Source organism: Rhinolophus hipposideros, assembly GCF_964194185.1.
Source record: "Rhinolophus hipposideros genome assembly, chromosome: 17".
Classification (NCBI taxonomy): domain Eukaryota; kingdom Metazoa; phylum Chordata; class Mammalia; order Chiroptera; family Rhinolophidae; genus Rhinolophus; species Rhinolophus hipposideros.
Window position 1 is genome coordinate 34405581 of NC_138063.1, and position 52201 is coordinate 34457781.

The 52201-nt window shown below is 36.8% G+C and overlaps 1 protein-coding gene across 3 annotated transcripts; it reads left to right on the forward strand.

The window, feature by feature from the left end:
- The first annotated feature begins 4907 nt into the window (after nt 1–4907).
- On the forward strand, nt 4908–34907 carry DSC2 (desmocollin 2). 3 transcript variants are annotated; one of them, XM_081078347.1, is made up of 17 exons: nt 4908–5485; nt 12656–12740; nt 13610–13809; nt 14756–14866; nt 16057–16212; nt 17964–18108; nt 19094–19260; nt 21773–21907; nt 22149–22334; nt 24324–24580; nt 24700–24842; nt 27230–27457; nt 29621–29860; nt 30222–30346; nt 31586–31876; nt 32415–32457; nt 32545–34902. In XM_081078347.1, exons 1-16 carry the CDS (start codon nt 5417–5419, stop codon nt 32448–32450), a joined length of 2574 nt encoding a protein of 857 aa, XP_080934473.1. In that variant the 5' UTR covers nt 4908–5416; the 3' UTR covers nt 32451–32457; nt 32545–34902. The 3 variants fall into 3 exon arrangements, with proteins under 3 accessions (XP_080934473.1, XP_080934472.1, XP_080934474.1); XM_081078346.1 differs by lacking the exon at nt 32415–32457 and having other exon boundaries at nt 32545–34907; XM_081078348.1 differs by lacking the exons at nt 4908–5485; nt 12656–12740; nt 13610–13809; nt 32415–32457 and adding an exon at nt 14338–14353 and having other exon boundaries at nt 32545–34907.
- Nucleotides 34908–52201: the final 17294 nt, after the last annotated feature.

Sequence of the window (52201 nt, forward strand, 5' to 3'; positions counted from 1 at the left end):
AGCTTGTTTTCTGTTTAGCTGGGGTTTTTGTATTCTCTAACCAGGGTGTAACTTGCTTTGGCCTATAGTGAAATCTTCCATTGTGGTCATCTTCATCCGTTGTGGTGGGGGAAGGTGTGATTAAATTTATTATCGCAACCTTTGCAGATATGAAGTCCCCTTCACCCCCATCAAATGGCTGCTCCCTAGGCTTGTTCCTGTTTATCCATATCTATCTTATCAAGTTTGACTTTATCAGAAAGGATTTAACCTGGTAGGAAAGAAAAGTTGATACGAATCTGACAATTAATTTTGTGAACTTGTTGCAACCATGTTGCTAACCTTTTTTGATATCAGAGGGATTATGCATTATGAATTTGTACCAAAAGAACAAACAGTTAACCAAGTTTACTATATGGAAGTGCTGAAAAGGCTGCATGAGAAAGTTAGATGATCTGAACTTTTCACTAATTCATGGCTCTTGCATCAGGACAATGTACCAGCTCACATGGCACTGTCTGTGAAGGAGTTTTTAGCCAGTAAACAAATAACTGTATTGGAACACCCTCCCTACTCACCTGATCTGGCCCCCGAGGACTTCTTTGTTTACTTCAAGGTAAAGGAAATATTGAAAGGAAGACATTTAAATGACATTTTGAGGACATCAAGGGTAATACAGTGACAGCTCTGATGGCCATTCCAGAAAAAGAGTTCCAAAATTGCTTTGAAGGGTGGACTAGTTGCTGGCATCAGTGCATAGCTTCCTGAGGGGAGTTCTTTCAAGGTGACCATAGTGATATTCAGCAATCAGATATGTAACGCTTGTTTTAGGATGAGTTCACAAATGTAATTGTCATCCCTCATATTTATAGGATGGGGGAAATTTAACCAGGCCAGAGGGATGGAAGAAAGTTCTAGGAAAAAGAAAGAGCAGGTACAAATCACCTATGATAGAAGGAGCCTCCTGAGTGCAAAGGTCTGAAAAACTACAGTTGTGTTTGTGTTTGGCAATATTTAGAAGTCAGAGTAAAGGAGCCAGCTAGTGAGAATGCCTGGACATAGCCAGCAAGGGAATAAAACAGGAGGCACTACTGTCAAAGAGGGCAAGAGCAAATGTGTTCCAGAATAGATTATCTCATAAAACAGTGCATTTGCCTCTAAGTCCATTTAAGAGAATAAGGTAACATTTCATAATTCTTATATAGATATTAACAAATGATTTTGGTATTGCTAGTTTTTCATTCTTACAGAAAGCTGTTTATATTTAAATTGCACTTAACTTGAGATTAATCTTCTCTTTTCGTTTAGAAAGGAGTCAGCATCATGTAAATCTCAGGTGGAGAGTACTTGTCCTACCCAGTTTTCTTTTTTTACTTCCTTAGATGCTTCCCTTGAGTCAGTACCCTCTCTATCTTGTTCAGCACAGTGTTCCCAATGCTGAGAACAACACCTGGGACACAGTAGGTGCTCATTAAATACTTGTCAAATTAGTTAATTAGTAAAGCTAAAAACTGAAAATTTTGTAGTTTTAAGGATGTATTCGTTTACAGTACTCCTGGGGGACATATTTTAATGGCATCTATTAAAAGCAGACCAGATATTGTGAACCATCTCTAGTCCTGTTCTACACAACTGTCTAAGAATTCATTCATGGCTTATTTTTATAATGGGTCTATCAATTAGAAAGTACTATAATAAGTATTGATTTATTGTTTATTTCACATTCTATCCCTTATGTATTTCAAAAATATACTTTGAAAAGTAATGAAATTGTTTCTGATCAGTATACTATGTTTTATTGAGGCAAACTTTGAACAGAGAACTTCAAAGAAATCCGGACAGCATTAAAAAATAGATATTTTATTTATTAGATGAGGCAACAATTAAAAACCTCTTCTCCCATTATAAAAAGATTTTTAAAAAAAAAATTGGTCCAAGTTTTCAGAAAGTGCACAACTAGCACAAACTGCAGCATCTCATCTTAGCGTTGCATAATTTATCCATTTGTTCAGACGAGGTCTGGGGGTCGTGTTGAGGGGAAAAGGGTTGAAGAATTTGGGAATGGGAAGTGAATTAACACTGGAGTTCAGCCTTAAACAGGGCCTAAAGAGAAGTGATGGTAGATCAGGACCTACGGAGCTGTCATAGGGATGACGTGGGGTGGGGCATATGAGTGGGTTGTGGAGGCAATGGTTGGAAGAAGAGAGTTAGTTACACATACTAACGGACACTTAGGGAGCACTTAGAATATGCCATGCTTTATTCTGCCTGTCTTTCATGTATCAGATCATTTAATCTTGCAATAACTGAGAGGTAAATAATCGTGCTCATTTTATTGTGGTTATCAGATGTTTTTCTCTCTTCTCTCACCTATAAAGTAACTGCACAATGTCTTTGTTTATTTTACCTTAGGTCTGTGTTTCCTTTGCTTTGGGGTTGCCGAGGTGGATTTGCCCTAAAGATCACATCTCCATGTAGACCCTCCTCACCAGTAGTGGGAGGATTGGCAAGAATCATGGAGCTCAGGGAGAGAGGTCTCTATGTACAGATCAGTGAATAAGTGGGAATTTTAGTTGCCATACATATCTTTAGTTTCCGGTTTCTGAAATCAGAAAATTGTGAGGCTGGGCTTTGTGTGTTCATTTCTTCAAGGACAACTTTGGTTCTGACTTTCTACCGAAAGTGAATACCCATTTCCAACCAAAAAAATCAGTCACAAGAAGTCGAACTAGTTTTAGATATGGAAGTGACCATAGATGGTATCCAGGATTGCTTAACAAATGGGAATGCTGAAGCCCCAAAGGTTACTTAAGCAGCCTAAGACATAAGGAAAATTACTCTTGACTTTTGTTCCAGTTCACCCTTTTCCAGAGCACAATAAAAAAGCAGCTCAAGTCATCACAATAATCTTCACAGGCAAAAGTCATTCTTTAAAAAGAAAAATCCTCTACCCATATTTCATTGTTTCAAAATTGTATTAGAGAAATTCATTTTAGTAGAGAAATTCATTTTAGTGACCATGTAGTCTAATGTAAACACTATCAATAAATTGGGCCACTTGTTTGGAGTGAGTAGATTATACTTCATTCCTTTGTTTAAAAAAGTTTCATGATGAAACAAAACAAACAACAACACCATTTTAATAGCCTCAATCAATTACCTAGTGTGAAAATAAATATTTAAGATAAATTCTTTTGTAATTGTTCTTCCTCCCTTTTTTGAAATGAGGAAAACATGAGCCACCCTTAAGGCATTAGAGGTTAAGGGTAGGCAAGAGTTTAGAACTGTCCTATTGTCAAAAATGGATGATAGCCTGAGTAAATTTATAGAACCTGAAAAAAATAGTTTGCTTCTCTATATTTTATCATGATGTAATCATTAGTAGGATGAGGCATGTTTATGAAATCATTGCTGGAAAAACATCAGGGTTAAAAGACTATGGAAACAGAAGGTTGTCAACTATAGTCTCAGGCTGATGACCCAGGCTTATTTTATTAGCAAAGCGTCAATGATAAATTTTATATATGTGAAGAAAACAGAACAGCTCATTATGTGGCATTCACTAGTCCCATATATTAGCATGGGATTAATACATAGAATGTAAGGCATGTAATGTTTGACATTATGTATGAATTTAAGTATATGCTCAATACGATTATAATTTTGGTTCTGTGTATTATGGTATTACATGTTTTCAAGAACTGAAATGGTGTGTCATGGTTGGCTTTGCAAACAGGTTTCTCCAAACCTCCTTGAGGAGACAGACCAAATGAAATGGAACAGACAAGTTTCTCCTTTGTGGTCAGAGTTTCCAGATTTAAGCCAGTAATTGAAAAGAAGTGCAGAAGGATGAGTCAGAATGCCCTGTCATTACTTTCTGAAAAGCTGAAAGCATCCCGCTTTTATGTTTTAATCTTCCAGGTTAAGTGCTGCAGTAATTCACCTGGTTTAAGTACGTTTCAAATTAAAACACAAATATTCATTCTCTCTCTCTCTCTCTCTCTCTCTCTCTCTCTCTCTCTCTCTCTCTCTCTCTCTCTCCTCACGGCAAACTCTGGTTTTGGTGGTAGTAAAAGAAGAGAGAAATCTTCACTAGATATCCAGGAATTCAATTTAGGAGATGAGTTATAAGGAGGCCAGTGGTCGGCTTTAAATGTGGCAAGAGATGATCTTGGAGAAAATCAATAGCCCACACTAGCCAACATCTAGTAGTTCAAGCAATGCATTTTCCAAAGTAACTCGCCCTTGATTTTGGTGTTTTCTTGTAGTCTGGATTCATATACCAGGGGTGCCAAAAAAAATGTATACAAGTGGACACTTTGGTCAATGTTGCTCAAGCAGTAGTTCACTGTAATCAGAAGTGTCTGGACGCTGATGGTAACCACTTTGAGCACCTCTTGTAATTGCAGAAGTCAAATGTGTGACTTGTATTCATCTTTTGTTATTGGTATATATTGAGTATTACAATTTTAATATAGTTTTCCTTTCTTAAAATGCGTGTACATTTTTGGCACCCTCTGTATATGTGAATAAAATTACAATTATACATATATAATTACATAATTATATATAATGTCTCTCTATATAATTATATATATATATATAAAGTTATATACATATAACTTTAACTTACGGTAAGTTCCTTGTATCATTGTCATATTGGCCGAGAAATTTCTTTTAAAAAAAGACCTCAAAGAATGGTGTGCTACAGATGAAAACTCTGTTTGAACTGTACTTGAATGTCTGCAGTAAATTTATTCCAGCAAAGAGTTTGTAAAACAGTGTCCCTGGAGTCAACCTTCTCACAGGTGAGCCTTAGGGAGCTGTGACATAAAATCAGACTTCTCCAGCTCGCGGGCGGTCTTTGAGGGTCTGAGACTGACTCCAGGGTAGGGCCAGCTGCTGACCAACAGGGCAGTGCTCGGGGCGGAGTCTGGGCCGGGAGCGCGCTCGGACCCGCGCCCTTTCCCGCCGCCCGGACGCCGGGGAAGTGAGTCTTTGTATAGTCAGGGTTTCTGCTGGGCAGGGCCAGCTGTTAATCCTCCAGGCGGACACCGGGGCGGTGGGCAGATGTGGCATATAGGTGGCGTCGGCTGGTGAGAAACACCTAGCACAGGTGAAAGGGTGGCGGCGAGAGGGAGTTCCCACCCGTTGCGCTCTTAAAGAAAGGAAGACTTAAGAAAATACTAAGGAGGGGCCGATCGGTGTCTTTCCTGGAGCCCCACCCTCGGCCAAAGGAAAAGCCCCTGGAGTGAGAGGCAGACGCTTCAGAGAAACCTAGAAGAAAAGCGTCTCTTTTCTGCGCTCCGCCTCCTCGGCCTCGCACTCCCGCTGCGCCGCCAGCCCAGCCAGCACCCAGGCCGCGGCCCTTCGCCCGGCCCAGCCCTCCCACCCCGGCCTCCGGTGCCCGGGCCGGCGACCTGCCCCGAGGACTCCCATGGCGGCAATCCCAGTCACACGTTTCCGGAGCGGAGCCCTCTGTCGGCAGCTCCTGCTGACCCTCACGGTGAGTGGCTGCCCGGGCCACCGGCTCTCGGGAGGGGGCTCCGATGGATTGGGGAGACAGGGGGACACTTTGGAAGCAGGGGCAGGGGGGGGGGTGGCGGGCAAAGCGGGTGTTACTTGGCCTCGGGCTGGCTGAAAACTGGTTATTTGGGGTGGGGGAGGGCAGACAGAATGGGGATGGCGACCTGAACCCCGTGATCCCTACGGGCGAGAGAAGGTGTCTCCCGTAGATGTAATCAGCGCAGGCAGGTAGCGACGGAGTTACGAGCTGCAAACGCCCATCCGAAAGCGTGGCCTTTGGGTACGAGCGCCAAGCGGCGCGCGCTGCTTCTGGGCGCCTCTGGCACTTGCCCCCAAAGGTGCGGGTTCAGGCCCCGGAAAGGGGGGCCTCTGGGCGGACGCTACGGAAAGCGCGGCCCTAGGGAACAGGACTACGCGCCCTTAGGGGGGATTGGTGTGTGTGGCGGTGGCCCCGATCCTCTGTTCCCACGCACCGTAGATGGGCGGGCCCTAGGTGACCCTTTGTATACTTTCCATATTTTTTGTCAACATGTGAGGGTACCTTTCTCTTAATTTTGGAGAAAATGATCAGCCGGATCTCTCCTTCCCGGAGGCATCTGGATTCTTCTGCCCCCCTGCCTTCCCGCTTCCCTCCCACCTTAAAAAACAAAATAGCGAAAACCCTACCCACCCAGAGCTGGGAGTGGGAGGGGTGGCCTTATTTGGGTCGGGACAACCCTGGTGCCTGGCAGAAAAGACTGGGATCTCATTGGGGGTCCGGAAAGCCCTGGAATCCAGTGTGAGGGAGCAGCCCTTGGGATCAGAGGTTCCCCCAGAGGTTCCCCAGACTGGACTTCCTGGAAGGAGAAAAGTTAAATAGACACGGAGCTAGAGCGTGCTCAGGTCGCTGGAGTCCTTTCGCGTTGAGCCTCGGGCGTTGGGGCTCCAGTCAAACCTGAAGGACGAGGGAACGAACCCTGCGGACAGACAGCGGGGAAGATTCCTTTTGAGAGTAGTTGGAACTGGGAGCTGAAATACTCGGGCAATTCCCCTTTTCGACCGCTCTCATTTTACACCGAATTCCGTAAAATTTTAAGTACTGGAATTGTAATTGTTATTATTATTAGAATGCCTTTGGCACAGACCTCCGTGGACTTCAAACCCTTAACTAAATTCGCGGGCGCACATTAATAACATGGAAGAGGCCAGGTGCCTTAACCTTTTATGGTTGAGGAAATCAAGAATGGAATAAATCACGGTCACAATACGTGTAGTTGATGACAAAGGAGTGAATTTTGGTTAGATTCCTAATAAAGTCGCCACCTCTTTTTACACCATTGGTCATTGTTCTTTGAAGGAAAAGAGGTGATGAGGCACAGGGCAATAGATAGCATTGCTTGGTACATCCTTACACACACAACTTTCTAGGTGTCGTCCCAGATCCTTTTTAGAAGAAAGCTGGAGTCAATGAATAAATAAATTGAATAATCGCCATTATGGGGCCTTCCTTGGCTTCAAAGCAGAATTGACCAGAAGTGGGGTGGAGAGGAAAAGAGCAGGGGCTTGGGCTGCACCCCTCATTCTTTACATTCAAGCTGGAAGGCATAATGTGAGGCCCTCCAGTTGTTCCCATGATCTTGGGCACAGGATCTCCACCAGCCTTAGCTGGTTGTGAGCCTCAAGCGTGATAGATGTGAAAAGACTATTTGGGTAGAAGATAGTATTAAATAAGAATGGCTTTGGGGGACCACCTTTACCTTTCCTGTTCCCGGTACACCCAAGTTATCCTTCACCATTCCACAAATCAGCTTCTCCCACCTTCATAAAATTGCCTCACCCCATACACACGTCTGTCTTCACGACTTGGACTCTGCCTTCTGTCTAAGCACCTAATGAAGCTTCCCTTTAAGATCATCAGGCATCTTCATTGCTAAATCCAAATCATTCCTTAAACAATTCCACCTTGCAGATTGCACCTGTATTCCTGAAATTCACCCCCAACGCCCCCCCCCCTTTTTTTACATTCCTCACCACTCAGAATCAGACTCCCTATTCTAGGTCATCCCTACAATATCATACAGGTGCCTACATATGTTAAATTTATTTTGCTAGTTCTGATATCTTCGTTGAACAATAGGCCTTTATAAGCCTCTACTTACTGTGATGTGTGACACAGCATTTGTTGTCTTTCCAAACAATGTTGCTTTTCTTCTAGTGTCCTGTATTTCAATAAATGCCACTACAATACACCTTGTTCCTCAAGTAAAAAATCTGGAAGCTGTTTTTCCTTCCTCCTTGTTTTCCCTCCCCTAAATTCATCTTTAAATCCCATTAAATCTACATTCAGAATTATCTCATGGATATCTTTTACTTCTATCCATTACCTCTGCTATTACTTTTTGCTATTACAAATGATGTCACAATGAATTAACTTATATATATCTTATTTCATATATGGGCAGGTGTATAGAACAGATTACCAGAAATGGGATTTCACATAAAAGTATAAATGACTCTATAATTTTGGTAGATATTTCCAGCTCCTTTTCCCCTCCATAAAGTTTGTGTGTGACTAGACAGAAAGCTATTTTATTATAGATGGCATATCACATCATTGAGGATATATATACCAGGGGTGCCCCAAAAATATATGCACATGACTTGTTGTTATTGGTACATATTAAATGTTACAATTTTAATACAGTGTTTTCCTTTCTTAAAATGTGTATACATTTTTTTTTGGCACACACACGTATACTATATTATACTATACTGTGTATGAGACTGCAGTACTTGATTTAAGCAGTCATTTGGCAAAAGGTAAAGTTGAATCCATGCCTCATGCAGAACACCACAGAAAACTCCAAACAGATGAAAGATTTAAATAATTACACATGATACCATGCAGATAGTAGGTGAAAGCATGGTGAATTTCTATTTGGGGTCAAGAAGTCCTATTTATAACTCAGATTTCAAAAGCTACTTATTAAAATTGATAAAATCAATTATTTAAAATCACATACAAACACTTGTCCATGGCAGAAAACCAGATCAAATCAAACAAAAACACCATAACCAAAGTCAAAGGTAACTGATAAAGTTGGAAAAACTATTTGCAGATCATATTTTAAAAGGCTAATCTAATATATAAAGAGCTCTTGATAAATCAATAAGTCTAATATGAACATGGACATGAAAAATTCCCATAAAGTAATAAAAATGGCTCATAAAAATGTCAGCCTCATTCAAAATAAGAAAAGATTAATTTCAAACTGCACTGAAATGTCATTTGTTATTTGGCAAACATCCAAAGTTTAACAACATACTATGTTGGCAATAATGTGAAGAAATAGAAACTCTCGTAGATTATTGGTGAGTGTAATAAAGTTACATTTATGGACTATATATATAATTATATCAAATGCAGATAGAAACATTTATTTCTTTCCGATTTGTGTGCATCGAATATTTTTCAGTTTTTATGTCAATATTTCATTGTTTTAATTATTGAGATTTCGTAGGATCTTTTAATTATGCTAGAGCTAATATCTTTTCATTACTTTTCTTTCATCATTTTCCTGTCTATTCTTAATTATTTGTTTTTCCTTATGACCTTTTAAATTAGCTTGTCTAGTTCCAGAAAATATGTTGCTGGGATTTTTATTGGATCATAAAATTTATCATTTAACTTAATGCAAATTGATACTTTTGTGTTGTTGATTTTTTTCTCCAAAATAATGATGTATTTTTCTTTTTTTTCAAGTCTATTTTTGTATTCTTTAGATCATCTTCAGATTTTTCTCAAATAGGCTTTCCATGTTTCTTGTTAAGTTTACTCCTTGGCATTCTAACTTTTTATTGTGTTTGAAAATGATTTCTTCTCTTCCATTGTATTATTTAACTGGTTTTATTTATATGCATGAAGACAAATGACTTTTGTATTTTAATAGTTATTGTTGTTCCTTTACTGAAGCCCTATTACTGTTTTATAGTAATTTATCTGTTGATTTGCTTGGGTTTTCTAGGCAACTAGTCATACCAAATGTAAATAGAGGTTTTTTGTTTGTTTGTTTTTACCTTTTCCTATTTCGTATGCCACCTAATATCTTCCTCTTGTGTGACATACGTTAATGCAATGTTAATTATAAATAATGACCTTGGAAAGCCTGTATTGCTTCTGAGTTTTGTGGGGTTATCACTAGTGCTTTCCCATTGGTGTGATTATAATATAATATACAAATTATATTGAGGAAGTACTTATTAATTCCTATGGGGGGGTGACTTTTTGAAATTTTTAATCTAAGAATGGTTATTGAATTTGGTCAAATGTCTTACAGCATCTGTGGTGGTGATCACATACCAGACTTCCCTTAAGCTAATTAATGGCTTGAGGTTCCTAGACCAAACTAATGGTATGAATGTGAATCAGAAATCCATCCAATGGCCAGTTTACTACCAGCTCACCCTTACAATGAAGGTTTTGCATTTAGGTCCCAGGTTAATGTGAGAGGCTCTTCTTGTCTTCTATCTCAGGCCAGCTGGTACTTTGATTTCACTCTCTATGGAGTCCAAAAAAAACAGAGTCAAATCTTTTCAGATTAGAAGTCGTTTTGGTTTACCCCTCTATGGCCAAGCTGTATCCCTCGTTCTTGCTTTGCAATTCCTTGTTAAATGTTTTAGGATGATTTTTTTAAAAAATGTATCCATCATTTTCAGTTTTAGTATGGGGGTTTGTCCAAATGACCAGCTGCCATTATTGGAAATGAAAATTGTTCCCCCATCCATTCTTCACATTGATCAGACGTACCTTATTCAAATCGAAAGCTGCTTATGTAATTTATCTGCTTAAAACAAATCTTTAGTTGCTTATTCTTTTGAGGATATAAGATCCATATACTTTGTTAATTGAGGATCCATATACTTTGTTAATGCTTTTCACAGTTTGTCTCACATGCCCTTCTCTGAATCCATTTTAAACTTGTGTCCCTCTTGTGCTACAAGCATCCGTTATTCCACATTTCAAGTACGGGTCTGTATCCTCTCTGGGCCTTCGCATATGCTATTCCTGTGTTTGGAACATATCAGTGCTGCTTCCTCTTGACATGGCTTACGTGTAGTCACTCTTTAGGTGCCATCACCTGGCTCTTATATGAAGCTAGTTCCCCCTACTCTCTCATAGCACCCTGTACTTATCATAGCATTTATTCTATTTTACTGAAATTACAAATATACCTTACTCTTAAATGGAGTGTTTTGTGGAGATCATGTTTACTGTTATGTGTCCGATACATAGTAAAGATTCAATAAATATTTGTTGAATGCATGAATGAGAGGATGTCCACGACACCGTTATCCAAAGTATTGTCGTAATTCAGCCATTTCTCACCATTTTTACCTTAGTCCGAGTCGTCATGCTTTCTCTAAGATTCCTCTTGTACCTCCCAAATTGGTCTCCTTGCTTCCTCTCTTACTGTCTATAGTCTATTGTCACATAACCACTAGAATGATTCTGTGTACACGCTCTCCAGATTATGCCAGTGTGCAGCTTCTAATCCTGCTGTTGCTTCTCTTTGCACTCAGAATAAAATCTGCACTCCCAGTTATGGCCTTTTAGACCCTATGTGATACGCCCCTGATTGTCTCTCTCTTTCATGTCATTTCCTATCACTCTTCCCTCACTGTACTCTACTTCTAGACCTCATTTTTGTTCCTCCAAGACACCAGGTGAAATCCCCTTCCAGGGCTCTTTTTCTGGTTTTGCTTCACCTGGAAGACTCTTCCCATTAATGAACTGGTTTGCTTTCTCATTTCATTCAAGCTTCTGGTCTTCCTTTTGTTGCCCTCTCTCCTGCTTTATTTTTATCAGAACATTTATCTCTTGGTATTATGTGACCTTTGTGCATTTGTGGATTAGTTTTCTTCCCTCTTGTTATAATGTCATCACTGTGAGACCAAGGGCTTTGTTTTGTTCACTGCTGTAGCCTTTGAACCTGCCTAGCTTCTGGTAAACAACCCATAAATGTTGGTGGAATGAATAACTGGATGTATGCTTTCAGTCACGTTGAGCTGGAATCCTCAGTCATCTGACTCTTACTCCTATTCTCTCTCAATTACACAACCAGTGACAATTCCTCTTGGTCTTTTAATCCAGTTCAAATACACTCTCTTCATTGTATCCATCCCTAATTTCTAAGGGAAATATAATCTGTGCTTTACCTGATCCTTCATGTGTAATTTAAATTGGATAATTAAACATTCTTTAATGTGTATTGAAAGTAAAAATTTTTATCCAAATTTTGCTGATTTTAATTTATGTTTATAGATTTTACAAGCAACAGTGAAAATTCTAGTTTAACTTACCTTGCATTAGATCAAACTATAGAAAAAAACTGAGTCTCAGAAGCAACCATTGTAAAGTTTCAGAAAGAACGGAATTAAATTTCAGTGTGTTCAAATATACATTGCATTGGAATTGGTTCACCATAAATCACTAACTCATTTAAAAAAATTTAAGTGAAACGTTTTCTAAAATGACCTTAATTCTCATTTATGAGAAGATACACCTTCACAATAAGTTTGTATTTCAAAGTTATGTGCTTGTTCCTATGAGGTCGTACGTAAATCCTCTCCAGATCGCTCCACGACAATGAGTTAATGCTACTCTTTAAAAACATTGAGATTTTATTTAGGATATTATTGATTGTGTACCATAGTTCATTTAGACAATTGACAATTAATTGAAACACTTTGCTGACTCATTCAATTTGGTTTTGTTTCTCTTTCCGATTTACATACCTGTGCTGCCTTCCTAATAGTCTTCAGCACTCTTATGTAGGTTGTCATTGTTTCCTCAATATACTCACTAAGTTAGTGAAATTACTATTAACTTTATTTTACAGAACAGGAAACAAAGCCCAAGAGGGTACGGAATTCTTTGCATTTACATGCTTTGTGAACGAATGAGCCATGACTCTTAGTGTATTATTTTATTTTTCCCCTCGACTTAATTTTTTCCGATTTCTTACTCCAGTGTATGGTTTTTATATATTGTCTTAATTAATAATTAATAATTATAAAAACTAATTTATAATTATACAAATTTATAATTTATATAAACTATATATACATTAAAAGGATCTTTTTTATGCATAATATTGATTTGATTTTTTAGATCTTAGTGTTTTCCTGTGATGCTTGCAAAAAAGTGACACTACATGTTCCCTCCAAACTAGATGCTGAGAAATTTGTTGGTAGAGGTAAGAAACTGCCAAAATATGTAAAGTTCTAACTTAGTATGATCTTGTAAAATTAGTGTAACTTTTAGAAGGATAATTGTGTTGGAACTGAGAGTTAGAATTCATGTAGTACATTATCATTTGTAATGCATATGGTGTCATTCCAGTGAAAGGAATATTGTTATTTATTGAAAAACATGATTATATGAAGTAGATAAAAAGTTTTAGTTTGAGTAATAAAATTATTAATATTTACACTAGTTGAAAGATATGGTTTATGTTATAACATGCTTTTATGAAATTGAGAAATGGTATTGAAACTATTTCTTGAATTTAATGATATTGCTTTCGAATTTTTATCCTAAAACATTTTGGCATCTGATTGACATTGACATTCACATATTGTTTTTTCAGCCATTAACTTTTTGGCATAACTGCTTAGACCAGTGAGAATACAGAATATGATGATTATTTAATAATAGATGTAAAGAGTTCAGTAATATTTTAATTGAATAACTGCCAATTTTAATCCTCTAGATTCTGTTTAACTTACATCAAATGTATTTTTATGTTACTCAATAGCTAATACAGCTAACAAAGAGAAACGTTTTTTGTTGGTTTAAATATTTAGACAGTGAGATTTTAGATGCCTTTATTTCAAGACAAATATCTTTTCTTGAAAAGGATGTGAAATAGGTATTAGAAGTGATGTATTTGTTTAGCAGAACTTAATTAACCATGGAGTTCACATGTTCTTTTAAAAATGAAAAATTTACAAGTATCTTAGTTAATTTAAGTTTCTTGCGTCCCTCCAAATGTATAGATTACTGTTAAAACTATATATTATTATGTTTTACCTTGTACATGATTGCTGTATGTATTTTTTACAGTTAACCTGAAGGAGTGCTTTGAATCTGCAAATTTAGTTCATTCAAGTGATCCTGATTTCCAAATTTTAGAAGATGGTTCAGTCTATACAACAAACGCTGTCCTTTTGTCCTCAGAGAAGAGAAATTTTACCATATCTCTTTCCAACACTGAGAACTGGAAAGAGAAGAAAATACTTGTCCTTTTAGAGCATCAAACAAAGGTATGCAAAATATAAAATGAAGTATAATAAAGTACTTTCTTCAGGTGTAACTAACATTGCCAGGGAAGATGTGGAATCAGGAAGGATATGGGATTTAGCTTGAAGAAGAATAAAAACCATGACACAGTTTAACAGTGTTCAAATGGGAAAGGATTGTGCAATGTAAGTTAATTCGAGGTTGCAATTCCTTTTCATTTGGGACATAAAAGGAGAAATTGGGATATGCTACAGCATGAGAGCTTGAGCTTAGACACAAAGACACATTTCTTGATCTTTACTGTAGAATAGATTTTCAAAAACAAGTGTTGAACCTCTATCTCTGTAGGCCTCATTTTATCTTAGTGTAATTTGTAGTCTTGGAAAGTAGAGGACTATTTTCTATTGAGGTTTGGACCTCATGCATGCTTATTATATTGTGACACCCAAGATCAAAATGACTTCTCTTCAACCATTGGCTCACTGCAGCAGTTTGAGAGTTGTCACCACGTTTCTCTCCTCATTCTGACACAGATCTCTCTGTTGGTTGCCTGGCTCTTCCTAGTTGGTGAGTGGAAGGTGCTTATACTAAACTTAGAAGGGCACATGCTCTACTTATTTTCTTTGCATTTTCTTCTTCCATTTTTTTGCATGGCAATGTGGCAAAGCCATTTATTTATTTATTTTTCAATTTTGCCTCTAGGCTTTAGTTTCATCTCTCTTTCTTCCATATTCCCGCCAAGTCATTTTTTTTCAAGAGAATTGCTGTGATAACGGTTAGGGCAGTTATTTGTTCATTATCTTTTTGCACTGTTGACGTTTAGTTTGGTTTTTAAGCAGTACTATGGTCTTACACCTTTCCAACGAATCCTCATGAGAGGAGAAGGATGTATCATAGTTTTAATGTTTGAGGATAAAGTAGTTACTGACTTTATTATTTCTTTCTGTCTTTTAAATTGACGTACAACAGCAAAGTCATTCTAAAGAAAAGGTTCTAAGACGTGCCAAGAGAAGATGGGCTCCGATTCCTTGTTCAATGGTAGAGAATTCCTTGGGTCCTTTCCCACTTTTTCTTCAACAGGTACAATTTACTTTCTTTCCACTATGAAAGTCTATGGTTTCTATCATTTTTTTTTTCTTTTTTAATTCGGACAATGAATGGGCAGTTATTTAAAAAATAGTGGTGTATGAATATATGAATGAATATGTGTGTCATATATTTTAATATTTGGATATGAATATATCTCTTTATACCTACATAAACTTTTCTGCAGTTTTAGTCATACAAAAGCCATTTATAAAACTGTAAAACCCATCTAGCACTCTCAAACACGTGATTTCTTAATGAACTTTTGTATCAATAAAGGTATCACAGAGCCTCGGTATAATCTAGAATATCCTAAAACATCTTCAATAATAAAGCATGAAATTGCTGATAAAAGGCCAAAAGCCATGAACGGGAAAGACATATACACCTTTTTATTGCTTTTCCCCAAGTCCACTGCTTAAATCATACTGGATCTACATTTTTTATCTCGCTTTACTTTAGTGGAAACCCTAGCAAATTGTCTTGCCATCTTTCATTGTCAGTGGTCACTACCATGCAGTCTATAAACTGAGTTTCATTTCCCTCACTTCTTGAAAGAGTGAGAGAGGATTTTGCCCCCAAATTTAATGCAGCTGAGAGAATAACACATTAAAGTTGAGAAAGAAATTGTTAGAAAATAATTCTGTTACATCCTGATACATAGTCCAGATCTTACTAAGAGGTTGGAAATAACTTGGAAAAAATTTGCATTGTGAATCAAGTACCAGAGTATCACACTTGCCAGGATATTATGCCATTTCTGTTCTCATCCAAATCCCCACCCCACTAAGGTCCTATAATAAAGAAGATGCTGACAGATAACAAAAACTAATTAAGGAAAGCATTTTTCAAGTTTTTGCCCTGCAGACAGAACACTTTAAAAGCAGTGTCTCAAATGTTGTATCACATAAAATAAAAATTCTCGTTTTTTTTAAAAAAATGACAATAAGATAAATTTTCGTACTCAGCATAGTTTTTTTTCTAAGACAGGACAAGTCTTAGATATTTGGTCCATGTAAGTACCATTTAACCCTTAAGGTATTCCTTAGTTATTCTGGAAAATTAAGATGTAAAGAAGGTGGTTAGTTATTTCAATAAACATTGCAATGTGATTGCATAACTATATAGATGAAAGTTTTGCTGAAATAAAATTTTGTCTCATGTACATAATATCTACCTTCTAGGTTCAATCTGATACAGCACAAAACTACACTATATTCTATTCTATAAGAGGGCCTGGAGTTGACCGAGAACCCATGAATTTATTTTATGTAGAGAGAGATTCTGGAAACCTGTATTGTACTCGTCCTGTAGATCGTGAGCAGTATGACTCTTTTGAGGTAAAGTTTATGTATTATGTTAGTAATTGTTAAGCTTGGCTACTTTGTCTCTGATTCTCATTTACCCATTTCTGTTTTCTGAGTTTGTCAGCTATGCTCTGGCAATATCTGACAGCGTAGACTTGGTTTGAAGCAAAAATAATTTTATAGAATAAATAGCTTTAGATTCTGTTAGAAAGTATGGGTATTATAGTTTTAGTCTTTTGTTTTTTTGTTTTTCCCAAAAGAAAAAAAAAATGGGTCCCACTTTGAAAAACAGTTATTTAGTTGGCAGAAAAGATCTGTGAAACTCTTTATGGTACAGAGAGAGATGCCATAGGAGGTAAGTGAAATTTAGAAGTTAGACCTCAATACCTTTGCAATGGGAGAGGGTTAACTTGTGGTGAGCAAGTAAGGAGTATAGACAATGGTTAGCTAAGATTAGTTAGTCTTTTCATCATCTGAGTAACTTCCCATGGTAGTATGAGTTAATGATGTAAGAATTTAACCTAATGTTGTATTGATTTCCCAACAGGTCATTTTGCTCACCTGAATTTTAGATGTAATTAATTCACATCTATTTTGGAATAGTTAATTATTCATCAGTAGACCAAATGAACTGAATGGATATGCAAACTTTGAATTAAATATTTAGAGTTAGAATTGCCACAACATGGCCCTTTAAAGACCTGTGTTGTTCTGCTCTTTCTATAATATCTGTTACGAGAAAAACAAATTGAATTTAATATTATGAAATCCAAAGAAATAAATTGTATCCCCACACAATTTACAGCCATTCACTTGTCCTATTTCTGACAAGATTTTATTGGGGAAAGGGAAGAGGACATTATTGGGGAACAGTGTGTACTTCCAGGTCTTTTTCCAAGTCAAGTTGTGGTCCTTTCAGCCTTAGTTGTGGAGGGCACAGCTCAGCTCCAGGTCCAGTTGCTGTTGTTAGTTGCAGGGGGCGCAGCCCACCATCCCTTGCGGGAGTCGAACCGGCAACCTTGTGGTTGAGAGGATGCGCTCCAACCAACTGACCCATCCGGGAGCTCAGTGGCAGCTCAGCTCAAGGTGCTGTGTTCAATCTTAGTTGCAGGGGGCGCAGCCCACCATCCCTTGTGGGAGTTGTGGAATCGAACTGGCAACCTTGTCGTTGAGAGCCCACTGGCCCATGTGGGAATCGAACCGGCAGCCTTTGGCGTTAGGAGCACGGAGGTCCAACCTCCTGATACACCAGGCCTAACCTGATTTCCCTTTTTTAAATTAAAAAAAAAATGTATGAAGACACTTATCTAAATCTAACCATCAGTATACCTAAAATCCTAATTAGTAAAAAAGAAAATATCTCAGTTAACTGCACATGGGAAATTTGGAATTTTAAGAATCCTAAGTTAAAAAAGATGCAGAAAGCTGTATTTAAAATCCATGCACCTGAAACTTTCAAACAAAACAAAATGCTCCTGAGGACTGTTTTGGGAAAATAATAATAATAACGATTATACTCATGAACAACAATACAGCAATGGTGAGAAAACCAAAATTATCTATGTTATTATATTAGACAAATTGAAACATAAAATAGTGTACTACATCATGAAATTAACCACCTCTTGTGGCATTAAGTTTATGTCTTTATCCAAATACAAACAGTACAAATGATAGAACTCATACTGCCATGTTGAGCATTCTGTAAATTAAAGCCAATGCTAGTTTAAACCATATTTTGATAGATTATGTTTGCTTTTCTCCTTATTTTACTCTCTTCACAGCTAGTTGCCTTTGCAACAACTCCAGATGGATATCATCCAGAATTTCCACTGCCCCTAGTGATCAAAATTGAGGATGAAAATGATAACTACCCAATTTTTACAGAAACAACTTACATTTTTACAGTTGCTGAAGACAGCAGAGTTGGTGAGTACCCTCTTTAACAACATTTGGCAACTTGATGTTTCAATTCAAAAACTGAGTTTCACTGTGCCATAAAAAGGCAGCATATCCTGCTGGCAAGGAAAAGGGATTTGCCAATCAGGCTGCTGTGGGAGTTTTACTCTGCCTTTCACTAGCTAGCTGTGTACTGTGACACTGGGCAATTTTCTTAATCTTGGCAAGCCTTATTTTCCTTATCTGTAATGTGGTATATCAATATGCAAGATTGTCATGAAGATTAAATGAAGCATAATAAACATAGAATGCCAAACACAGTGCCTGAAAAATAGGAGTTAGTAAATGTTACTTCGCCTTCCTGTGTGAGATAAAATAAATCCTTTTTAAGAGAACCAACTTTAAAAAGAATAAGCCATTGAGCAACTGAAATCTTAGACTTGAAGAGATCTACTGATGTTCTACAATGATTAAATGATTGATAATATTCTGGGCATGATCCTAAAAGTCATTGAGATTAATACAAATGTTTTCTCAATCTTGTGAAAATGGACCATTTTAGCTGGAAGGCAGAATGCAGTTTTTGAGTCTTCCTCTAGAGAGATCTAACTAACCCAAGAATTTTCAGAGAAAACTGACCCATACGATCAATTTAAGTATAAGCTTACAACTAGAAAACGGTTACAAACTAATTAGAATTCTTTAGTCTAGAAATACAACGACGATGGAGGGATTTTTATCAATGTTAATAAAATTATACATTAAACACAGTAAAAATGGAAATGGCCACCAAATTCCAAAATGTTAGACTGCTGGGATATTTAAAAGGAAGTGATACTTCGTGTAGAAATCTACAAATTTATAAACGCTATTATAAAGGTAAAAAGCTATTATAAAAGCTGATATGTAATTAAGTGGTCCCAAACATTTTTGAGATAGATGGAGAGGAATGAAATAAAGAGAAAGTTGAAAATGGAAAAGTTTTGGAAATTAAAGAGGATTTTTCAATATGTAGGTTCTACCGTGGGACAGGTATGTGCAACTGACAAAGATGAACCTGACACACTGCACACACGCCTGAAGTACTCCATCCTCCAGCAGTTCCCAGCGTCACCCACGCTGTTTGCTCTGCATCCAACTACAGGTGTGATCACCACGACATCAGCTCAGCTAGACAGAGAGGTAACATAAATGTTAACGAAACTTGGTTGACACATGCTTACTTAATAGTACCTGTATATCCCCTATGAATGTGTTTTTGAAAAGCATAGTATAAATCTAATTTTAGAAAAATTACCATTTGAAGTATTTTAATGAACCATGCAGTGCACTAATTTTCAACCTCTCATTCGTTCTCTGTTGAATTGTTTTATAAAAACAGTTGCATTTATTCATCTGAATTCTTATAACAGTTTACCTGTAAGGCCTACTTACTACGTTTATAATTTTTAATCTTAAAATATGATAAAATGTATTTATCAGATATTTTTTTGATTCCTAAAACTTCACATCAGATTCATTTCCTTTTCTCTCTATCTCTCATGGAATAGAGCAGTGATCTTCAAATGTTCTAATCTCAAGATCTCTTTACATTCTGAAATATTATTGAGAATTTCAAAGATCTCATGTTTATGTGGGTTCTATTTGTCAATATTTACTCCATTAGTTTTTAAAACTGATAAAGGTTTAAAATATGCATGTAATTACCCATTTAAAATGATAATAAATATATTACATGTTAACATACATGAAATTTTTTATAAAATATGATTACATTTTCCAAAACAATAAATAATTTAGTGAGAAGAGTGACATTATGCATTTTTCCAAATCTCTTTAATACCTGGCTTTATACAAGGCAGTTGGATGCTCGTGTCTGCTTCTGGATTCAGTCTGTTATAATTTGTAGTCTCATATATAAAGAAAATCCAACATGATATGAAATTATAAAAGAGGAGTATTTTAATAGTAATTTCAGATCATTGTGGATATTCTTCTTTGATACTACACCAAAATTTGACAGGTGGTAGTTTCCTAAATGTTTTTTGCAATGTGCACTCTGAAGCCTTTTCAATGAACTTTGATACTTTGTTACATTAATACCCATTGGTCTATCTTGTACTATGTCTGCATACCTTGTTTCCCCGAAAATAAAGCCTAGCCGGACCATCAGCTCTAATGCGCCTTTTGGAGCAAAAATTAATATAAGACCGTGTCTTATAAATATTAAAATAAGACCAGGTCTTACATTAATTTTTGCTCCAAAAGACGCATTAGAGCTGATGGTTCGGCTAGGTCTTATTTTCGGAGAAACATGGTAGTTTACCCATGTATGATTTTGTTACATGCATTAGTCATTTGGAAAATACTGGTTCGCTACATTATGCAGGTCTTCCAAATGTTGACACATGTCATTAAACAATATTGAAAAAATCACCTCCCTACCTCCATTAATATCACAGTGGTTGATAAAAGTTTTCTAGAATTCTCATTTTTGCTTAAGCACTCCAATTTGTTATTGGCAACAAATAGTTTTTTTCCTTGAAGTGACATATTCACTTTGTTTGACAAAATGTCTTCTAAATATACTAATGTGAATAACCATAGGTGTTATTTTATGTAAAAATGGCATTCTATAAAAAAAATAAACAAATCAGCAGTCATCAGCTCATAAATCAATCACACAAGTACTTTTTCATGTGAGAAACGCCATGCTATGTTATGCTGCAGAAGTGCTGCATGCAGATCTCCCATTTTTTTCATATGGCCTATGGGTTGAAATTTAATAAAATTAATCGTTTTTTCACTGCATCTTTAAGGAAATTTTCAAGTGGAACTAGCACTTGTGTTATTATTTATAAATTCATTTATTTTTATTGTATGTGCCAGTGAAGGATACAAAATCATTTGCTGGATAATTGAATGAATGAATGAGTGTTACAGTTTTACATATTATACAGATTTTTTACAGAATTTATGTGCTCAAGAAAAGCCGGTTATAAACCAATTCCTCCTTTATTATCAAATCTTGAATAGGTCCTAGAGGCATTATTGTGTTGTTTATAATCCTTCCATATCTCAATTACTTATGATAAATAAAATCTTTATAAGGAGAAACACATTTTTTAACTAGTGATAAGCCTCCTACAATCTCTGATGAAGGGAAAGTCCTAAGAACCAGATTCTATTTTCCATAGAGAGAAAAATTATGACAAGAGCCTTGTTATCATGCTAACTTAATGATCTTTCTGTCAATGTAAATATTTAAAATCTATCCTTTTTACAGGAGGAAATTGCACTTATTGTTTTCTTATAAGACTGGTATAAAAGTCACTGCTATGTATTTTTGAACAGAATGTGCTTTGGATAGGAGAGAAAGCTTTTGATTTACTACTGGGCAATGCAAAATGCACTATTGCTTTTACCTTTTCTTTCTGTTGAGTGTAGAAACTGAAAGCTAATTGACTCCATATACTATGAGTAGAAGTTTAAATTTGAGAAACTACTCTATTTTCATAAATTAATTGAAAATTACTAGTGTATGGAAATTATTCTTTTGCCAGTGCATGAAACTTATGAAATTTAATAGGGTACGTCTTAAATTTTTAATGCAAGGAATATTATAGCGTGTCAATTCAGATTTTATTTATAATGCTGCTTTCACTCAATAAGTAAATTCTTACTTTCTTTTCAGTTAATTGATAAGTACCAGTTGAAAATAAAAGTACAAGACATGGATGGTCAATATTTTGGTTTGCAGACAACTGCAACTTGCATCATTAATATTGAAGATGTGAATGACAACTTGCCAACATTTACCCGTACTTCTGTAAGTAACAATATTAATAAAAGAAAAACGTACAACCCAGTGTTAATTACTAAATATGTATACCTCCATCATGCCACATGATTTCAAATGAAGTATCCCCCTGACAGCAGTTAGGACTTAGGGTTTAAAAACATGTAAACAGTACTTTGGAAGTTAAAAGAAGCAGGCTTACTTCACATGATGTTCTATTTTTTTGAGAGTTGTTAATTAAACTTTCTTTTTTAATTTTTGTTTATTTTAGTATGTGACGTCAGTGAAAGAAAATACAGTTGATGTGGAAATCTTACGTGTTAGCATTGAGGATAAGGATTTAATTAATACTGCTAATTGGAGAGCTAATTATACAATTTTAACAGGCAATGAAAATGGAAATTTTAAAATTGTAACAGATCCCAGAACCAATGAAGGAGTTCTGTGTGTGGTTAAGGTAAGAATAAATTAGTAAGTTAGTTATTTGTTGTTTATAATACTACAGATTAGTGTATTAGAGTTAATGAAATGAAAGGGATCTGGGAAATGCAGGAATAAAATAGATATATAGTTAAATGTAAATGCTACGTTCTTCATATATAATGGGATGAGTATATTTACTTTGGGAACTTTTTTTTTAAATTGAGGTATAATTGACAACATTATATTAATTTCAGGTGTACAACATAATTTGATATTTGTATATGTATTGCAAAATGATCACAATTAATATCTGTCACCATACATAGTCATAAAATTTTTTTTCTTGTGATGAGAACTTTCAAGATCCACTCTCTTAGCTACTTTCAATGTGCAATATAGTATTATTAACTATAATCAGCATGCTATACATTACTTTCTTATGACATTTTTTTATAATTGGAAATTTGTATCTCTTGACCAACTGATTCATTAGTCTATAAGTAGCACTTTAAATTTCAAAAACTACTCTGTCTTCAGAAGTTAATTGAAAATTACTAACGTGAGGAAACATAAAGGCATGATTAAAAATATATGTATGAATATGTGTATATTCAAATAATATGATATAGTGTTCACTTTGTAACCAACATCTCTTAATTCAAAAACTGTAATGCCGTGGGACAGTGCTAAATTTTCCCATTTTCCAGACGATTCATTCTGTACCCGGGTCAGGGAACCTCCACATATTTACTGAATTTCCCAAACGATGAGTTAATTCTTGGTCAGACCCATGGGGAGGCTATTTGTAGATCTGTTGGTCTGTATCCAGTGTACATTACTGGTTCCGAATGGGATTTCTCAGCCATTCAAAGATGTAAATACTTCTAAAATCTCTTTTTAATACTATTCTACAGCATTTCAGAAGAACTCACTGTTAATTCAAGAACCACAGTTAGCCCATGAAGTGATCTGGCCTCTTTGGCTTTGAACTGAGTCATAGGCTTATATCTGCGGCATCTGTAACTAAAACATGATTCGATCCTGGGTCTATCGATTTTCTCTTTTGTACATATTCACAAGGAGCATGGATCAAAAATGATGGAACCATTTTTCTTACAATGATGAAATTTAGCTGTAGTCTGTGGGTTAATTTCTCTGTTTCAAAACAGCAAAGAATAGTCCTTTAAATTTTGTCTCTTTCTTAAAGCAACCCCTGCCCTAAACCTTGTTTATTCATTCTAAGAAGTAAATTTATTTCTGTGAAGTCCAAGACCTGACAGTTTCTGTCTTCCAGGAAATGGCTTCACTTTTTCTCAGGCAAAAGGAAAACAAAAATAAAACAACATTCCGTTAAATTCTGTACTACCAGTTTTTTGGGGATAGAAGGATAGAAGAGAAAAAAGTGGGGGAGGAGAGTGTAATGTCCATAAGCTTTCTATTTTCTTGTCTTTCTTCTCTTAAAAATGTTTTATGAAATCTGACCCATGTTTTCTACCCCAAATCAGATAGAAATAATTTTATTCATCTCAGGAGGGTAGGATAAGCTGTCCCAAAATTAATGGAATAGTAAATAACTATTGGTTAGTGTATGGAGCCCCTCAAGTGTTAACCTTGAAACAGCTTCATTAAATCCTTTCTGAAATGGTTATCAGGACCTATGATATTATTAGGTTGGTGCAAAAGTAATTGTGGTTTTTGCGATATTTTTAACATTTTAAACCACAATTACTTGTGTACTAACCTAATACTTGTGTTAAATTTGCCATTGCGGAACATTTTGTTTGTTTTTGTTGTTGTTTTCTTTTTTCTTTTTTTTCTTTTTTTGCTGGCTTCACCAAATAAGCAGTCAATTGAAGGATTGCCCTCCTCCCACCACCACCTAATTTCTGGGTATATGTCTGATGTTCTCATGACTGTTCCCAATACAGCACTTACATATGTCCAATTTAACTAGATACGCACTAGTTAGCATTGCCAGATATTAAATGTCTTGAACTGATTTTCAACACGCTTGCTTTTGTAGCCACTGAATTATGAAGAAAGACAACAGGTGACCCTGCAAATTGGTGTAGTTAATGAAGCTCTATATTCTAAAGAGGTTAGTTCAAGATTAGCCATGAGCACCGCCACAGTTATTGTTAATGTAGAAGATCAGGATGAAGGCCCTGAGTGTAGCCCTCCAGTACAAACTGTGCGAATTAAAGAAAATGCACCAGTGAAAACAAAGATCGATGGATACAAAGCATATGACCCAGAAACAAGAAGTAGCAATGGCATCAGGTATTTATAATTTTAACTCCAAATTTCCCATGTTTTTAAAATTTGTAACTTATTTTGATACCAGTATTTTAATTTGGCTTAAGATACATTTAGTTATTTTAATTCATCATTATTAACAGGTATAAGAAAATAAATGATCCAAAAGGCTGGGTCACTGTGGATGAAAACACAGGATCAATCACAACTTTCAGAAGCTTGGATAGAGAGGCAGAGTCTATCAAAAATGGCATATATAATGTTACAATCCTTGCATCAGACAAAGGTAAGAACTTTGTTTAAGTCAGCTGTATACATTCTCAAAATGTACTTCTCCCCAGGTGGTATATGGAGTAATTGAGAGGCTGGCTATAATATGTTAACTCATGTGCTCTCTAATAGCAACCTCAGTTTTTGATGTAATTATAAAATAATTTAGTCATAGAACTAGTTGAAATTTTAATAATTTATGAAATTTAAATAATTATTTGAAATTACTTAAAATGTATGAAATTTAAATATTTATTTAGTCATATTAGCTTCAATTTATCTAGTCATAGGTCTTAAAATATTAACTTTGGCAGGGAGATTCATTACAGAGAGAACATACTTATTGCCATAAATTGCACTCCTAGAAAACAGTTCTATTTCTTACAGGAAATTAACAATGTGTGTGTGGGTTAGAATTCTGATTAGGGACATTATATAAAAATAAATCATAGTTATGATTAATAGTGTATCATAAAATTACAAAGAAACAGTACAAATCCATATAATCATATAAAATGTAAAATCATGTTGTTTGAGTCCTACAAAATGGAAAGAAATATGAACACAATGATTATATGAGATCCATTTAGTGCATAAAATATAACTTTACCATTACATACATTTGGTAAAATCATGTTGTTTGAGTCCTACAAAATGGAAAGAAATATGAACACAATGATTATATGAGATCCATTTAGTGCATAAAATATAACTTTACCATTACATACATTTGAACTCTGTGCCCCTTTAAAATAAATACACTAATTACAGTAAACAAATTATTGCACTATAGCTTGCGAAATTAGAATTTAGAAGTTTTAGATATTCCAATTCTCTCTAAATCAATGCATATATTTTTATTTATTTAGCACTGCAGTCAGAATATATTTTAAAATGGAAGAGATCCAGGTTTTTCTTTAATTTGGGGACATTCTCAACAATTATCTCTTTAAATATTTCTCCCCTGCCATTCTACTTATTCTCTTCCTTTAGAGTCTCTATTAGATGAATGTTGCTGTTTTATTTCTACTGGAATTTGAGCTATAACTTCATTATTGTTTAAAGAGTTACCCTTCTTTCTGTCTTTGAAGATGCTAAATATACATGTTTCGAAAATGTCTTGCATGAAGTATGTTAATCTTCTGATTGGCAATTTTGTTGGCTTTCCTTCTTAGCATTAATCTTGCTCCCTCTGGAATTTTAATTTTCAGGCGTACATTAAGTGGCAGGTATTTGGTTTGCTTTCTGTTTTTGGTTTTTCCTCTCTCCCAATTTACCCTATCTTAACTAGCAGTCTTATATTTGCTTCCACTTCATCCTTTTCTGTGGCCACCTTTTGGAACCAGTTCTTAACTTGGTGGGCTGTGGCTCCTGACCCATGCTGATGCTGGAAATATCACAGTTTCTGTTGCCTTCGTCGAGATTGTGACTATGGGGCTCTGTCTGATCTTCCAGCTTCCATAGGCCAGCAGCTACATATAAGACACAGCCCCAGACAGTGGGTGGCACAGGTTTTTTCAGCTTGTAACCCACCCCTTAATAAGGATGTCCCTTATTAAGTATGTCCCTTAATAAGGATGTCCAAGGTCTCCTCATTAAGCAGAAAGAATAAATGTATTATAGACAGAATCCTGGATTTGTGTTCAGTTTCGGACATCCTAACTGTATTACTAAATTTGAGTGGACCCAAGACCACTTCGTCTTTGAATCCCCCATATTTTACAGTGCCCTGTACAAAGTAGCTATTCGGTAAGTCTTTATGGACTACATAGGTAAATTCTTTAGGCTGCACCCCAAAATGATTATTTTGGTTTGCAAATAATTTTCTACTTTTGGGTTTTCCTCTCTTCGAACATTTCCATGTACTATATTTGTTCTAATCTTCCAAATACACATCTTCTACCTTTTAATGTCCCTCTCCAAAAACTTAAGTGCTTTCTCTGTGTATATTAAACTCCAAGTTCCCTAGGCACCCTTGGCTCTTCTCTCTAGTGTCAGCTGCCCCCAGTCTGCCTTCCCCTTCATTATGTCTAAGACACAGATGTGCATGCGGTGCTTTTTCACCTCCTCAAATTTCCATGTGCTTTTAAATATACCAGAAATGCCCTTTCCTTTCTCTTTTTGAAAATCAGTCAAAACTTACCTCCGTAAAAGTTTCCACGTCTTTTGCAGCTGTTTAGTGAATGAATGATAATCTAAATAGCAACTATTATCTGCACAACCCATTTGAAAGTGATAATGTTTTACTTTTAACATTCCCTAAGGACAGAGCCTGTGACTGTGCATGTTAGTCATTTATGTTACAGTGCCTGATAAATATTTAAAAATATTTTTTTCAATGTAAAATTTTCTAGTGAAAGCTCAAAACATTAAAAAATTGTATCTTTATATCCGATTTTCTAGATGGAAGAACATGTACTGGGATACTGGGAATTATCCTTGAAGACGTGAACGATAATGGCCCATTAATACTTAGACAAACAGTGATAATCTGCAAAAGCGTCATGCCCTCCCCAGAGATTGTTGCTTTTGATCCTGATGATGCAATAAATGGCCCACCCTTTAGCTTCAGTTTGGAAAGTGTTTCTGATTCAGACATACAGAGAATGTGGAGACTGACAAAAATTAATGGTATGTATTTCTTTTTTTTCCCTTTGTTCTTTTTTTTAAATTAAATTTATTGGGTGCCAATGGTTGGTAAAATTGCATAGGTTTCAAGTGTACAATTCTGTAATACATCATCTATATATCTCATTGTGTTCTCACCACCCAGAGTCAGTTCTCCTTCCGTCACCATATGTTTGATCTCCTTTACCCTCTTCTATCATCTCCCCTCCCAGCTTACCCTCTGGGAACCACCAAACTGTTGTCTGTGTATGAGTTTTTGTTTCTTTGTTTGTTAGTCTTGTTCCTTTGTTGCTTACAGTTTTATATCCCACACATGAGTAAAGTCATGTGGTTCTCGACTTTTTCTGTCTTACTTCACTTAGCATATAATTTCAAGATCCATCCTTGTTGTCACAAATGGCAGTATTTCATCTTTTCTTATGGCAAATGGTATGTATTTGTAAACAATATTTTGTCCTTTTCAACATCAGGACATCTGAAATACTTTTTTCTTTTTTAAACTCAATTTATAAGTTTCGGGTGTACAATTCTATACATCATCTGTATATTGCATTGTGTGCTCACCACCTGAAGTCTAGTCTCCTCCCATCACCATGTATTTGACCCCCTTCATCCTCTTCATCCTCCTCCCACACTAAAATATTTTTTTTTCTTGATGAAATATAAGAGTAATTTACCATGTGGGAATCACCAATGAAAAAAGGCAAGTTTCTCAGTTTTAGTGTGGTGGGAAGTGGGTTTCTCTAGGCCTCTCTGTAATCAGTTCTGTGCCAGGATTTCCTTGGGAGTCACATGGATTCTCATTCTCACTCCAAACACACACGCACACACACCCTTAGAGTGACTAGTGGAACTCCTTATCTGCATAGTTTCTTTAAATGCTAATGATTCCACAATGGCATCCCCATGGATCATGGTCTGTTCTTCAGGAAGCAGACTCTGAGGCAGAGTTTCTCAGGTAGCTGGTTATTAAGGAATTTGCTTGGCATCAATAGCTGTGACAGGAGGGGAAGCAGGATGGGGCAGAAAGACGAGTCAAGCTGCAACTGGGGCCCACAGACAGTCTCAGCTAACCCCGTGGGGAGTCTCTGCTAATTGGCTTTTCACAGTGGCCCCAAGCTGAGCCTCTCACCTCTCTCCTTGCTCAGTCAGTGGGTTGGGCTACTCCGTGTGACTTTTGGCGGGAAGGTGCAGTCTCTGCAGGTGCTGGTAGTTTCCCAAGTGGCTAGGATGTAAGTCCTTAATTGCAGGGGGATTTGGGTGTGCATCACAGTGTGCAGCATACTATTTCTCCTTTCTGTACGGCATTGACTTCTGACCTTTTCTTGTCTATTGTTTTCTACTTGGGATTCTCACCCAATTTGGCTCCTAGTCTATACTTCTGACTTTACCCACGGCAGGCAGGCTGTGTGGTGACAAGAATGGCAAAAGTAACGGGGACCTTTCATATCACCGTTTCATCACTCCCTACATCAGCTCTTAACTCTCTAGCATGTGCTCCATCTCCTGACTGTATATATTACCCGTGGGCTGTGGTGTCCTGATCTCCCTGCCCTCCAGCTTTCACAACTCAAGATTCCTTGTAAACTGAATGGGATTTGTCTTTAAAATGCCCTGAAATAGTTTTCAACCCCATGCTTTCAATGAATATTCCTCAGTTTCCTATTATGGCAAATTAGAAAAGAAAGGTCATGCAAGAAGGGAAAAGGAAAATAGGATGGGGGAGAAAAATAAGGACATCGAGAAGCTGTGGTGGCAAGTTAAGGAGGCACTGTGTCCAGAATTTCAGGCTATGACTGATGAATCATGTATTGAAGAAAACATAAACTGAATGGTTATATTAAACATGTTAAAGCTATTATAAAAACCAGTCTCTTAACTCTATTAGTAAGGATAGAATTTATTAACGTGTAGATAAATATGTAATTATAAAACCAAAAGACCCTTTTTAAGAGGCAGCATAGATGAAATTTTATAGGCTGTGTATTTGCAATGTCTGTAGATTAGAAGTACTCAGTCCATTCACGTTTACAATCTTGTAGCAGTTGTGCCATCCCATTAGGAATATCCGTTTGTAGGGAAATTTGATGGCTATCCTATCACTAGTTATTTATGTTCAGGAGAAATCAATGACTTTCTATAATGCTTGGTTTTATTTTCTTTCAGATACGGCAGCACGTCTTTCCTATCAAAATGACCCTCCGTTTGGATCATATACAGTGCCTGTCAGAGTTACAGATAAACATGGCCTGTCCCATGTCACTCGTTTAAATGTTATTGTATGTGACTGTGTTACTGAAGAAGATTGCACATATCGCGCAGACCCAAGGACAGGTGGTGGTGGACAACTAAAGCTTGGAAAATGGGCCATTCTTGCAATATTGTTGGGCATAGCCTTACTATTTTGTAAGTCCCTCTATGAACTCAAATAATAGCCTTAAAATAACTTTCAGGACACATTCTTATATCAACACTGTTATCTATAGCTGTTCATTGGTATTTAGCTGTATTTCTGTTTAACACACGTATTTAATGTGTATGTCGAAAGTGCATTTATAGTTCTAGAGCATAAACATAAAATTTAACCCAGAAATACATCAGTTAGCATGTCTTTGTGGCATATAAGGAAGAGTTTTCTGTTGTATGGAACTTTGACACACGCAATCATATATAGATTTTCTGGAAAGCTATCTTTGTATTAGTCATCATAAATTCATAACTTCACATTGTATTATGATGAACTGAAGTAATTTCTCTCATCCTCCAGGTATCTTATTTACCTTAGTCTGTGGGACTACTGGGGCAGCCAAAAAGCCAAAAGCAATTCCTGATGATTTAGCCCAGCAGAACCTCATTGTGTCAAACACTGAAGCTCCTGGAGATGACAAAGTGGTGAGTAGTTTGTCTTTTTAAAATAAACACAAAGGATAAATTGGCTTGGCTAACTATAATTATCTTTGCTGAACCAAGTTCTTTTGAAATCAGGTAACTTACTATATACACACCATGTGCATCGGTCTCATGGAACAAATAAAATGACATTGATTCCCATGGCAATAGATGGCATTTCAATTTAGCTATATAGTGTTATTTAATAGTAAAAAACTTCAACATGTCATTATTATTTTCTACTTAAATGTTTCATGAGTTCAACTTTAGGCTCAGTCTTTTTTATATATTGAAACTGCTGTTTGTGTGGTAAAAATGTTTCATTTAATTATTCACAGATCATTAGCATAATTGTTTTAATTTTTTCTGGCAACAGCAATAAAATGACTGCAAGCTTTGATCAGTGTGAGAAAAACTTTATTGGAGTCTTTCAGACTCTAATGTGGATTAAAAAGGAGACTTAGGTCCATTTTATGAAACAGCAATGCCAGCAAGTGACTATATTGCTCCAGGTTTGATTTCTAGCCTAGTATGTGGATGAGGAACAAGTAAATTCTCCACAAAAAGGATAATCGATGATTAGAGTAGGAAAGATTTAGAAAACAAAAGAATGTTGGCATCTAGGAAGGTATTAGAAAAAATAAAACTTAAGAGTTTCCTATAAAAATGCAGCACAGAAAATTTAGTGGCCAAAGCGCTGGTGTTCTCATTTTCATACTAATTTATTTTTATTTTGATCACAAGGATTTATTATTGCAGCTAAGATTTTTGTGGCAACTTTAGTTCTGTTATTTTTGTTTCAGATGAAGGGGAACTAGATTAGACACTGAATAAAAATACTGCTAATTATTTCTGTTTCTGCCCTAGTAGGTGAAGGGAATGAATTTGAACTAAGGGTAGATGCATGTGATACAATAGTACTGGAATTCTGATTTTGAGGTGTGAGATGCTGAAATGCTTTGACGTACGTATTCTAAGAAGTTTCTAAAGAAGGAATATACATTAAGCTTTCTGATTTGTCTCAAAGTGCAGACTACTTGACAAGAATTTGCTTATTGTACTTCATGAAGTACTGGGGTTGCAATAGTTAAGTACTCAGGATTGTTCAGATAGATTTAGTTCTTGCCCTCAAAGAGTTTACCTTCTAGCATAAAAATATTCCTGTCATTTTTTGCATGTTTTTTTTTCCTTACTTTTTTTTTTCTCCTCTATATTTCCCTAATGCAAACTGTTTCGTTTCAGTGTTCCGTGAATGGCTTCACAACCCATGCCGTGGGCAGTTCGTCTCAGGGAATGTGTGGCACCATGGGCTCAGGAGTGAAAAATGGAGGGCAGGAGACCATTGAAATGGGGAGAGGAGGACAGCAGACCTTGGAATCATGCCAGGGGGTCGGCCATCATCACACGCTGGAATTGTGTAAGGGAGGAGGACAGCACACCCTGGATTTCTGCAGGGGAGGACATGTGGAAATGGACAACGGCCGATGCACTTTATCGGAGTGGCATAATTTCACTCAGCCTCGTCTTGGTGAAGTGAGTTTCCCTGCTTGTCCTACAAATCTATTGTGATTGCTTTTCGACTTTTTAAATAATTACAATTTAATGGCCTGACCTTTATTTTTTATTACTGGTCTACTAATTGGAAAGTTGTTTTCCTGAATTTTGATTTAATTATGTTCAGATGTGATGCAGATCTTTACTTTCCCTCACATTTTGTTTGGTTTTCAGTTCTCACTGAAATAATGTGACCTATTTAATTTTTTCTCTCGTGACTTTGTGTTCAGGTTTCCCACCTGAGAAGTCATGTCTTAGAAATCAGAAGTGCAATATAAGATAATTCTAGCCTGTGCACTCACTATGTCTGTCTGGAAAGATTTGAGCCCACGTCGATTTGGGTTCAGTGTAATGGGTGCACTTCACTTTCGCCATAACTGAAATGGAAAGGAATGATTACTTAAAGTGAACACTTGTATGCTTGCTGTCACATGTGTAACTTGTAGAAACATGCTAAATAGTGAATTTATAGTGTGATTTATGGTACAGATCAATCATGTGCATTTTTTGTATGTAGGAATCCATTAGAGGACACACTCTGATTAAAAATTAAATGAAAGGTAAATCAAAGCCATTATTTTTATGTTAGTAAGTTTTGGTGTTTAAAATAATAATAATAAAATATGTGGTGTTTCTTCCCTTGGCAGAAGGTCCAGCTGTGCGATCAAGATGATAATCATAAGCATGCTCAAGACTACGTCCTCATGTACAACTACGAAGGAAAGGGATCGGTGGCTGGCTCTGTGGGCTGTTGCAGTGAGCGACAGGAAGAAGATGGGCTTGAATTTTTGGATCATTTGGAACCCAAATTTAGGACACTAGCAGAAACATGCATAAGGAGATGAGTGCAGTCTAATAAGTCTACAAAAGTCAGTGGCTTTATCACTTAAAGAAAAGAACTAAAAGCCAGAATGTTTTAAAAATAGAAGATGCTGTGTTTGGCGCTTCCCCCCTTTATTTTGATAGGATCTCTACAGCGAAATGCACATTTAGTGAGAAATATTGTAAATACTTGCACAAATCTCCCAATTCTTACACAGTTTCCAGTTGCTTGTCTTCCACCCAAATAGATCTACAGAAATGGAAATATTAAGGAAGGCTGCATTATTGTTTACACTTGGGTATAGCAACAACAGCCAATTTATAGTGCAATAAAATATAATTAATTTAGTCTGTATCATAGACTACTTGAAGTATAACCTAATAGAAAACTGTAGAGACCTTGCTTTAGCATGCTCTCCAATTATCTAGTTAATTGTGTGGTGCTTGAAGACTGTTCTCCTAAACATTCTAAAGTATATATATTGCATTCTTAGTATCGGTTTATTCTTAGAACATGACCTTTCTCCATAATGCAAAGGGAGATTTCCAACCAGGCGCTGACTGTTACTACACTTCCATTTTGGTGGAGTTTAGTTTCTATGTTGTATTTTATATGAAATCCTATACTGAGTCTACATTTCCTCTGTTACCCACCTTGTCAGCAAAATTTAAATTTAAAAAATCCTTTAAAAATCTAATTTTACTCCTGCAAGGTTTTGCTCCTGCTCGCTCTCTCTCTCTCTCTCTCTCTCTCTCTCTCTCTCTCTCTCTCTCCCCTCCTTTACCCCTCCCTCTCCTCTCTTCCTCCCTCCTGCTTCCCTTTTTTTCTCCCTCTCCTTCACCATCTCCCTTTCTGTTTACTTCTCTCTCTCTTTCTCTCCTCTTTGTTTTTTACAATTCCTTCTTGGATTGGAGAATCTAAATATTTTTTAAAGTCATTGGTCTTTTCTTCTCTTATAAAGTGAGTTACTCTGTTTCTGTTTTCTGTAAGGGCATGTATTGTTGGTTTTTCCTAAAATCAATGGAATGTTGACTTTATTGTTTCAAATACCTTGGTGAATGCTTCATTTTCTTTTCAACAAAGAACCTTTAATTTTGCCTTTGAAACTAGAAATGTGTCCTGTTTTTATTAGATGCAGCTTTCTATGTTAACAAAAGGAATAGTGTAATTAAAATTGGGATGTACTTATTTTGTATATAATAGAATATTTACAGTTTATATCTTTAATGCAAGGATACAGTTTATAAATGCAAAATAGTAATTGTTTTTAAAATAAACTGAAGTACAGAGATTGTGAGAGCTCTCTAGGAACAACTATTTTATAACTTTTTAGATGACATGTCTAGTCATACCCTATATTTTTGTAAAGTTATTTTTTAATGTTTCAAGATTACAGTTTTTAACAAATGTAGAGCAAACTATTAAAATTTTGACACAATAAGACAAAATTAAACTTAATGGTCAACCAAATTCCAGGCCTGGTTTCACAGCTGATTTCAGTCAGTAAATTTTCTATGTATGCTAACCTTGTGGACATTTTAAATGTATTTCTAATATATATGATTATTAGCAATATACTTATCTTGAATTCAGAAGGTTGGCTTATAACAATTATTTTTAAGGATTAACATTGGGTAATTGTTCAATAATCAGTTTATCTTTTCAATAGTTTCATTACTACTCAGTCAAATATGCTATTTCACAAAGTTACTTTTAATAAATTATGTACAAAATTCTTGTATATTACTAGTTATGATAAAGTAAATCAAGTAGTCTTTAAAAATTAGTATCAGTTTGTTAATCATGTGTCTAACATGAGCTTTTGGGATTATATTTTCTTGGAGAAACGAGTCTCTTTTTTAGACTCCTCTTCTACATTGTTTAGAATTTTGGAGTTTGATTTGGAGAGATCATTGCTACATTGTTATCACCACATTTATATAAATTTTCTATTCTAAATACTGTGATACTATGGGATATTGGTTAAGTTGCATATTTCTCTGTCTGGGTTTTCTTTTTTTAATCATAAAATGGGGGATAATAATAGAGCTCTTTTCCTGGGGTGACTGTAAGACCTTTGAATAAAAAATGTTTTTTAAGCATGAAAGTTACACAGAATGATTCACCTAAAAGTCATTCCTAATAATACTAAATGATTTTAAATAAATCACATATATGGCCTATTTCATATTAACAAAAATCAATTAAGAAAATAGGATAATGGAAATGTTTTCATTTTGTTTCTGACTTTAGAATTTTTGTCAGTTGAGTATATGTCTCTTCATAATGATCACTTGATAACTGGGTATCATATGTCCAGTGGTTCAGAACATACATTGCAAAGGTTGCTGAAGCATCTGTAAAGGATTACCTAGTTTGAGATACTGGGAAACTAATTAGATGGAAAGAAGCACATTCACTTTTTAAAATGGGCACTAATTCTAAAGCCCATAAAATTATACATGCATAAAACTCCTTCTGTCAAAGCCCTTCCTTAGCTGCTCTTATAGCTGTCCTGCTAGAGAGATGGCTGGCCTCAGAGGCAAGCAGTTGCTTGCCTGGGAATTTAAGTCTCTTTGGCAGTTGCCATTGTAACCCTAAGTGCAAAGACTCTGGAGAGAATGCCTTGATGCGAACTCCCAGCTCCACCCTTACTAGCTATGGGATTTCAGAGTCAATTTTCCCCAATTGTATGACCTGTATGAAGGAATTGGAGGAGTCTACTTCATAGTTTTGTTGTCAGAGTCTAAAGAGTTAATTGAGGAAAAGAGTTGACACAGCTAGCCATCAATATATATTACCTGCTACTGTTATGTGAGAGGAGGATGGCATTGTTGGAAATAATTACAGCTCCAGTCTCCCCTTTGCTGCACAGCTGACATCTTGCCATGATGTGACCATTCATCTTTCCTACAAGCTTGACCAGTATTTTACCTGTGATGGCCTTTGGAAAATTCATGGCTCATAAGTTTCCAGGTCTTTCATTCTTGGTATTCAGGGAGCTACATCTTATCCATAGCCCACACATCAGTATGATAAATCTTGAGGCTTAAACAAAAGTAGATAACATTCTTAGTCAGCCTTATGAGGTCTGACAATTACGTTCGCAAACTTGCCCCTGTGTACTTACATTAGCAGCACTGCACAAACATCTCGGTAACCTTAGTATATCAGTGTCTCACAGCTGTGTTCCTGTCGACGTGTGGTGGCGTCTTGTTGAGTGGCATTCATTATTGTTGTTGCATGTTTTTGTGAGCCGTCACAAGAATGTCTGAGCTTGAATTAGAGCAATGAACAAACATTAAATTTCTTTTTAAACTTGGCAAGAGTGGAAGTGAAATCAGGGACATATCAGTCCAAGTTTATGGAGATAATGGCATGAAGAAAACGGCAGTATACAAATGGATTAAACATTTTTCTGAGGGGAGAGAACGCATCACTGATGAAGAGAGGTCAGGGCAGCCAGTAACAAACAGAGCTGACGAAAACATTGCAAAAATTCATCGAATTGTGTTTCAAAATCGTTGACTGAATGTGAAAAGCATAGCAGATCAAGTAAACATTGATAGAGAAACAGGAAAATCTTAACTGAAAATCTTGGCATGAGAAAAATGTGTGCAAAAATGGTCCCGAAGGAGCTCACCGATGAACAAAAGCAAAGGAGAGTTGAAGTTTGCCAAGACCTTTTAGACAGGCAAGATGATGTTTTAGGCCATGTTTTCACCAGTAATGAAATATGGGTGTACCGATACGACCCTGAAACAAAGCATCAAAGTGCACAATGGAAGTCAGCCAACTCTCCACAAACAAAAAAGTTTTGTCAGTCCAAATCAAGAGTCAAAATGCTGTTGCTAACCTTTTTTTGTTATCAGAGGGATTATTCATTATGAATTTGTACCAACGGGACAAAGAGTTAACCAAGTTTACTATTTGAAAGTGCTGAAAAGGCTGCATGAAAAAGTTAGATGAAAATGACCTGAACTTTTCGCCAACAATTCATGGCTCTTGCATCACAACAATGCACCAGCTCACATGGTCGGTGAGGGAGTTTTTAGCCAGTAAACAAATCACTGTACTGGAACACCCTCCCTACTCACCTGATCTGGCCCCCAATGACTTCTTTCCTTACCCAAAGATAAAGGAAATAGTGAAAGGAAGACATTTTGATGACATTGAAGACATCAAGGGTAATACAACAACAGCTCTGATAGCCATTCCAGAAAGAGTTCCAAAATTGCTTTGAAGGGTATACTAGATGCTGGTGCCAGTACATAGCTTCTCAAGGGGAGTAATTCAAAGGTGACCGTAGTGATATTCAGCAATGAGGTATGTAGCACTTTTTCTAGGATGAATTGGAGAACCTAATGTCAGACCTTGTACATTGTCTCAGGAAGCAAATAGGAGGCAAAATCTTAGAGACTTCCCCTAAGGAATGGACGATGCTGCTTCAACAAGAGGAAAGTAACAGGGATTGGCTGTTAGTTTAATGCAGTCTGTGTTTGGGATCTCCCTGTAATCACTTTCTGCTTTTCATTTTGATTCGTTATCTTAAGACTGGTTTTTATCTGGTTCCTGATTTTGTTGGATGAATCTGACTTGGACCACAGGCTTCTCTTTAGTCTCCATCTCCAGCCGTTTTTTGGGCTCCACATTGAAGTCTTGACACCAGACTCTGCCATGGTCAACCCCTTAGGCAGTAATATCCTGAGCACAAAATGTTTTTTCTCCTATGTTCCTAAAGCCATCATATTTTCCATGTTCTTGAATAAATGAAACTCCAAGAGGATACACAATATCTGTTAATATGTAGATCTACAGTTTTTATTCAGTTCTGCAAGACCTAGTACTTTGAATTTATTATGCAAAAAGACAAATGTACCACATTAAATCAGGTTCTCTTGGGTTTTCTATATAAATAGTCCTAATTATTTAGGCCTGGAATAAAATCCTTAATTTCTTTCTCTTTTTGCATAGCACATCATATTTTTTGCACAAAACTGCCGAATTTTCTGAGAATTTTAAACACAATTTCATTCATTTTTTACATAGTTATTTAATGCCTTTCCAGTAAGGCCTTCCTAATATAGATGGTGCTGGTATGAGAACGTAGACAATGAATCAGCTACTCATCCATCCACATTCTCTAGGACAAGACATGGTGTAGCTTTGAGTGGATGTGAGTATGGAATGAGCCCATGCCTATAAAACATGTCACAGGATAACCTGGCACATAGTGAACGTTCAATGCTCGTAAAAAAATTCCAGATAAGGCAGAACTGAACTATTCTAGTGAGTGAAGTTGTGCTTCTGCTACTCCCAAGCCAGGTGTTCATGAGGATGGGCAGCACCCTGCTTCTGCTGTTCTCCACATCTCTCTTCATATGTTTCTCTAGCTAGTATTCTGGTTCGAACCCTCAGCATCATCCAGCTGCAACGGTGTTTGTGTCGCCAATTTCTTCCCTCCTCCCAACTGCCATCAAAAAACAGATATGATCATTGCATTCTTTTGCCTAATGGCCTTCAATGATTTTAGAGAATAAATTTGAAATGCACAATCATATTCAAATACCAATCTTGTGCCTCCCACACACATTCTCTGTGCCTTGCTCATGATGAGGCCTCCATTTGCATTGTCTTTGCTCACTTGTTATCCACTTCTTCCTTTGTGAAAATACAACTTTTGAAGACCTAGTAGTTCAAATACCATCTCCTCTAACCATGAGACATTTATGTGTTTAGAACACTTTGCTGTCAAGTTTTTACTTATAGGTGTGTATGTATGTTTATATGTGTCTGTACGGGTGCATTTGTGTGTGGGTGTGGGTGTGTGTGTTTCTTTTCATATGAGAAGTTTACTGAGGACAAAGAAAGGTGTTCACATTTGCATGTCCATAGGATCTTGGCCATCAGTACGTTTTGATAAGTCGTATTGCCCAGGTCACAAAGAGAAAAAAAGAAAAGAACAAATTAAGTTATTTGATTCCTAGCACATTGCATTACTTTCCCTTGACATACATTTTCCATTGTAGATAGACAGACATAATGTATGTTGGATTTCTGCATTGAATTATTTTTGTCAACACAGGCATTGAATGAACGCATACTACTCAGACATCTGTATTCACAGCTTAGTGCAAAGAAAAATGAAGTGGTGAAGTGGTGAATATTCTGCTCTGTCTTCACTCCTGCATCCTAACAAAGTAACTAAAAGAAAAGAGCAACTAGCAGAAACGTCTCTATTGGGGTGGTGAGTGTGCAGATTTTGTCTGGCTCTTAGGGTTTGGGTTAGCTAACTGCTTCTTACCTCCAATAATTGTATGACCTTGTAACCCACTGCACCACACTGAATCATAACCCCCCAAGGATTCTTGCCCATCTTCACCCCCATGTGCCCAGCACATAGAACACAAAAAAGACTATCAACATGTTTGTCATATGAATAGATTAATGAATTTACATACTTATTAGGTAACTGCTAGAGATTAAACTGCAGCTTTGCCTAAAGAACCATTTCTTCCTCAACATGAAACACATTGACCAATGTGAAAAGTGTATTTGTGGCCATCGTGTTATTGTCAGTATGTTCCAACAGTGTAGTAAAAATAATTTTTGCTACAGGGCCACTTACTAATCCACTGAGGAAAAATAACTAATCGTCACGCATGTTTTAGGAATTCAAAAAATGATTTTTGTGGGTTTGCCAAAGCAGTTAATTATTTATGAACTGTTGACAATTAGGTCTTGACTCAAGAAATATCTTGAGAAACCAAAGGCATGGAAGGTGATATAGATCTAAGAGCTTCCTCTTAGTTAGACTGGGAGAACATTCTGGAACAGGACACCGGGGTGCTCAAGTATGCACTGAGGGGAGAAAAAACCCTTCAGATGAAAACCAGAGGAAAGAAAAGAATCGTGCAGTTGTGAGCCTGGAGGCAATGACTAAAATGTACTGTGAGCTGATAATTTTGCCTGGAAGATAACACCTAACATTGGAGCCCTGCCCTGCTGTTCTCTGACTGACTTGTAACAAACAGAGCTATCCAGCTAATGATGGGCAAGGCTTAGTAAATAACAAGACAGTTATGCTTCTGTGGTTTTCTGTTTATTTTTGGATAATTTGTATGTTTTCCTCTATGATTTTTCTCTCCCCCAGGTCTAAGTTTCAATCTAAGGACTGATATCTTACAAAGTGAGATTCTGGTCTTCCTTCCTAGGAATATCCTCTCTCCCCACCTCGCCTCTGGTAGTTTACTCTACCAAGCAAAGAAGCAACTTAAATCACTTTTATTTAACGTTTGTTTTAAATTAAGGAAATAAATGCATCACTTGCATTTGGAAATAAAGAAGGAACACAGAGTCTTCATGTTAAACAAAACACAATAATGCTAAAAAAAAAAAAACACAAAAAAAACAAGAACTAAAAAGCAAGCCAGTGCTTTGATGCAGCTAGTTATAAACAGAGCACTTTGACCTTATATTTTTAATTTTTTTTTTTAATAGAGAAATATTACTGTGTTGTGGCTTTGGGCCGTGTTCTTTACTTTTAAATCCATTTGGTATGTTCTAAATTCTAGATACATATGAGACTAAAGAGAAGGCTGTCACTGATGGCTCTCCGTTGGTGAAGGGAAGTCAAGGGCTGCTTTTGTGCCATTCTTTAGCTCCTTTGTGACTGTTCAGTTCTGTCCCTACAGAAAATCTGGACATAGCTAAGAGGTTAGAACTGTGGAGTTTCTGCTAGTTGCCTATTTTAGTTACTATGTTCGGATGCAGGAATGAAGACAAAGCAGAGTATTGTTTCTTTTACAGTTGACTAATATTAGGGTAGACTTGCTGAAATGCTTGCTCTATTTTTGGAGTATTGTTCACAGATCATCTGTATCAGAGTTACCAGTGGTGTTAAAGATTCTCTCTTGGCTCAGAATTACAGGGACCACAGACTAGTGGGAGGAAGTATGGAAGTCTACACTTTTCAGTAAGTTTCCCAGGTTACTTTTACATCCTCTAAAGTTTGAGAACCATTAATTGGGATTAGTAATGGGGTGTATGTGATTATTTGGAAGTTTATGAAACAAATGTTTTAAGTTTGCTTCTTCATATTATGAAACATTAAGCAAAATGTACCAAAGAATTGAAACACATTGATAAGTAAAATTCCACAATTTCAGTTAAATTATCCATTTCAGAATGTACTCTACTCCATAGTTCCTATTCCCCAGGTGGAGATGAACTAGAAGCATAATCTTAATCAAGATGGGACTAGGACACTTAGTAAACACTCAATAAAAGTAACTAATTTTGCCACATAAATGCAGCTAGCCAATAAGACACATATAAATTATGTTGCATACATTCCAAAAACAAATCAGGATTGTAGAATCTCCAGAGAGAAATAAGACTGGGAGAGTCAATACCAGGTGCCGCAGGTGACAGGGTCAATGAAGTGCCAGCTATTTGGCAGTACTATGCTGTTGTGTGAAAGCCATGTCAGGAAGGGTGACAGGCAATGCTTGTTGGGTGACTGAGCATGGATGCTTCTGAGGGGCCTATGGAATAGGGAAGCAACGTGGGGGGAAGAGTCAAACTTTTCAACTTCAGGAATGTTCCGATGGGAAAGGAGGCCAATTGGAAAATTTCTAGGAACCAAGGACATGAGGGGAACCCACAGAGAATGAGAAGTTCAAAAAGCCAGAGTGGAGAGGAGGAGGGAGCAACATCTAGAGCTTCGGTGCAAAATTACCAGTCAAATCAGGTAAAAGGAATTTATCCTAAGGAAGATAATGGTGCAAAGATTCCATACACATGCTGGGATGCTTATTTCTGTGGCATTAAATATGTGGACAATTGGAAATAAACGGAATGTCCCATGGTAGGAAAGTAAATGATTTATAATATATTATCATGATCCAATGTACTGTAACTGAGGGTAAGGGATATAATGATCGTGGGCACTGACTTTCTTCTAGTCAGAAAGCCATGAATCCAAATTGCAACTTTGTTCTCACTGAAGAAACTTGGTAAGTCACAGAAGCCTCAGATTTCTTACCTATAAAATGGGGGCAAAATAGGATAAAGGAGATAAATAAGAGAAAGAGCTTAGTCTAGACTCATCATTGTAGAAATGGTAGCTGTTGGTATTGTGATAATGATAGTGGAATATCATGGAATCACTTTATTTTGAAAACTAATTAAGGAACGACATAAAATGTAGTATTAATGAAAAAATATGATCATTCTCCAGACCAGTATAATCCCAAATTTATATAAATATAAGAACATATATAATATACTAAAATATTGAATGGTAATCTCTGGGTAATGGAAATATTACTTCATTACATGTTTCTGTGTTTCCATTTTACAATGAAGATTTATTACTTATAAAATTGAAAAAATTAATAAAATGAAATAAAGAGCAAAAAAAGCTCATAGGCCTTAGGGTTTTTGGAGATTTATAGACATGTGAAGACAAATATTTTATCTTATCTTCCTATGTTAAGCCTATAATGAACATAACATATTCACAGTAAATGATTGAATTAAATTTTAAAAAAGGGAAAATACTTTATCATCTCATATTATTGCACTTGAGAGCACTCATACTTTTGGTCTTAAATTTTCACTTTAACACATTTAGAATTTGTCAGCAGTGAATTTTCATGTACTGTCTAGACTAAGAATAAATAATCAATTTACTAGAAATGCCAGATAAAATATTTCAAGCAATATTTGCATGAGTGCAAGGGTGAACCAAGTAAATTTTTCATTCTGTAACAAGCCAACCTACTCCCCATTTTCCCTGCCATATACACAAAGTTAATCTTTGTACAATGACTATCATGTTTAATCTCCATTAGTTTTTAAATATTGTAGCATTGCAGTCTCCTCTGCAGGCTGAATTTTTTTTTTAAATGAAAAAATAGCAACCATTTTCTAATTCTGATGTCTCTTTTATCATACAAAGATTTTATATAAACATCAGTTAAATTCCTCTTTTATGCATTACTTATATAGAAATCTTATATAAGTAATATAAGAGAATAAACATTTTTTAAAAAGTCTTCTACAAAATAAAAGTATTTCTGAAACTCTAAATGGTTCACTGATTATTCACAAGGCTTCAGAAAATAAGTTCTTGGACAATAAAAGAATCTGGATAGTTTCCTAGAAACTAGAACAGGATTTAACTTGCAGACAGTTTTGTTTGCTATAATTATAATTGGGTGTACTATTTCTTCCAATAATAATTATAACTTCAACCCTGCCAATACATTTTAGGTTTAAGCAGGGAAGAAAACAAATAAACAAACAACACCAAAAATAACAGTACTGATTTCAACCATTTTGATTTGACTAACAAATTAATTTATCTCCATTTTTTTTTTTTTTAACGAAAGGAATAAGGATCTAAAATTCTGGGGATTTACTTCAGCCTTCTTAGAACTCAGTTCTGCATCTTTAGGTAAATCATATAATTCCTCCTTTGACCTTCAATGAAATGAGGAATGAGACCAGATTAAATATATAGTCACTTTGCCACAATTTTCTGCGATTCTATGTTAATTAAATATGGGTGAAATGGTAATTCAGTATTAGTAAAACATTAATTTCCAAACTTTCTTCAGATCAAGAGATTGTATTTCAAATGTCTGTGGTGTGGGGTTGTGTGTCAAGGGTTAGTTGGATTAGTTTGGGGTTAGCTCTATGCCTGCGTGAAGCTGGTAAGCAGCCCTGATAACATGTCTCTAAGGGACAAATGCATAGGTCTCTGTCTCGTACCCAGGACTCTTCTGATGCTTCAAATGTCTGGATATGCACCTGAAAGTCAATTACGTAGGAAGTTACCTCTTTTTTATTTTTTCTTTCTTTCTTTCTTTCTTTTTTTTTTTTTTGCCTGCGTTCTTTTAGGAAAGTTCCCAACAATATTTTTGGCAGTTTTTAGTCCCTTGTAAAACCCTACCACTTTTTCATAGTCTCATTGATCTCATCATTTCCTTCCTTTCTCAGCTTAAAGTTATTTATTCATTGCTTCAAAATCAGTTTCACCACAACCCTTAATTTCCTGTCCCTTTTCTTCATCTTCATAGTCACTTGCCAAAAACCTCTAACCAGATAAACCCCATTTACCAGTTATTTCATGACTTTTGCTTGAGCTCTGAAACAAGGCTAAAAACAAAACAAAACAACAACAACAACAAAAACAAAGCAAAAATATTAAACCATGCTGACTTTCAGTCCTGACACACAATTCTACCCTGTTACTTAAATTCAGGGTTTTAAAAACTGAGACTCAAGCAATTGATTGAGACACAGCCAATTAATTTGAGGGGTGGCAACCTGCATGATTAATGGATTAGAAGACAATGAATAGAAACAGTTGGTGTGTATGCGGTCTGACAATTAAGTTTAAGAACTTACCACCATGTGATTATATTGTCAGCACTCCACAAACATTTTGTTAAGGTTTCGTAACCTTGGTATATCAGTGTTCATGTTGACGTGTGGTGGTGTCTTGCTAAGTGGCGTTCATTATTGTTGTTGTCTGCTTTTGTGACCATCGCAAGAATATCTGAGCTTGAATTAGAGCAATGAACAAACATTAAATTTCTCGTTAAACTTGGTAAAAGTGGAAGTGAAATCAGGGACATGTTAGTCTAAGTTTATGGGGATAATGCCACGAAGAAAATGAACAGAACTGATGAAAACATTGCAAAAATTCATCGAATTGTGCATCAAAATCATCGACTGACTGTGAGAAGCATAGCAGACCAAGTAAACATTGATAGAGAAATAGGAAAATCTTAACTGAAAATCTTAGCATGAGAAAGGTGTGGGCAAAAATGGTCCCAAAGGAGCTCACCGATGAACAAAAACAAAGAGAGTGGAAGTTTGTCAAGACTTTTTGGAGAGGCAAGACAATGTTTTGGGCCATGTTATCACTGGTGACGAAACATGGGTGTACTAATACAACCCTGAAACAAAGCGTCAATGTGCACAATGGACGTTAGCCAATTCTCCACAACCAAAAAAAGTTCTGTCAGTCTAAATCAAGAGTCAAAATGATGTTGCTAACCTTTTTTGTTACCAGAGGGATTATTCATTATGAATTTGTACCAACTGGAGAAACAGTTAACCAAGTTTACTATTTGGAAGTGCTGAGAAGGCTGCATGAAAAAGTTAGAGAGAAAAGCCCTAAACTTTTCTCCAACAATTCATGGCTCTTGCATCACGACAATGCACCAGCTCACACAGCACTGTCTGTGAGGCAGTTTTAGCCAGTAAACAAATAATTATATTGGAACACCCTCCCTACTCACCTGATCTGGCCCCTAATGACTTCTTTCTTTACCTGAAGATAAAGGAAATATTGAAAGGAAGATATTTTGGTGACATTTAGGACATCAAGGATAATACGATGACAGCTCTAATGGCCATTCCAGAAAAAGAGTTCCAAAATTGCTTTCATAAGTGGACTAGGTGCTGGCATTGGTACATAGCTTCCCAAGGGGAGTACTTAAAAAGTGACCATAGTGATATTTAGCAATACCCACTTTTCAGGCTACTTAAATTAGCTTGGGTGTCAGGACTGCTTGGACTTCCTAAAGGAAGTGTGAAAGAAAACTTCTGGCTTCAGGAATCATGCATTCACCATTGTCAGTTATATGTGGCTTAGGGACATTTGTATTGTCTCAGCTGAGAGTGTGGGATTGAAAGATTTGAAAAAAAAAGGTAAAGCAGGAGCTAAAGAAAGAGATTCAGAAACAATAAAACCCATAACCACCAGGCAGAGCTAAGCAGAGCTATCTCAAAGAGATGTAGGGCTTTGTTTCCACACTGGCATAAATTCCTGATTAATAAGATATCTTATTTCAGTACTTTGTGTGAAGAAAATGGAAGCACCTATCTTTGTCCCATGTTTACTGTGTCCTGACACTAATGCTGTACGTGATAGCTTTGGCTATCCAAATGGGAAAAGAAGGCCAAAATAATGGGGGATATTTTTTTTCTTTTGGCAAATGGCTGTGGACATCAAAGTAAACTGTGAGAACTGTGTCTATTGTAAGCAGAGGGAAATCCTAATGACATAGGCAGTTTATCTGGAAACCATTTAAAACACCAAGCCAAGAGATTTAAAATATTCTTGCCCTTGAGATGAGAAAGCACACCAATTGGAAGATTACTAGCCATGATATTTCACCAAGGCTAGGAAACATCTGGACTTGAGTGGGTATGTGGGAGAAATACTTCCTCCATGTAAACTTCTACTGGAATTTACTTATATGAGGGGAGAGACTTTGAAAGTAAGAAAAAAAGAATACAGATAACGGGCAATAAGGATCCAGAAACTACAATATACTTCATCCTGCCCACCATGTAAGAACCTGATGAAATACACAAAAGTAGACTTAAGTCTTTCTTGTTAAAGTACAGATTAGGCAGATTTTATAAATGTTGTACACAGGGCTTAAAAATGGGGAATGGAGATGTTACTTCTAAATAATAATAAAAAGACACATAAAAAAATAATTAAAAACCTGCATGTTAGGAGAACCCAGAGGCCTGAATTCTTCTAAAATCGATCTCATCATTCCATGGATTTTGTAACTCTGTCATCAGATTTCAGGGTGAGTAAAGAACCTTCCAGAAGGAATTTTGGAGAGGAATAAGTTAGACGCCCTTGGTCAGACTTGGGGGAAAAAACTGGCATCTTTCTAGCCAATTGCCATAACACAATAATTCCCTCTTCTGTGAACAGGTGAATTTGGAAAACTGTCACTGGCAGAGCCTGGTGGATCAAGACTTAGACAACCTTATTCTCAGGGAATAATTTATATGTTATAACAAGGGACTATGTCAGCAAATAAGATGTTTGATTTACATGTCATAAGAAAACTGACTTTCAGTGTACCAAATGAGAAAGGAAAAGTTGAGATTTGGTGATATCGGTCAATTATCTTGGAAATATGACAGAAAGTTCAGGTCAGCATAAAGGAGAAGAGATGTCACAGCCATATCCATGGTGCTTGTCCATTCCCAACTTCTTTTTGTCCACCCATCCTAAGATGAGAAGAGGAGGGGGAGACAGTTATTGGGTGTTTTCTGATACCTTATCTTCTAAATTGCTGATTCAATCCTCTGCTGCATCTTCTCTACTGTTGATTCCCTGCAATGTATTCTTCATTTCCATTATTGTATTCTTTGTTTTTGACTAGTTCTTTTTCATGTTTTCTACCTCCATTTTCATGTTTCCTATATCTTTGTTGAAGTTCTCCCTGAGATCATTGAGCATCCTTATTGTCTCCATTTTGTTTAGTTCTTTTTCTTGGGGCTTTGTTCTGTTCTTTTATTTGGGACATGTTTCTTTGTCTCCTCATTTTGGCTGCTTTCTTGTATTTGTTTCTATGTATTAGGTAGGGTTACTATGCCTCCTGGGCTTAGCAGAGTGGCCTTATTATAGTAGGTGTGCTGTGGGGCTCAGTGGCGCAGTCTTCCTGGCCACCTGAGCTGCATACTTCAGGTGTGACCCTTGTATGGGCTGTATGTGCCCTCCTTTTGAAGTTGAGCTTTGGTTCCTGTTTGCACATCAATGGGATGGACTAGCCCTTGGTCTCTTTGGTTGTGAGAACTGGCCGTGACTACAGTGAAGGAGTGTGGTGCACGGGCTAATCCTAAAGAGCAGGATCTACCTCAGCAGGGCTCTGCCAAATCTGCCCTTTGGGTGTGTCATATTTGGAGGTGGCTGAGTGATGCTCCAGCTGTTTTCAAAGCTTGCCCCTGGGCATGTCAAGCGCAGGGCCACTTGGGAAGGGACCCACCACAGGTCAAGTTCAGCCACAGCTTGTGCCCCATCTGGGGCCACCCAGCAGGAACCACAAAGCAATCAACAGATATCTGCCACCCATGCTGTGCTTGGCAGTGCTTTGAGAGACCAAACCACACACCAAGGCTGGCTGCCACTAGTTGGGCTTAGGGATACTTAGCCAGACATAAAGGACACACTGAAGCCTGATACTGCTTGTCTGGGTTCCAGAAACCTTTGAGAGACTCTAGGAAAGTCTGCAGCATGAGCCAAGGCAGGCAATTTTTATGAAAAAGCCATGGGAAGTGGCTTGGGTGTGCCTGAAAGTTGGGTGGGGCAGGGTCTCAGAATCACCAGGGCGTGGAAAACAAAGAGTATTAGCCAGCTTGATGGAGACTCAGATATGGCTGCCACCGGAATCTGCATGCTGGGAAGGGGAAGGGCTCAACAAAGGAACAAGGGCTTCTGACAGCTCCTTTGTCTGGAAAAAAGCTGCCCCTACATACCTGCTCCTGAAGCCAGACAATTCAGTTCCCCTCCATATGTCCCAGCATTGGAGCTCAGACACAGTGATTCCCTTGGTGTGTAAGTCTGGCTTGGTGTTTTTAAGAGGAGCCCCTGAGTCTTCAGCTGCTCTCTGTCTCACTTAGCCACAATCTTCACTGGTTTTCACAGCCAGAAGTTATGGGGACTTCTCTCCCCAGCACCAGAACCCAGGGCTGAGGAGAAGCTGGGGACCTTCCTTCCTCAATGGGGAACAACTGCAGCCAAGATATTCCTCCTGATTTTTAATGGTCACACCAAGGTGTGGGTGTGGTCACAGACCATTCAGTGTCTGTACCATTCCTAGCAGTCTTGAGGTAGATTCTTCTGTATGTCCTTAGTTGTAAGGTTTTGGTTCAGCGAGATTTCAGGTGATTCTCAATGATGGTTGTTTAGTTGCAATTTTGATGTGATTGTGAGAGAAGGTAAGCACAGCTTTACCTACTCTGTCATCTTGACTGGAACTTGTCACTCTGAGATTCTCATTTTAATAGTGAAGTATTATAGTTAAGATTTGGACTTCCCCTGACCATTTAAAGGGGACTTGAAATCTTGGAGAAATAGCCAATTTTATTGAGCATGTAAAGGACACTGAAATCTCAGTAGAGAGGGGCAACAAAATAGCCTTTCTTGTACATGCCTACATGCTTACTAGGAATATTATTAGTGCCTCATTTTTATTTTTTGTAATGTTCAGGCATGACTTGAACAGTTAGAGGATTGCTTAGAGGAACAGATATCTAGTGTAACCTTTCATAGATGTGTACAAGTTAAGACTAGAGCTTATCAAGTAGGGAAATATGTAGCTTATTATATCACCGAAAGGCAAACACAAGTATAATGTTTGAAAGTGACGCAAGAAAAGAACCAATTGTTGAGGCATTGACCTGCTCAGTGAATACTAAAAGCTAATTGGTAGAAAGCTAGTCCTTTTCTAGTGACAGAAGAGCTTAGGAAACTGGGCAGACTGAAAAGAAAAGACAACTCAAGATTGATGAATCTTGAATAAATAAAATTAATGCATAGATAATTAATAGTCAATAAAACAATTAATAAAATAAATCAATAATTGCTGAATTAAATGATGTACTGTCTCGGAGGAATTGTTAGGAAAAACTACTTTTTTACTCCTGAGTTAGTTGATAGGCATTTGAGCTGGGGGATATGCCACTTTCCCAAGCTGCTGAGTGATGATCTCCCTAAACTTCTGGGAAAAAAGAAGGCTGATGAGGCAGTGAATCAGAGAATGACGTGGGGATAAATGACACATGGGACCTGTAAGTCAGCCCACTCACACCTGTAGCCTTCATGTTTGAGCAATGCCCTTTGAACAGACAGATGCTCACAATGAGCTCCTGGGGACATGAGAACATCAGGACAAACTATAGCCTCACCCAGTGGGAGGAGATTTTGACTCTGAAGGAAACCTAAGTGAAGGATTATGGCATGATTCCAAGATGAGAAGGACTGAAAATTCACCCTGTGTCAGGGCTTCATTACACTGCTTTTTTTCAGATTACTGGAAGAAGTTATCACTCACATAATGACCTTTTGTTTTCTGTGTGGAAATTACCATTCCTTCTAGCCTGGTGTCATTAGGAGACCACTTTTCCCTCCTTAAAAGGCCTCTTAGTGGAGAGGATATTTGTAAAGATATTTGAAGATTTTAGGAGAGGAAGTGTAAAACCATTGTAACAGTTCGTGAATCATTAATTAATAGGGAGAGACTGAAAGGGAACCTTCCTGACCCTGGCACACCCTATCTGGATAGGACTGTTGTCAGGGTGTTACTTAAACTGGATAATTCTTAATTTTAAAAATGTACAAATGTCTGAATTGGTATGATTGTTTTCAAGGGTACAGTGAAAGGCCACACTTCTATGGATGGGAGTGAGTTTTCTCCTGAAGGGAATGGATGGTCTCACTGTCAATCACTTTGAGCAGAAATTAATCCAAATGATAACTGAGGACCCAGCACAGAAAAGGAGTAAGGGAAAACTTCTCATCTCTGGAAGGCAAAGGTCATTTAGCTAGATGTGTGGTTCTCTTTACTATCTGGACCATTTCCACAGGGGTGGACGTAGACCTGGGAGGGGTGCTTGCCACCGTAACACAGGAGGGGAGATAGGCAGGCAAGGATTCTGGGGTGGCTTTTGTTCTGGGCAGCAATGCAATATTATAGGTTACTCTTAACTCCAACTATCTGTTATTCCCAAGTTTCCAGTGGTCTTTTAAAATGACCAAAAAGTCACGTTCCTTCTCAGTGGCACTCTGGGAAATCAGTGGAGGTCCTCTAATGACACTTTGGGAAAAGTGGTACAGCAAGAGCAGTGTTCTCTTCTGACGGCCAGAGTGGTAGTAACAGAGGTGGTCACCTGAGAAAGAAAACAATAGTGGGGTGAGGGAATCCCACAACTGGGTTCCCAAGCATGAGGGAAGAGCCATCTGTGGAAGAACAAGTGGATACATTAAGGGCAATTACTTTCTAAAAATGAAGTCTGTGAGCGCTCCTGGCATTTGATTTCACATTTGTACAGTGTTCCTCACTGTTGCTCCAAGTGTTTTTTTTTTTTTTGATTGCTATTTATTACTGTGACTATTTATCCTAAATAGTATTCTAAAAGTGATTCTGAGCTAACATCTCACGGCAGAACTCATTTTGTGCCACAAGAAGGACTATTCGAACCAATCTTTTACTTGGTTTTAATTTAAGCTTTTTTTTTCATAAATTTCTTTTTCATTACCAGCATATTTGTTCCAAATATCATGTAGGTGCTCTGGTTGTTTTTTTAGATATGTTTGAGGAGACCCACACTTGCCATGTCATATGTAAGCCACTGAGGTGAGTATGTGGGTGAGACCAGCACCTGTTGGCACTGAATTGTGCAAGGAAGCTTGGCTCAGTGGGCCAAGAGTCAGTTATCACCTTCTAAGGTCATTATCCTTCCAAGGTCAGAGATTCCTCCTAGGTACAGAGAACTCTTCTTAATGGTCTTAAATTTGCTTTCAACTGAAAATTTTAAAATTCACCTGGATTCCTGAAGTTCTATACTTTCGCTTAAAATCACTTCCCGTTTTTTTATCCTTTCTCATTGCTGCTCTTACCCTTGAAACTAAAAAAATAACAGGGAAAATAAGTTTGTTTCCCATTTTTGTACATTATCTTTTTAGTAGTGACTTCCAACCAAGTTTGTAGTTGGGAGGATAAGGCATTAAAATAAAGGCATTTCAGAACAACTCTTTATGATGTCTCATGACTTAAAGTTAATTTTATTATAGAAGGCATCCAGTTCTAACTATATTCAAACTGAAGCTCATATTTTAAATAAATTTTCAGCAAACTCATATAAAATTATAATTTACATAGGAAAAATAAAAGCAATTTTAATTTGTCGCCACGTCATATTTATGTTATAACTGCCTATGAAGATTCTTCTCTAAATTACAAAAATACCTTGCTTTTTGTTACTATTAGACTAATATACTCATGATGGACAGGTACATGCTGTAACATAACAGGAAATTTCAAGATAATTATGAATACATCTAGTTAGTATTTACACTGCATTTAGAATTTTGAAATACAAATAAAAATGTCTCCAATATGCTTTATTTCTGGAATAGAGTTCTATAAATTTTATATTGTGGAAGCTGAAAATGGAAGCTCAGCATAACTGTCATATAGTCAGTAGGTTTAACAATCTTCTCAATTACACAGTATAGCTGAAACAACCAGATAGCTATCTTAGAGTTTTAGTCACATGGAGGACAGTGATAATCAAGTCAGACTCATTGATAAAGTTGAAATCACTGAAAAGTAGGACTACTTAGAATGAAGACAAACATTTCAAAGACTTTTATTCCTTAAGTATTAAGGGACAGCTGTGTCAAGGCATAAACAGGTTCATTAATGACATTTATGAGTTCATTAACTCACCAAAAGTGGTAATTCTGTAACTGTAATTAGTAACCCTTTTTATAGATCGAGTGGATGGCTCTTCATCTCTTCCAGGATGAAATTTCACTCCTCAGCCTCGTTTGTCCCCAGCCTCTTTCTAACCTAATTTCCAGCCACAGGAGTTCTTCTGACACAGCTATCGTTTCTGTGTCCATATATGGTGGGGTTGGGAGGGAATGG

What these genes read in the sequence shown, in the direction of transcription:
- DSC2 (XM_081078346.1), top strand. Translation starts at nt 5,417, where the DNA reads ATGGCGGCAATCCCAGTCACACGTTTCCGGAGCGGAGCCCTCTGTCGG. An exon ending in AGCTCCTGCTGACCCTCACG is followed by an intron (nt 5,486 to 12,655) that starts GTGAGTGGCTGC and finishes TTGATTTTTTAG; the next exon opens with ATCTTAGTGTTTTCCTGTGA. An exon ending in TGAGAAATTTGTTGGTAGAG is followed by an intron (nt 12,741 to 13,609) that starts GTAAGAAACTGC and finishes TATTTTTTACAG; the next exon opens with TTAACCTGAAGGAGTGCTTT.